The 72,089-nt window shown below is 31.9% G+C and overlaps 7 protein-coding genes across 22 annotated transcripts; 3 read left to right on the forward strand and 4 right to left on the reverse strand.

The window, feature by feature from the left end:
- Positions 1–1,082: 1,082 nt before the first annotated feature.
- Positions 1,083–3,796, reverse strand: LOC130800192 (uncharacterized). The gene is made up of 3 exons (XM_057663587.1): positions 3,570–3,796; positions 1,659–3,483; positions 1,083–1,433 (listed from the first exon to the last, which is right to left on the reverse strand). The coding sequence occupies exon 2, from the start codon at positions 3,217–3,219 to the stop codon at positions 2,596–2,598; it is 624 nt and encodes a 207-aa protein (XP_057519570.1). The 5' UTR covers positions 3,220–3,483; positions 3,570–3,796; the 3' UTR covers positions 1,083–1,433; positions 1,659–2,595.
- Positions 3,797–8,634: 4,838 nt separating this feature from the next.
- Positions 8,635–19,728, reverse strand: LOC130800193 (solanesyl-diphosphate synthase 1, mitochondrial-like). Of its 2 annotated transcripts, XM_057663589.1 has the most exons (12): positions 19,543–19,728; positions 17,658–17,814; positions 15,994–16,074; positions 15,811–15,882; positions 14,801–14,929; positions 14,427–14,513; positions 12,818–12,889; positions 12,595–12,680; positions 11,057–11,189; positions 10,382–10,471; positions 9,740–9,838; positions 8,639–9,070 (listed from the first exon to the last, which is right to left on the reverse strand). In XM_057663589.1, exons 2-12 carry the CDS (start codon positions 17,808–17,810, stop codon positions 8,891–8,893), a joined length of 1,182 nt encoding a protein of 393 aa, XP_057519572.1. In that variant the 5' UTR covers positions 17,811–17,814; positions 19,543–19,728; the 3' UTR covers positions 8,639–8,890. The 2 variants fall into 2 exon arrangements, with proteins under 2 accessions (XP_057519573.1, XP_057519572.1); XM_057663590.1 differs by lacking the exon at positions 19,543–19,728 and having other exon boundaries at positions 8,635–9,070; positions 15,994–16,093; positions 17,658–17,796.
- Positions 19,729–20,432: 704 nt separating this feature from the next.
- On the forward strand, positions 20,433–23,039 carry LOC130800194 (late embryogenesis abundant protein 47-like). The gene is made up of 2 exons (XM_057663591.1): positions 20,433–20,837; positions 22,248–23,039. Exons 1-2 carry the CDS (start codon positions 20,592–20,594, stop codon positions 22,434–22,436), a joined length of 435 nt encoding a protein of 144 aa, XP_057519574.1. The 5' UTR covers positions 20,433–20,591; the 3' UTR covers positions 22,437–23,039.
- Positions 23,040–25,251: 2,212 nt separating this feature from the next.
- Positions 25,252–25,581, forward strand: LOC130800110 (late embryogenesis abundant protein D-34-like). The gene has a single exon (XM_057663461.1). The coding sequence runs from the start codon at positions 25,252–25,254 to the stop codon at positions 25,579–25,581; it is 330 nt and encodes a 109-aa protein (XP_057519444.1).
- Positions 25,582–26,539: 958 nt separating this feature from the next.
- LOC130800195 (uncharacterized) lies at positions 26,540–39,621 on the reverse strand. 13 transcript variants are annotated; one of them, XR_009039379.1, is made up of 11 exons: positions 39,286–39,621; positions 36,110–39,108; positions 35,031–35,166; positions 34,858–34,940; positions 34,310–34,545; positions 34,011–34,097; positions 31,258–31,357; positions 29,343–29,553; positions 28,329–29,239; positions 27,434–27,580; positions 26,540–26,980 (listed from the first exon to the last, which is right to left on the reverse strand). XR_009039379.1 is itself a non-coding variant. In XM_057663595.1 (10 exons), exons 2-10 carry the CDS (start codon positions 39,035–39,037, stop codon positions 27,560–27,562), a joined length of 4,713 nt encoding a protein of 1,570 aa, XP_057519578.1. In that variant the 5' UTR covers positions 39,038–39,108; positions 39,286–39,621; the 3' UTR covers positions 26,540–27,559. The 13 variants fall into 13 exon arrangements, 4 of the variants coding, with proteins under 4 accessions (XP_057519578.1, XP_057519576.1, XP_057519577.1 ...); XR_009039376.1 differs by having other exon boundaries at positions 27,291–27,580; XR_009039378.1 differs by having other exon boundaries at positions 36,110–39,194.
- Positions 39,622–42,488: 2,867 nt separating this feature from the next.
- On the reverse strand, positions 42,489–44,555 carry LOC130800197 (40S ribosomal protein S24-1-like). The gene is made up of 5 exons (XM_057663596.1): positions 44,391–44,555; positions 44,256–44,297; positions 43,050–43,220; positions 42,865–42,951; positions 42,489–42,769 (listed from the first exon to the last, which is right to left on the reverse strand). Exons 1-5 carry the CDS (start codon positions 44,460–44,462, stop codon positions 42,737–42,739), a joined length of 405 nt encoding a protein of 134 aa, XP_057519579.1. The 5' UTR covers positions 44,463–44,555; the 3' UTR covers positions 42,489–42,736.
- A 6,358-nt stretch (positions 44,556–50,913) lies between these two features.
- Positions 50,914–55,121, forward strand: LOC130800198 (uncharacterized). 3 transcript variants are annotated; one of them, XM_057663598.1, is made up of 2 exons: positions 50,914–52,652; positions 54,546–55,121. In XM_057663598.1, exon 1 carries the CDS (start codon positions 50,960–50,962, stop codon positions 52,643–52,645), a length of 1,686 nt encoding a protein of 561 aa, XP_057519581.1. In that variant the 5' UTR covers positions 50,914–50,959; the 3' UTR covers positions 52,646–52,652; positions 54,546–55,121. The 3 variants fall into 3 exon arrangements, with proteins under 3 accessions (XP_057519581.1, XP_057519580.1, XP_057519582.1); XM_057663597.1 differs by having other exon boundaries at positions 50,924–52,652; positions 53,568–55,121; XM_057663599.1 differs by having other exon boundaries at positions 50,924–52,652; positions 53,550–54,553.
- The last annotated feature ends 16,968 nt before the right edge of the window (positions 55,122–72,089 follow it).

Raw genomic sequence — 72,089 nt, forward strand, 5'->3', positions numbered from 1 at the left:
TCCGTTTTACTTGTGTTTAGTTTTTGTCTTTAACACAAACATGGAGGATTGAAGCCTATTTTAAGATTACTCGTTGAAAATGTCAGGTGCTCATCTCAACTATAAGCTTATGTTTAAAGTTCTTATAAAATGCTATATTATTTATCACTTTTCAAACGAGTTTCCCTTAGGATGGAATCATGGAAGTATGTATATAATAAATATCCTCTTTATATATAATGCTAAATTTTCAATTTGAATTTGTAATCCTTTTATGACGAATTGATTTTCTAATATCATGTCAAACAAATGAATTATATTAGGAGGCTACAATATTAAAATAAAAAAAATAGAGAAATTATCAATTGTATCTCTGAGTTTTGACACTTTGTTAACGGTACACTTAAGTTTTTTTATTTCAATGGTACCCTCTTATAATTGAGCATCTTATAACCGTAACATTTTTTTAACTTTTTCTATCCAAAACTATTAACTTTTTATTTATATTTTAAACTGAAAAATAAAAGAAGAAAGAAGTCAATGGTTTTGAACGGAAAAAGTTAAAAAAAGGTAACGATTATAAGACACTCAATAATACAAAGGTACCATTAATAATAAAGAAAACTTAAAGATACCATTAATAAATACCAAAACTCAAAGGTACCACTAGTAATTTCCCAAAAAAAATTGATCTCATCTAAATTATTTATAAAATTAATAATTGTAGCTATTTGATTTTGATACACCTAAAATAAAAGTTTGTAAACGAAAACATTGAAAATAGTGAAGGAGTAAATTCTATGGTAATTTGTACAGACAAATAATGATAATATCCAAAACCATTTTCATAGTCCACTTTTTAGTTTTAACTTTTTAAGTAATATTCATTTGTATTTAGAATATCTAAAATTACAAAAGTAATGCTAAAATCTGAATTATAATTTCAATCAAATGTTTGAGTTGGTGATTATAACCATCCGTTCAACTCGGTTTATATTGGCTAAACATACAAAACACATATCTTGAAGTGTCGAAAACCCGTATATTAGAAAGAGTGACCAAAGCCTTTAGGGATGTACCACAAAGAAGAAACTACCCATCAGTTTTTAAACATCAAATATGCAATAGTACCAATTCAGCATAGATAGAGACGATTGTCTACAGCACGATATTCACGAATCTCAAACGGATCGACAGAACATCTGAAAACCGAAACACAACATAGCACGAACATCTACAAAGACGCTTAAACTGAGAACAAAGACGGGAAATGTCTACATTGAGATTCATAAAACTAAAGCGGATGAAGCTAATAATAGATCTACTAGTTCATGATATAAAGAACACAAGATGAACAGCCAAAAGAGGTAGCACACAACAGATGGTTCCACAAAGCGGTCTACATAAAAGCATGTCGCAAGACTCTGAATCTTTCCTCTGGCTAACCCAAACAACTGCACAAGAGAAAAGAAACCGATACTAATCAATACACCGTCCTGAAAACAGTTTATCATATCACGCTCATGGAAGCCATGATCGAGGTCTGAGGAGAGTTGAATGACGGCAGACCATACCCTTATCAAAAGAGATAAGGAGGTTGCGGCCAGTGAGACCCTCGACTTCAAAAACAATTAACGTATATTAATCACAAACGGATTTAGGAGTATCAGTAGCTTTACCTCTAACATACGGTATGGATTGCCATGATTCATAAACCATAAGGAAAGACGAAAGCAACACCGGCTAGTAACGACTAAAGAGCTAGAAATTTTGAGGGGTGGAAGTGCAACAGAGGCTGAAGAAAGCAGCTCGTGATGCAGAAGAAACAACTAGTACAAGCATCTTCCGAGTGCTATGCAATCTTAACTTTCAAAAAACCAGAAAAGAAGGCATGCACGGATGATGACACTACTGTTAAACCGAGCCAGAATCTAACTAAAAGAAGAAAGAAAAGGAATAAGAGATAATCTATCGAATGAAGCTACGTTAGGCTACAAAGAACAAGATTAGCTAACGATGAGTAAAGGTAAGAGTTTAGAGATGTAATGAACTTAGAATTTGCGGATAAGAAAGAGGCGAGAACCTATGGTTTATAAGTATAAATCGAGATCAAAGAAACCCGTATCTTCAAGGATCTACAGCTCTACAAAGTATGCACACAAGTTAGATTTCGAAACTACTGTTAAAAGTAACGGTCAGAATCGATAAACTTGAGGTATATTAGGTAAGAAAATTTCTCTAGACTCGGACATGTTAAGATCATCGAGCTGAGAAGATTTTCCTTCTCAAGTTTAATGGAAATTGAAATGCTTAATCACCCACGTATTGTAAACGTCGCTCATCTTCTGCCTCCGAAAGTTTCAGAGAGAACTAAATCAACCACCAACGCCACATGCCCTGCCACCTCCACATCTTCTTTCTACATAAACGATACTGAAACAACACGAACCAAATCTTAATAAGGAACCCGAGTGTGTATTGATTACCAACTACAACTGTGATCTTGTGCCTCTTCTACCATAGCTACTAAACTTAAAATCAGCCTAACTCAAGGCAATTTATTTCCTTGTATATACACAACTAACATTCAACTAGTACTTGATCCGAGTTTCCCACTCAATCATCAGCAATATCAAGGTTGAGGATACGACGAAGAGTCTTCGTAGCAGAGTCATCATCATGGAGGAAACTAAAGGGTGATCGGGAAGATTCTCTAGTCGGGGATGCAGGGGCTGACTTAGGCATTGGCTGCAAGTTCAAATCAGACTCTAACGCGGGTAAATCAAGTGACACAGTCCTTTTAGGTTTCACAGAAAACTTGGGTATAGGCAAAGAACTCGGTGGGGGTGAGTTCGAGTAAGCGGGTCCAGCCCATCTCTCTGAGAACGACGGACTCTCCTTTGATGGGGTCTCCTTCCTACTATCTACCTTCAAGTTTATAGGAATTGGACTACTCATGAAATTCTTTTTCACAGGCTTAACGTCCTCAATCTTCGATTTCCCAACACTCTTAGCACATGGACTTGGTGATTTCGGAGACACGAAACCCCGATTCATCACTGGACTCCCATAAGCCTTATAAGGACTAGGAAGCAAACCCATACCAGATTCGAATGTCCTACAATTAATATCCCTAAATCCACCAGAAGGTGATGAACCAAATCTCATTATACTATGATTCTTTCCTCTACCACTGTAATATTGGTGTCTGTGTTGTGCTACAGCAACTAGGGTTTCCATTTCAATCTCAACAGCAGTTTAAACAAATAATCAACTTTCACCAAACCTACTAAACCTCTAACAAATATCAGATCTGACCAAATATTACCAATTTCTAAGCATCAAAAGCATCAAATACTGAAACTTTCAAGAATACTAACATAAACCCAGTTCAAGAACCTCTAAATCTTCACTAAAAGCACAACAAACCAACAAAGTTACCCAAGTATTAGCTGGGTTTTTGATCAGATCCAGTGAGCACCCAGATGAAGAGAATCAAAAAACCTGCAAAAAGAACATGAACCCATATCAGAAAACTCGCATCATAGATCAAATCTAATAGAAAAAAACAAAAAACATTAACAACTTACTGGATCTGGAAGTAAGATGAGAATTGGTGAGGGAGAAAGGGAAGAAATTGAGATTCTTTGAGTTGTAAGGAGAGAAATAGAAATGACTTAAATAATGAGTAAAGGTGTAAACTTAAATATATGAAAGTAGGTGAAAGAGAGAAGAGAGTAAAGTGAGAGTGATGGAGAATAGAGGAAGTTGAGGAGATATGGAAGATGAAGAGAGATATGGGAAGGAATAAAGGGTGGTGGGTCAATGGTCAAGCTTGGTGTTGTCTCATGTCATCATGTGTAGGTGGGAACATGGGGTTGGTTGCTTTAGGGTGTGTTTTTTTTACTATACCCACCCATAAAGAACTTCCTAATTAATCATTACAAATAAAATTTTAATTAATCTCGATAATTTAAAAATCATCATAAAAAAAAAAAAAAAAAACCTCAATTTTTTGAGAAATTATATTGAGAGATATCTCTCATACTATTAAAGTTTAATGTATATTTATATATCCATAACGCATACTTATATCATTTTTAATATCTACTTACCGTATTCTTAATGTCTACTTACAATATCCTTAATGCATACTTATAGTATCCTTAAATCTTTACTTATATAATCTTTAATGCCTACTTACAGTATTGTTAATGCCTATTTACATCATCCTCAAACGCCTACTTATAATATCCTTAATGCCTACTTATAATATTTTAAATGCATACTTACACTATCCTTAGTGTCTACTTACATCATCCTTAAATGTTTACGTAATATATCTTTAATGCCTACTTACAATATCTTAAACGCCTACTTACAATATCCTAAATGCCCACCAAGTAAATGTTTAGGCCTACTTAGTACTTACAATATCCTTAATGTCCACTAAGTAAGTGTGTAATACTTACTCCACATTTTTCTTTATGGGTTGACCCAATTAGTGATGGTCTCTCAAAGAGACAATCTTTCACAACAATTTGTGAAAAACAAAATGCGTAATAATAAAATAAATAAAACAAAAAAAATATAAAATAAAACACTAAAACTCCCCCTATAAAATTAGGCCAGGTAGTGATGATTTACTTATCTCTCAAATAACTGTGATTTACCCAGACTCCCTCGCTATAGCCATACGTTCTAAATTACAAAGAACATTAGAAATATTGCACTATTTATTAATTACCATTAATATGTGACTAGTTTTTAATTTATAAGTTAAAATATATTCAAGTGAAATCTTGGTTAATTCGTCTCAATGCAAAGATGATTAATATTAAATTTTTATTATTTTTATTATACATAATAATTAGAGATATTAAAAATTGATTTAGTACATTGAACTACATAAAAAATAAAACATTGTAAGTAGTTTGAAACGAGGAAGTAATTGGTTGTTGGTTGATTTATTTGATTATATGATATGATTGACTTTTTTATTAGGTGTAAAGTAAAAATAATAATAATAATAATAATTTATTATTCTATTGTAATTTAGTGGTTCTTGTTAAATTTGAAAGGATCAGATGTACACATCCTATGCTTGTTAGCGAACAAAAAAGTAGTTTCCAATTAATTTGATCAAAATCATTGGCAAGTATAAATCTGAAAACATTTTACAATTTTACAATCAGATTTTTAAAATAAAATATTATAAATGATAATTCTAACAGGTAATTATAACTAATAATGGATACTTAAAACTACTTTTATCGAACAAATTCTAATTATCTGTTTAATTTTTTAATTGAATTAGTTATAAATACCATACCAACTTGTGTTAATGAAATGTTACGGCCCATATTTATTTGGAATTTTTGATTAATTAGAATATATTGGCCCCATTGTTGAGACAATTTTTAAAAATCATTAAAAAATTAAATCCTAGTAATAAATAATAACTCGCTTCTATTTTAAACAAATGTCTAATTAATTTTGAAAATAATTTTATGGCAATTGTATGCTATCTCATGGTGAGATAAGTATGGAAATATATTTACCAAGAAAATGAAATATATAATGTAAATATGTTAAAAAAAAATGAGAATGGATAATTTAGTATAATCAAAGAGAAAGGACCTCAATTATATTCCACTCTAATTGCTTCTCTAAACTCAATATTATTTAACTTTTAATATCATGACATCCAACAATATGAGTACAAGTTGGGGTCATTGCTCCTTAGGGAATAAATAATTGTGCATTATGTGGTTAATTATGTTATGTCCAGCTAAAAAATAGGATTTAATGACACGATTGCAAAAAAAAATTATATGACTTTTTTATGTAAATTTATAAAATTGTGGAATGTTATTTTTTTAACCCATGGTCACCAATTGTTTTACTAGTATGAGTTATAGAATGCAAGATTCGTTTGATTAAAATTAGAATTAAATTACCATAAAAATATTTTTTTGAGTGTAATTTTCCTCATAAAATTAAAAATTTGATTTTTGTGTTAGCACTAAGAGTTGTTTTGTAAATTTTTGTAAACTATAGTCATGAAGCTATAGTCATTAATAGTGATTATAAAAATAAAAATCCATGCCATAATTATATATAAAAACATAAATCTGATATGGTTGTTAGTATGAAAAAAATCATAATATAATATTTCATTATCAAATTACACGAAACTAATTAGGGGCCCATAAATATATTTCGCTCTAAGCCCCTAAAAGGTCAAGACCGACCTTGATGAAATATTTGCATCCTCACTAATTAATAGTCTCATCACATTGTTAGTTGTCTTCTTGTTTGACTCCGAATGATAAATTTAACAATTAAAATATGTTAAAAATTTAAAATATTAAAACTCAAAGTTTTGTTAGAATCAAAACTCAAAAATAGGAAATCAAACATAAATAGTAATAGTTTAATAATAAATAGGATCCTTCTGACTGTAAGTCGATACAAAAGCAACTATAAGTAGAATTTGTGAATTTTAAATATTTATGTTTTTTAAAACTCGAATAATATTAATAGAATCCAAATTTAACATAAATTATTGTACAAAATGGTCTCTTTTGAGAGACGATCTCTTACATAAATAGCTCGAATTTGATTCGTACCGTTGGACGAGCCTAGGTTAAAAAAATCTTATGGTAACCCAAAGCTGCCGGTTAGGCAAGATGCTCTACTTGCCATTGCCGGTCAGCCGCATAAAAAGGGCGTGTATGTGTGTGTTTCCATAATGGGGCCTAAAAAGACGTACAATTTACGAGTACAAAAATGAATGTATTTGTCTATTTGAGGTTGGTTAAGGTAGTTGACATTTTTTTTATTTTAATTTGTGTCTTATTTTGTTATAATATTTTATTATTGAAATATTTTTATTATTTTTTAATTTTTATTCACATATTTAAATTATCTTTTAATATTATTATAATATTAAAATATTTTTTTTATTTTTTTATTTTTATGTAATTTTATTGAGAATATAAGTTGGAGTAGAATAAAGACAAATATGGAAATATGCTTTTAGTGTCATTTTACTATTTTGGCTTTAGCACGCCGAAAGTTACACCAATACAACAATTTTATAATGAGGATGAAAAGTTTTTAGCCTTTGCTTACAAAAGCTATATGGAGCTTTCTTTCAAAAAAAAAATAATAATAAAATCTATATGGAGCTTTTCAGATATAAATATCTCTATTAGGCTATTAATATAATATGATGTGTTTATTAGGATTGATTTAACTCGGCTAATTTTAAATTGAAAGTTATAAGTTATAGTCTTATAGGTTAGGTAACCAACCTATATTTGTCAGGTTAAGTTTTGTGTTCTTTAATATTTTATTATATGGTTATTAATTTTTTCTTTCAAAAAGATTTAAAATTTTTAATATGGATATCCGACCAATTTTAATAAATTTGGTTTTATTAGGTCGGAAGAGCTAACATTCGATTAATTGAAAATTTGGATACCCTAATATCTTGGTATCTTAGGGTCTAATCTGTGATATATAAAATTTTAATGTTATATAAAATCTAAATTATTTCTAGAAGGCTAATATAAGAATCAAATTAGAGGCCGGTTTATCAAAAGAATCAAATACATGAGAATATAGGTTTCACCTTTATAAGTCATGATTTATATTATTTTCTTAAAAACCTATATTAACATTAAATTGTAAAACATATGACATGTAAATAATTAAATATGACAACAATCAATTTAATTCAACACAAATTTTAAAATAATTATTCAGTTCACTTTATACTAATATCCTAATTTCATTATTAATTTAATATGCATTGTCAACTAAAATATGAAAGTAACGTTGTAGTAGATGAGAAAATTACGTAATGCTATCTAGTTTTACCAACAATATAAGCTTTGATGTTATGACTCCCTTTAATAATAATTAATCCATATTTATTAATGCAAAAGTCATATTTATCCAAATGACATGGCATAGAGGTATAAATATAGATATATCATAGGAGTATTTTTTGTAAACTAACGAATAATGAATATTTAAGGAGTAGGTAGGTCAATTAAAAGACCAAAATATTTATCCAAATCTGAGGAAGACGTTAATATGTTTTATATAATGATGGAGAATTATAATTTACAAATTTTTGTTTGAGAAGATTTTACTTCACACACGGGATAAATAGCCTAATAATACAAATTATTAACATATAAACTTCTTATTTTGAAGTCATCTCACTGAAAAACGGTTACTCACAGAGTTATAATTATCTCAATTATAGAGCAAATATAATAATTTAAATTCAGCAAAAATCTTAAATTCAATTCTTTTTAGCGCTCTCACTTCTCTCAACCTATTGAGTATCTTTCAAAAAGTAACTTGACATAATGAATTTCTAAAGAAGATATAGTCAATAAGACAATATAATAAAAAAAGTTTTTCATATTATAAAAATGTGTAGTATTTTGAAAGCACAAAATCTTGGATGAAAATCGACCAATATGAATGAGTTTTAGACATTTTATTGTATCATATCAGATTACATGTGTAGCATTGCAATACATTACATGTTGTAAGTTTTAAGTTCTAACATTAACGTATTGAAATGTTACACACGCAATATGATAAAATGTCTAAACTTATTTATTTTGGTAAACATATTTAACAATTGTTTTTCCTTTACGTCTTTTTGAATAACATTTCCTTAACTGCAACTATTGTTGTACATTTAAATATGCTACAATTCAGTTATAACAAAAAACTAAACGAGTTTTTTTTTTAAAAAAAAGGTAAATTAAATGAGATTTATGCTCGTGCAATTTGAATAAAATTTATCAAACGAACATAATTACCAGTTAAATAATACAAAATTTGAATAAAATTGTAAACTTGGTATGAGTAAAATCTTTGTTCACTTGGTTCTTTTTATGACTATTTGTGCAAGTTCTACGAGTGCACGCCTTGACCTTCTAACATCCTCGTCATCACTCCCGGGCAGAGAATCGATAGCTTCAGCGGCAATGTTAGCATGCCTCAGTGCTAAATCTTTCGCTCTCTGTATTCCTTGACTTCTCCCAAGGTAATCAAGAGCCTATATGCAAAAAACATTGCATAAATACATTATATTCAACAGAAAATGCAACAAAAGACCTACGTACGTAATAATATAGTCCTTTGACGCGTTAGGAGTAGTTTTTATTAATTTGTAGTTGAAGAATGACACAAAAAACAGGTGGGGGGAAGGAATAAATGGATGAGATTAAAAGAATAAATGAGTTCGTGGATTAGATTAAAAGAGAAAAAATGGGACCATTGTCTAAGAGTAGAACGATTCAAAATCAAAGAGACGGACCAAATTGAAAAGTGAAAAACTCATGGGTCGAAGGGAGTCTATTTGACAATACAGATTTCAACGAGCTTTTTCTTCATCCAAAAACTTATTCATAGACCAAACCTAAACACCAAAGGCTAATTGATGCTCATAAGGAGCTTAGTTCATTTGGCAACGTCCAAATAAGCAAATGAGCAACAAAATAAATGAGTGATAGATATATAATATACAAAATTCCATCAAGCAATTGCATGAATCACATTCAAATACTTTCGAAAGAGATAAAATATAAATAAATATTTAAGAAAATGAAATGAAAATTTATACTTCAGAAACTGTCACCCAAAACAAGATAATATCATAAGGTTATGCAGAACATTTTAAAAAACCAACAAAGTGGAAATCTAACAAAGTTTTAAGAAAACATACGAGATCTATGTCTGCGGGGTTGTCGAAGCCTCGCTGCACAACTTCACTTAATTGAGGAAACTCTTCTATGGCAAACAAGAGAGGAGCTGTCACGATTCCCTGTGGAAAACATACCAACAGGCAGCATTTTGAGAAGAAAAAAAAAAACTAAAAGAGACCCACTGAACTAGGGGGCCTGCATATGTCACAGATAATGGACAAAAAATGATGCTGAATCTATTTGTGCATTTAATAAGCAAACATAATTCTAATTAGGTTCATATATTTATAACACACATACTAAACTATGAGTATGTACCAATCACGAAATAGAGTTCCATGTTTGCGCAAAAATCACAATCATTTCCAATTTGCAGAAAGAACTATCAATGATGCATGAAATATACTATTGAACGGGCAATTGCTAACTGCTTTGTAACCCAATTTCATTGAGTTCAAACAGAACTTCAACTCTTAAAAACCAAATTCAAGTCACAAAGAAAGTTCTTTTAGAAAGTTCAAACAGAATTTCAACTTTAAAACTATATAACCAACTTTAAATCTCTTAATACACTTTTGATGTCGTGAAAGTGCCCTACATTCCCCCAAAGAAAGTTCTATTAGAATCCACAATTATGCCACAGAAAAAGAGAGGAAAATTACATGACGGATATCAGAAAGTGAACCCTTTCCGAGTGAAGCAGATGTGCCCGTGAAATCAAGAACATCATCTATCAGTTGATATGCCAGTCCCTGATATGAAAGAAAGATATGGAAATAAGGAGCAACACTGATAATGAAGAGCAGAAATATGTCCATCTGAATCATCAAGAAGTTGCTTAAAAAACAATTTCTGAAGCAATACAGATCACATAGCATCAATGATCAGACAGATATATAGATGAATAGTTATATCTAAATAACTACCTACCAATATCACCGGAAAAGGGGTCCTCCAGGTACATAGTCCATCACAGATATTTAAATGACAATACTGAAAGAAAATCCAAACAGAAGAGACCACATCTTTTGGCCCAAAAACACTTTCTTAAGCTAAGTTCAGGCACAAACTCTGCAACAAGTACTACTCCAGAAAAAAGGATTTTCGTAACACGACATAGAATGCCTCTTTGAATCTTCCTCAAGCACAAGTAGAAGCAGCCACACAAGTACACAACTCATTCAGCTCGAGTTCATAAACAAAACATAAGAATGAGTGAATGACTCTTTAGATCGTATTTCCTCAACCACAAGTAATTATTTTCATTCCCTTAAACAATAACTCAAATATACTTTCTACATCTACCAAATGCAAAATGAGATAAAGGTACCACTCACCAAATTTTTTCCATAGTCAAAAGCTAAGGTTGCAACTTCTGCAGTTTGCCCCGCAAGAAGAGCAATTGCCTTGCAACTATTTGAGATCAATGATGCTGTCTTATAATAAGTTTTTTCCATATAGTACTCCATGCTGCAAGTGCAAAATACATGAAGATATTAGACCTAACATATAATTAAGCATTGATCAATTTATAATTAAGCAAAATACATTAACATATAATTAAGCATTGTTCAATTCTCTCTATTTCAATTTAATCATCCATCTAACAATACCACTCAAGTAGCTAAGTAGCTAAGCTAAGCTAAGCTCATAGTAACTAACTGCTAGCTACTCGACTAGCCAGTCTAAGCTCTAAGACATAAGACGCACAATTGATCAACCACTGAAGTAGATTAGTAGCTGGAAAGCTAAGCACATTAACGATCTAATCAAAAATGTAAATTACTTGACTTATTTAAGCGTTTCACTAGACTATCCGATTAACATTCAACCATATCCAATAATATATCAAATATCCGATAAAAATGGAAATTAGAGACAGTGATAATTTCCAGCAACTAATTTCCAGCAACAAGGAAAAATAAAGATGGTAAAGACACGGCATACAGGACTTTGACTGGTCAAATCTAGTGCCTAACAAAAGCAACAAGCTTGATGTAGATGCTCGAAGATCTAAAATACAAATATCTGCTACACGGAAGTCAATGCTTATCTAAACCTTGTGCCGAAAGAAAACTCACAGGATCAAAATCTTTCCTTTCACTCAGAATAATTATCAAACATTTATGATTAGAATGTCCTCTCAAATATCTGATGTCCATATAGAGCCCCACTCTCCAGATTTCCATTCCCCATCCTTTCAAACCCTTAATTTTTCCACTACTACTTACATTTCCCGTGCCTTTACATCAACCAAGAAATGCTTCAGAGCCACTTAAGTATAATCCTACATATGAGATCCAAATGTTTGAATCTCTGCACAATATGAGAAGATATGATTACACTTCATTGCATGAGTGCCAAGTTACAAACAATCTGATGCAAGAGATATGCAATGCAACCTAGTCAATTGGAGGTAAGAATGCGAGATAAGTATGACTAAGCATGAGCCGGTCCAAAGAGCGCACATTACCCAAAGCCTCTTGTTGAAAATATCAAAAAGGGGTCTTAATGTACCACCCGAGAACTAGGTGGGATGCTCACAACTCACAAACAAAGGGGAACAAAGGAACGCCACATGTAGAGCAAAGAAAAAAATTTAGTTAGTCGATCAATACCCTACAAGCAAGTTGATATGATATCCTTCTTCAACCCTAGTGAACACCACAATAAGTCGGTAACGCAAACATAATGCTCAACAACAACAGAGAAAATAAAGTCAAGAAATGAGAGAACTATATAAGTATTATGTGGTTGGGGCCTACCAATGAGCATCACAAAATTCAGTTTTGCACATGAAATACTAAGCCACGCATCCCAAAAAAAATTCCCGTAAAACATGCGCAAAAGATAAAGGCAAGAACAGAAGACATACTTTAGACGCTGCTCAGATGTTGTTGTCATCTGCATTGTCTCACCAGTGACAAGATGCTCTACTACTGTAGCAAGCAATGATACAACCTACACAAAGCAATCTCATTTGAATTCTTTAACATATCTGACTGTCTCATATCTTGCAACAAAAAAGACCAGCATAGGAAGAAAAAATAACTTAAAAAGAGATGTGACTTCTAGTCTAAAAAGAATTCTACATTTACCTCAGTGTTCTTCAGTGAAGCTAAAGCTACACAAGCCCTAGAGAGCAAAAAGTCACCTGCTAGAACTGCCAACTGCACTGTATAAAATATATAAGAAGTCAAGGAACATGCACTAAAGAAATTCAATACATATATAAGTTAAGACAGAATTGGTGTAGCTTAGAGTGATTGCAAAGATATTAGTATTAAAGAATGCTCTTGGAACAAAAAAGGAACGAAAAGAGTGATACATTCCAGAAAATATGTATAGAAGTACTTTTTATGTAAGTAATGTTTTATAGGAAGTAGCTTTTCTAATTGATCTGAGAAAAAGTAACTTGTTTGTATTTTCACATGTTGAGTAAAACCTTATTCTGTTCTCATTCTAACCCCTAACTGCCGTTTTTGGATTGGAAAATTGATTTGTTTGGCCATTGTAATGAGATTATATTTTGAAAAAAATTATATTTATAATATTTCTAGTACATGGTTCATGTTGAGTGTTTGTGCAAGCAAGATTATGAAGCTAGTTGTGGTGTCCTAATTCTCATACGGCCCGTTTGATTGTTGGTTCTAAATTGTTGTAATGGTATTGATTTGTAGTGTAAATTTTACAGAAGATGTATCATGTTATTCCCATGGTAATGAAATTTTCACCATAAAAAATTATATTCACAAATTCTAATTACCACCTAATACCACATTTAAATGCTAATGCATTGGAATAAATTTGTGAAGAAAATGAGATGAATAATGTATAGCAAGCATGCCTATTAAACTTGCCAAGAGATTTTCCAACCAAAATTGGACTAACTTTTATTACCATTCCCACTATCTATTACCGACAACAAAATGGGTCAATAGAGTTATGTGCCGTGACGCTCAAGGCGTGGCTTGCTTGTATATGTATATAGTCTTTGTTCATTGATAAACAATCTAGTAATTTAGCATACTTTGGCAAAGGGCTCCGAAGCCAACTTTCTTGGACATTGTCAAATGATTAGAAACTAATTTTGAGCCCTTCGGCTAACTCAGGGATTAAGAGGCAAGAAGGGCAGGGCAACACATGGGTAAAGCAAACAAATAAGACTTCTGTCTAAGATGAGAATAAAACTTTTATTTCAAAATCAAACTTCCAGTTCGTTTGTGATACAGGATCATGCAATATGCAAGGTTGAGTCTATCATCATAAAAGGCTTACACTTATTACTGCCGTATTTCACAGTCAACTTCAGTTTCATGATGCAACACAGCAGATATTTTCACTTATAAAATGAGTAGAAATTTAAGAAAAGGTCCTCAGGTTATACGAATACTACAGTGCCGCAGAGAAGGAAAAACGCAGCTGGCCATGAAATTTTGGTGTTGGGGGAGGGTGAAATCAATAAAATGGCAGACAAAAAAGGACCATGGATATCTCTTATTCTCTCATTTAATTTATATAAATTTCATCACGTAGATATACTTCAAGACAAATCCAACAAAATTTTACATAAAAGCATTTGTATTACATTGACAAGTAAGCTTGCATATAGTCAAAAGTCAAAGTGATGCTATTAAGAAAATCAGAGGAGGTACTACATTAACAAAGATCTCCCACATAACATACATGAGAAGCTGAAAACATTACCTTATTCCCCATCACTGAATTTAATGAACTAACACCACGTCTTGTATCAGCATCATCCAATACATCATCGTGAAGCAGACTTGCCACCTAAGACAACAAAAGAACCTCACTCAAAATTACGAGAATAAAAACCATTTAGACCATTAGTTCATGAAGCATTCCTAAGACAAGGCCCCGACCCAACAAAAAAATCAAAATTAAAAAAAGGTCAAAAGTTGGTATGTTTTATTTACGTGACCAACTTTACCCAAAAGGTATAGTTGGCCAAAATCATTCATTTGTTCACACTTCACTGTAACCTTTTGAACTATATACAACATATCACATGAAAAAAGTGCAGGAAAGAGCAGATAATTATAATTATATATACTGACATGTATCATCTCGGTAATCTCAGCAATGCATTGATGTCTTCTACGAAGCTCTGTTTCTAGATTATCAACTACTAATGTTGACGACATAGAAATAGGCATGTTCAAAGCTGTTCCCATCAACAGTAAAACCTGCACACAGGAGCGCTTTAATCTAAGAAACTAGTTTTGATAAGATTAAAACACAGCTGCCACATCAAATATTAAAGTTCTCATCTACATTTAATATTAAAAATCAAAACTAGGTACAGCAGAAGTGATATTCTACATCAATTATTGACCTTTTTATAATACACAAAACTACACAAGCAAGCAAGATTGAATAAGAGGCATCCATCTCCCACAGCTGTAACCTAACTAAATGTTCATTGATTTGGAACTAATATAAGCTTATGTCAGTGAAAATATTGATTCTAAAAATCCCATCTTTGTGTTGTTTGCTTAAAAAGAATCCGACCTCTGTGTTATATTAGAATACCACCTTTTGAGCACCCTAACTTGCTTTGACGGGTCACAGGTTGAATAGGGCATAGGTGATCAGTGCTACATGTCGTGCAGTTAGTTCTACATGTTCCTTTTGCAATGAACACAAAAAGTGTTTTGCAACTGTGATTCAAAACCTTCATTTGACAAGGTCAAGACAGAGGTTAAAACTTAAAAATTAAAAAGCAAAAAATGGCCTTCTTTTAAAGCTAACTAAAAAGGTTGATAATTCTTAGCAAATTGAGCAAATGTGAAATATCTAAAATCAATTTTTCCGCATGCCAGTAAGAACACATCATAACCTACAGTTATGACTCGATCAATACACCAGAAATAAGTAAACTTCACAGAGCAATTGCATTTCAACACACAAAGAGTATCACTTGTGAATTTTGAGTATCATTGAAGGTTATCACAAGGAAACCTCATTTTTCAAGTAACTAAAAGTATCATGCCACCTCATATCACAGTTCACAAGTCACAACATATTATAGAGGTATAACCCATGAATAAATGCAATTAACACGTACCGTGGGGCGAAAGCGCTTTCCTTCAACTCCTAATTTAAAGAAATATTCAGCAGCACATGCCAACTTAGGAACCTGCACGAAGTCAACAGAAAGGGCAGCATATAATCTCTATTTTCAATAAACCAAAATCAATCCAAAAAATACTTATTATTACTTTAGTATAATAGGACAAGTTATATGCACCTCTGCCACCACCATTGACCTCAATCTATCAGAAACAAGTGATAATTCATCGGCAACAAGAGAAAATGGATCTGATTGGTCCTGCAAAAATATTTCAAGACTTTAAAATAATACACATTAGAAGCATGATTAAATGAAGTAAAATCAAAATTAGAAGAGTAAACCAGAACTAAAGATACAAAATTTATATCAATAACAAACAATTCAACTTGTGATTTTAGCAGTGTCCTTGTCAAATTATAACACTTCGTTAACAAACAAATAACCATTAGTGAGCATATCCATCAAACAATGTCTGAAAGTAACAAACAAATCACTTATCCTGGAATCTGGATACTTTGTATTTTTGTAACCGACCATCTCTCACATTGATTTGTTTAGGTTCACGTAGTCGACCTCATATGTTGAGATTAAGGATTTGAAATTGTTTTTTTTATAAAATGAAAAAAAAAAAAAACCATAATCGTCTATCAGCAGAATAAGAGAACAAGCTGCTAAACACGTACAATATTGTTATCCTTGAGCTCTTTAAATTTGGTCATTTCACTAAAAGACCATAAGACGCCTAACACTATAAGTTTCTTTTTTACTTTTTATATTGTCAAATTATTCCAAGGATGCTAGTAAAGGGTGTCCAAAAATGTTATAGATATCCCAGTAAAAAAAGTGAGATGGCCATAGTGTTAGGTAGCTTATGGTCTATAAGTGAGATGGCCGAAATTGATATTGAGCTTCCTTAAGGACCAGGAACAGCGATATTAGACATAATTTAGAACAAGAAGTATGCACACTAATCGTGATTGAACATAAAAGTTGAAACTATTCAACCACTTCACATTACCAATCCACATGCAACAACACATAAAGAGAATTCTAATTCATAATAAATGAGCAGGTAAAGCCCATAATTACCAAGTGTATGAAGTGGTTACAAACTTACAATTATCTATGTATAAATCTCTCTCCTCTAATACAAGGGGTCAAAAATTATCACTCACCCCTCATATCTGCTCTCAAGCTTCAAACTGAGCTTGAAATCCATACGCATCACCTTAAACCAAGTACAACTTGACATAAACACATTGTCATTTAATTATGAGTAACATGTATACACCACCTTTAAGCGATAGTTTCGGAGCACCATCACGTCAAACAGCAATGTATCCATGTGGTAGTTTAAGTGGATGGGCTCCTCTAGACTCACCCAAATTCACCAAGTTCCATGGGGCGTGGGTTTCACCCATAACCTCAAGTTTAAGTGGATGGGTTCCTCAAAAAAAAAAAGCCTTTACTTTGATTTGCAAAAATTGCAGCTTTCAACCTTATACCAACCAAATACTAATCAAAGATTTAGTTAGTTATTCTATGTCTTGCCTTATTACATAGATATGAAATCTGTGCATACAAGGTGGTTAGAACGTAAAATCGAAAAGGGGATCAGCATTTTGAATTGTGATACCATGCCATAATATCTCCTGGGCTAGGGATGTTCCATAAGTTCATGTAAAAGCAAGGAACGAACAACTAACTGTAACAATCAAGAACATATACAAAGCAATGAGGCATATAGTTGATGTTCAAAAAGAGATAAATCATCCACATCTAAAGAATAACAATAAACAATAACAAAGAGTAAGAAAGTCGAAATGAGGATATCAATGCACCTTTGATGTTGAAGGACTTATTGCTGCACTAGAACTGCACAAATGGTGATAAGTGGAAAAGGCTGAACCTGAAGCCGATGAAGAAGAATAACACCATCGAAACGAACTTAAACCCGTCTTTGGAATCCATGAAAGTCTTCGGAAAAATAACATCTCTCTGATGTCAACGAGAGAGGAAGAAGAAAATAAGACATAAGATTCTAAGGAGGAAGGAAAAAATTGCACACAAGAAAGAGACATTGGGAAAGTGGCCATATGAAATTAGTCTTATAGACCTTAACAAAAGGAAAGCAAAAGTGTAACACTATAATTTCGGAAATATGAAAAAAGGTGAAAATGAACACAACTCTTAGCCCTAAGGGCTCCATATAGCTATTGAATCATTCCTATTATAGTGATAATTTATAGATTTGTGATAAAATCATGAGTCAATAAGTGTCAAAAATGTTAAGTGCTCATTATTTCGTTTTTCGCATCTTATATATAGCTCCTTTACGAAAAAAAAAGGAAAATTTGTCGAAAATAATCTAACATTTACTCATCTACTGTGAATAATCCCACCTCTGGATTATTTTCTAATAATCCAACCTTTTGTATGCTTTTTCTCCCAGCATACCTAGTGACCTAAGCCAACATAATCCCACCCCTGAACCACCAAAACCCCAATCCTTTCCCTCACACACAGGGTATGCTGGGAGAAAATGCATATTAAAGATGATATTAATTAGAAAGTAATCAATAGATGGGATTATTCACTGGGGATGAGTGAAAGGTTGGATTATTTTCGACGATTTTTTTAAAGAAATATTGATTGTTGCATAGCATTACAACTAAAACGCAAACATCAAGTTTGCAGTAACTTTTCTCTTTTTCCAAAAGCTAAGTATAGAAACAAGAACCAAAATTCCTATCCACAAAAGAAACATAACTAAACAATCAATGACAACAATTAACAAAACCTCTAGCCAGATGAAAAGGAAGGGTGGCACCAACATTAAAAGGCTATCAACCGAATACTTCATTTTAAGCTCATCTAAACATCCCCATACGGGGCACTTAACTTAATATTAAGCCACACCATCTTTATTCATAGTGCAACAGTACAGTGTAGGTCACTATGCCTCTATTCTAATCTTCAGATTGTTGTTTCCTGTTATACTTGACACAGTGCAACTTAGTTCAATGATATTCTAAGACAACACACTTTGAGACAATAATGAACAACTTCACAACTCAAGTCATCAATAGTCCAAGTATCCTATGTAATGTCAAATTCACCCATTAAAAGACAAGAGTACGCCACTAATCCTAAAATTTGAATCATATAATATCCTCAAATTTTGAACACTCAATGTAGCCAATTTACTTAATTCAATACCCAAGTGTATCACCCAATTAGCAAGAGTGTTCAACCAATATACCACTGTTAACAAGTACAAATAATGCCAAAGCCAGAATATCAAAAGATTAGGGCCCACTACATGAACGATAAATCTTCCCCCACTCCATTGTTTTGATTAACTAGCATCTCACTTCAGAAATTTAGGTTTTATATATTGTTAGCCAACAATTAAAGCAAAACATATATCAAAAATAGTTCAGCAAGTTTGGCACAACTTCTCAAAGTGAGTTAATTATTAACAAAAGATAATCCAGTGAGCGGACTGCACCATCCATCGCTCCCAGATTCAGTGATTAAGTGCCGGTGAGACATAAGTATCAGTTAAAGCTAATTTAATTCGAACCAAATCAAAATAAGTTAAAAGTGAATCAAATCAAACTCAAATAGGGTTCAACATTAAGATTTGTAAACCAAAAAAAAAAAAAGAAGAATAAATAAGGCATAGGATATCAGATTAAAACATAATCGAGAGGAATGATTTACCTGAGATGAACAGGTCAATAAGAAAATCGCCGACGACAAAGAATCGTCCGGTGAAAAGTGAGCAATGTGGCGATACTCCGTCAAACGTCGGCGTCACTGCGTCAAAATGGGTTTGGCTTAAGAAATGAACCAAATCTGTGATGTACTACGTGTAAGTAATTTGACTACAATTTAACCTTGGAAATCCTCCCCTATCATCTTAATTTCGCAAATCTCAAAATTATAAAAAGTTATTACATAATAATTATACAAATAAAATCTGACATTAATATAATTTTTAATACACGTTAATCGCAATACATAAAATAAGCATAAACAATAAGTATTGTCAATAAGCATAATATAACGAGTATTCGAAGAAATATTATTTTAAGTCGAATTCACTTATTTTGTACATTTTTTTCAATTCAACATTCTATGCTACTTCTTACCCGTTTCTTGTCTTTTTTGCCATAGTGCATGCTATTTCTTACCCGCCCCATTTTGTCATTTTTATTCAACGGATCTATTTTATTATTGTTTCAGCCCTAGTTGTAGATAAGTGTTTTCTGCAAGTGGTTTTGCTTTCGAGAATACGGCGTCACTCTCTCTCACCATTTAGGTAAAATTGATTGTATTCTTCTAATAGTCTCTTTCAAGAGATATAGGTATATAACGTTCGTTATCTCTCTACACAGACCTTGTTTTCGAGATATTAGGTTGTTAGATGATATACTTAATTCCTTAATCTCCGTATTAAGAATAAATGAGATATGAAAAATCATAATCAATCACTATAATTTGTAAATCATCATAAGATATATTAATAAATTGAATAAAATACAAAAAATAAATTATAATTTAAGAAAGTCACCCTATCAAATTTGTTGTGTGACAGGAATAGTTCTTAATCATTCGACACATGTATACCTTGTACCTTCCTAGAGATTATACGTGTCAATTTCTACTTCATATCCCCTTAAAATTATCACATTTTCCCCCACTTTCCCAATTTTATTCCCTTTTCTTAAGGTTTAGTTTGGTTGATTAATAGTTTTTGATTGATAAAAATGGCTCATGAAGAACAAAAACCAGCGATCACCATAGGAGAAGCTTTAGAGGTGGTTGCTAATATTGTTGGGAATAAACCTGTAGATGAGAGCGACGCCGCCGCCATACAAGCCGCCGAGATGAGGGCTACTGGTGCGACGGCACCGCCTATTTCGGGTATTGGATTACAAGCTCAGGCTGCTGCTATGGTTAATGCTCGTAGGATTTATGATCAAGATAAAACTACTCTCGCTGAAATTATTGGCGTAAGTTACTCTGATCAATCCATTTTTAATATTTTTTTTTAAGTTAAATTGACGATTATTGTTAATATTTTTGTTGTTTTTTTGCTTCCATAAATATTGGTTGTTTTGTTAATTTTTTTGTTTTAAAATAGATTAGTTGACATTTTTAAGAATTGGTGAAAAAATTTAGGATTGAATTATATTTTTTAAAAATCAAACTCAAAACCTTAGTACGGTTAGCTATAATCAACATCCACTTCAGCGCCTAATGCCCAATTTTCATGATTAAATATTTAAAAACAAAGTTAATTAATTGGATTAAATATATTTTAGACCTCTTAAAGTAGGTGTAATATGGGCGGATTTGGCGTGTCAGTTAGCCAGTTGATACGACTTAATTCCAAATAGCTCAATAATAGCTCAATAATAGAAACTATTTTTAGCCTATATTTCTTGTTTTGAGTTGGTTAAATATATAAGATGAGTTGGTTATGTATTGTCTTCCGCACGAACGACAAGTGTTTAAAACCCATGAAGTGCGTACATTTAAAAAAAATTGACCATCACTTTTTTTTCTAGATTTATGAGCAAAAGGGTCAATTATCGGCCAATTAGGTTAAATATCAAAGATAAAATAAAATTGTAACAAAATGTTAGAATGGTCCAAAGTATAGAGCATAATAACAAAATATATAAGACACATGGAGACAAATGGGGTAAGTTGCGCTTGTTCAATATTAATTGTGTAATATAAAAGTATTTTTTTGCAAGGATATGAATTGTAGGCGTAGCGAAGTTGTGTATCTTATATAGTTATATTATTGAGAATTGCATTTTTATTTTTGTGTATTTACTTGTTGGGATGATTTATCTCACATTATTAAATTTGAAAATGGTATGGACGCTTCTGAGTTATTGGAGTAATGCATATGGTTTTAAAATGATATATATCTCCTTGGTTTATGAAGTGTGTGCACCTCATGCCGGTAGTTATGATTAAAAATTTAAAAATAGTAGGTTCGAAAAGAATAGCGTTTCTACCCTAATTAATTACTCTCACATGCGAACTTGACGGGGGTTCGCATGTGAGGAGGGGTGTTGGGATGGTTTATCCCATATCGACAAATTGAAAATGGTATGCACACTTTATAAGTTATTGGAGTCGTTATTTCCATTGCCAATATGATTTTTGGATGATATATATCTCTTTGGCTTATGAAGTGTGTGCACCTCGTGTCTCCCCGTTAATATGTTGGCATTCACAATAAGTCCCGTTAATATGCTGGCATTCACAATAAGTCGAGCCCAGCCTAATTTAACAGTACTCATATCATATTATTTAGATTAAAGATTTGACATTTTTGTATTTTCGTAACAATTTAAATTTCATTGATAGCGAGGCAAAATCATTACTATTTTCGTTTTTTATAGGATGCGACGGAGAAGCTAGAGAGTGACAAGCCGGTAACGTTGCGGGATGCAGAGAAGGTGAGAGCGGCAGAGCTACAAGGAGATGTCGAAGGCCTCATCGGCAGTCACTGTGACGCCCCTAAGGAGACCGTCACTCCTGGTGGCGTTGCTGAGGCTATCTCTACGGCGGCTACACTTAACCAATCTTAGCTCTTAAGGCTTAAGGTGCTTGTTGTTTCTAGAGGTCTATTAGGATAGTTGGTTTGTTCATGGTTGGCTTGCATTGTTTTGTTCTTGCGTAGAGGAAGGATTCTCTGATGTTGTGCAATTTTCTTGTTTGGATTCTTCAATTCGATTTAAGTACTTGTATCGGATGATATCGGACCCTTGACATTTAGAGGTTATGATTCTTGGATACTTTGAGATTTGAGATTTTCTTATGAAGGGAGCTTAGGTGTCACTATATGATTAAAAGGTTAGGGGATGAATCGTGTAAGTAGTTTTGCAGAGATGTCATCTTTATGTAGGATCCTTTTTCTGACCTATGCGTCGCAGGAATGTTTGGTGCACCAAGCTATAAAATAGTCATGTCTTGAATACGTATTAAAGTCGAACATGAATATACAATCATAAGTATTTAAAACACTTGAAGCATGAAGATGCAATAATCTTTGGTCTTATGGTACTATTACTCAAGCTTGGTATATTATTACTTAGATAAAATAAAAGATTCGATGTTATTTGTAACTATAGTGTTACTGGTTGGTATTATCTCATATATTATGTGTTCTATTATTCGAAAATTGGTTTCAAGGTATAGAAACTTGTTATGATCTATTTTTTCTTTATGTAGTCTATGGAATCTAGTTCTTTTAGGTTATAGTGAATGGTTTTAATGACAAATAATAACCCTAATTTTCAAGGTAAAAGAGCTAGAGAAAAGACCTAAAGTCTAATGTTTGAGATCTTAGTCTTTAATATAAAGACTAGAGATGGGTATCCTCTTGGTGGGTAGTAGGTGTGTAATCTCACCCGTCATGGGTAGTGATAGGTTGTGGCCTGTGGGTATGAGTAACTATCCGCTTCATACTCTTCCTTTGAGCCTCATACCCGCCTGCCCTATTTAATACCCGTTCAACCTATTTTCACCCTATTTCCGCCCATCACGCCTTATAGTCGTCCATCATACATTTACGAAGTACTAAATATATCAATTTTCTATTATTTTATTAAAAAGTACTATTGACAAAACATTAAGGATGTTAATTTTATTTTATTATATTATATGGTTTAAATAAAATTAGATGTACAATTAAATTTGTAAAGATGAATAAAGTATATATCGTGGACTTAGACTGAATATAACTTGGTTATAATGAGGGGAAAAAGGTCTGAATACATATCCAAGAAGACAGACGTGAGTACAAATTTTACCCGCTATGAATGATAGATATAAATATCTTAGATGAATATGAGCATGAAAGAATACATACTGCATCTACTCACCTATTTTATCGTCCCTAAATTAATTATCATCAATTCAAAAAAACTATTAAAAAAAAAAAAAAAAAAAAAAAAAAAAAAAACTTGCGTAACAATACTATAAACTCAAGGATAACACGAGGCATCAAGTGAGCAATCAAGCATATCCATTTAACACGAAGCCACCTAAATTTTCAACACTTGCCTTCTTTCCTTAGGTGTCCAAATTATACACATTATTTATCCACTTCCAAACATACATATATTAAGGGTTTGAACCATATTACTAAATATTGAATATCAATCCAAAAATCTAATAATAATTTCATAAAAAAAAATGTCTTTATCTGAAAATCATCAAGAAACTCAAACCCAAAACCAAAAAGAAGTAGAAAATGAAGCAAAATTGACCACTAATAATCTAAAAGAAGAAAATGAAACATCTACACAAAAACATCCAACAAGGGAATTGAAAGTGATAGTAGAAAAAGATGGTGATGATAGTCGAACAAGAAGAAGAGCTATGATTGTCAATAAGGGTGTTGAAGATGAAGTTTTTCCTTATTCTACTTGTACTTTTTGATATTATTTTGTGTTTTTTTAAATTTGCTAGATTTTCTATTTACAAATAATTCAAAATTCTTATTAATTTTGATTTTCACATAATAGCATATATAGCAAATTCTAAGTAACAAATGTATGCTAGCTCTTTTTGGTCCAAGGATTCTAAGGCACACATACTACATAGAACATGTAATGATGCAATAAATCAAATAGTATATCATATGTATTTATTTATTTTTTTTCTTTTTGTACATGTTGGGCTAAGGGAATGAGAGGGAAGGGAGTACAAAAAAAATATTTACTCTAATTACGATAAAATTCTTGTCAATTCAATTTAGCTTAATTGGACAATAATATAATTTTATCAATTCAATTTAGCTTAATTGGACAATAATATAATTTTATGTATACACATATTTTTAATATATGAATCAAATAGTATATTATATAGATATTAATAGTATATTATATGAATATCAACCCAATAATAAGACTTCACAATTCTCAATTTTATGTTTACAACATATATTTTTGGTGGTAATATTCTAAAACAATAAAGAAAAGCTCAATTTCTTGAAACAAAATTCAGGGGAAAAGTTTAAATCATGCATAAACATATATTAATATATTAAAATTTAAGAAATAAAATTTAAATTTTTTAATTTATCAATGTGAGACAAATTATCTCAATAATATATGTCGTTGACTAAAACTCTATAATTATTGAATTATAATAATTATATAGTAGAAAATAAAAATGAGTATTCGGTCTATTTTATATCACCGATGACTGTACCTTATATCTCAGTATGTCTATTCCTTTAATTGTACAAGTGTCCACTAGCGTAAGGCAAAGAATGCCATGTGTTTACATAACTAATTCTTCCACTCTCTATTTGTGTATAAAAGGCATAAAGCTCCTTAATTCTAGTATGCTTATGTGCTTTATTTTTATCTACAAAATAAATGAAATAGAAAAATGGAAAATATGGCCCAAGAACAGCCCAATAGAGAATCAGGAAGCCCACAACATCAAAAGCCCATTAAGCATGGTAATGTGTTTAATGTTTCGGGTCAAGTAGCAGATAAACCCATTTTATCGGGCGATCCGACAGTCATAGATTCTGCTGAGAAAATGGTTACGGGTCATAGCCCACTTAGTAGTCCAGCTTCCCTTGTTGACCCTAAAACCCACCGGACTACCGAAGGTATTCGGGTCACTAAGTCTGATGATGGTGGTAATCGGGTTGTTACTGAATCCGGTGATGATGTCGTAGGGTATCTTTCTCATACTTGTTTTTTGGATTAAAGTGAAATAAATGTATTGTATTATGAATTTATAGAGAAATGGAGGGAATATTAGCTTTTAATAATTAATTTATAGTAGTATTATTAATATAACCATCAAATTTTAATTCCATTTGAAAATTTACTAGTCACTAAATTTTACAAGAACCATGTTCTCTAGATAATGCTATTATGTGATCATATTTTTTTTGTCAATTTTATTTGAACTTAATAATAAAATTATGCTAATCATTAAAAATTAATAATAATAAAGTTATGCTAAGATTATTTTAAAAATTTATGATTAAATTATGCGTTTTTTTAATATTATTGTGTCTAAGTATATTTTACGCTATTAGTAGGACATTTAAGTATATTAATTAATTGATTAACTTGTTCAAAGTTCACATATCCTTACAATCACTTCTATTTAGATTTTTTTTACGAGTAACGCTTTGTCAATGTTATTAGTATGTAATTTAGGGCATGATTAGTTCTCATTAAAAAGTTTTAATTACTAATAATGAGTTTTAATCGGTTAAAAAGTTTTTAGCATTAAAAAATTACAATCAGTAAAAATTAACTTTAATCAGTATACATTGGTTCCAATAAGTAAATATAGTTTCAATTAATAAAAATAATTGTAAATTTGTAATTAATAACTAATTTTCAATCTGTAAAAAATTAATAAGTTAAATATTGGTGGAGTTGTTAAGATGAAGAGCACAGTTGCTCGACTCAATCAAACAAAGGAGTAGATTTTATTTAAAGTTAGTCCACATAAAAATAAATTATATCAAATTAAATATGTGTGGCATGCATGTGACAATCTCACATGTATTAAATTGGATTTGTAAAATATGAATAGTATATGGTTTATTTATCATTTTAAAATTCTATATGATCAAATATTTCACACTAGAAAATGTCAATAACGCGATAATAAAAATCAAATCAGATGAGACCAAGTCAAATTAAAATATTACAAATGCAAAGAGCATAACCTTAGTATTATAGGAAGAAAAGTCAATTACCATAACACATTGGGAAGAAAATTATGTGATTGCAGAGAACTCGATTGTGTATACTAAATAAGAGTTTTTCATTCCATTTACAAAAAAGGAAGGGGCCACACATACACCATCATATCTAAACAAAGTACTCCTACACATAACTCTACATTATGGCCCCCTTTCATCTATGCAAAATGATATGGCTACCTAATCCGGACCATTCAAAGAAGCATCCAGTTCTTCCAAGGAATATACAATCATCAAAAGTCGACAAAATTAGTGTTCGAACCACCGGATCATGGTGCGGGTGCCCCCTAACATTCCATTCCGAAACACAGCATAGCTCGGTTCTGCAAAAAGTCGTGGACTTTCGATGTGTTGATAATTGTAAAAAATTTGGTCAGAAACCTACATGTGAGGAAATATTAACGGTTAAGGAACCATTGAAAAGAACGCGATCAATCAGTCGCTACCAGGGAATGGGATAGTCAAAGGGTCTAAGACCCTACCCGAACCCAGGTAGACCCTACCTCAAGGGTTTGAGTCTGGGTCTAATAGAAAACTCAAGGATCCAATTTTCTAGACCCTTAAGACTAGGGTCCGGATCTGAACCCAACCCTAAAAGAAGGTTCCATTAAGGTCGAGTCTAAACCCAACCCGAACCCTAAAATGCACATCCCTAGTCGCAATTGGATGAAATGCAAGAGTTCTTCTATACCTACAAGACTCGAATTCTCGGCCTTGCCGTAAAAATACTGAAATCAGTAAGCCATCATGATACTATCAATACACCAAAATGTACACAAATAGGGTGAAGATATGGATATATAGGAAGAAAGAAGATAAGACGGAACTTCATACAACAGCGGACAAACTTCAGTCAATGATCGAGGTGTGATGGTGAACTGGTTTTGGTCCTTGAAACTGCCAACTAGGGTATCTGTACACTGGCATATCTATTTTCACCTTCACATCTTCTCCTTTGATCTATGACTTCATTGAACCAACCTGCAACATACATTGTTTGTATCAATGCAACGTACAAGAAAAGTCTGATTGATCGTTTCAAGGAATAAAGGGGAGTCGCGGTTTTCAGACACTTGATATACTCGATGAACCCTCCAGAGGAAACTAGGGCAGAAAAAGGGATCAAGCTCTAGACTACAGAGATTTTGTAAGCTGGTTTATAGGCATGATTGTACGATCCGATTTTCATCAGAAAGAGTTAACGATGTGAATTTCTGATATCTATTGACTAACACTAAAGCTTCTGAATGAGAGGTGTTCAAAACAGATCCGATGATCCGATATTTACCCGACCATAGAACCGGACCCGACTTAACCACACTTCAAAATGAATTTAAAATAATGTAAAAATCAATGTGGACATAAGACCCAATTTTGAACCGACCTAAAACACCTGAATCGAAATTGACACGATGACTCGAATAAACACCTCTATTCTAATAAGCTCATATCGCTCCTTACCGTCTCTATTTCCAAATCCAAAAAAAATAAACCGCTACTTCAAGTAGCGGTTTGGCCCAATGTCCAAACCACTATTTGTAGTAGCGGTTTACAGTATTAGAAATTCGCTATACAAGACCGACATTCCAGCTAGCGGATTACTATTACACAACAAAAAAAAGGAATTCGGGATCAAATTCAGTATCAGATGGAATGAATGAAGGTTATTGTATTCAAAGTTCAAACTCAATCAAATGAGGTCTATTATTTAGATATAGAAGAGTATTACCTTGGTGATGCCACAGCCATTCACTATACCAGCTAAACAGCTCCCATCGGCAGCAGAGGTAATATTACAGGAGGAATCAGAAGCGACCTGCGCAACCTCAGCGCACGCTAACAGTGACTGAGACTCAGATTTGGTCGGCAGTTGAGTTTCAGCAGGAAGGGAGCTGTTATTGGAGACCAATCTGTGCGCTTTAATCGTCTCCTCGTCAGAGCATTCTTCCGCTTTAGTATCTTCTAGAAGGTTATCATCTCCTTGTGTCTCAAGGTCAACTGGTTCTTGACCTCTTAGTCCGGAAAGAGGGACGGTACTCATTGCAGTAAAAACGATATTTGAATTGGACAGCAAGCTGTTGTTGCTCTCAGCGACGTTTCCCTCCAAATTCAAGTCCGGGTTCCTTTTCCTTTCCTCAGAACTTTTGACCGTTGTAGAATCCCCATTCTGATCACTGTCACTTTCAACAACACAACACCCCTTAACATTAGTTAGACCAGAAGAACTTGATGTACTTTTCGCAACTTCATCGGAATTAATAGCTTCAGAACCACCAGGATGGACACGAGTAATCTCATCAGACAAAGATTCGTTTTCCGCAATCAAATTCAAATCGGGATGCAAGGTCCGAACTTGAGAAGAATTTATGACAATATCAGAATTATTCCTGCTTGGAAAACTCTTATCTTTTTGGTCATCCGTTCCACTTTTCACTTCATCTTCACCAAGGCTCTCGGCATTAAAATCATGAACTACATGTCTTTCTTCTGAAGAAGAATCGGGAACAGTAGGAGCAACACAATTTAAGTCGAATTTACCGTTCAAACAACCATCATCAACCTCAGGTTTATCAGCATCCGTTTTATCACCGCCATCATTTAGATGATCATTCTGTGAAATCCCAGAGTTCATTTCTTTCTCTGATTCAAAATCAGAATATGAAAAAAAAAATCAGTTACTCGTTTTTAGACGGCTATATGATAATTATTCTTGTTAACGAGAACTTTATATCTAAATACCGACCTGTTGAAGCTGTACTGATCACAGCAAACTGTTGGTCTAAAATTGGTTTCTGCAGCATATCCGTATGCGCAAATACCAGCACATTCATTGACCTCATAGCCTCCCTAACAGATTCTTCAAGAGGCTTGAAACCAAATACTGAAGTCCATGTGTGCAGAAGTTCAGGAATAGCAGGAATAACCAACTTCTCTATCTTCAAAGAGCTAAGAGCCTACAAAATGTAAAAGCAATTACAATTTAGTACTGAAGAATACCTTTACGACCTGTTTGGTAATCGGTACTAGATGGTGGGAATGGTAACGAAAGTTAGTGTAATTTTTATAGAAATACTCTTCACAAATTTTGGTCATTGCTTATTCCCCTTAAACAACCTCATTTTCTTCACAAAAGTCATTCCAATGCATTATTATTTGAACATGTGGTATTAGGTGGTAATGGAAATTTGTGAACAAAAATACCTTTTTATGATCAAATTTTCATTACCATAGGAATGACATGATACAAGTCATGAAAATTTACACCACAATCCATTTCCATTAACACTATTAGTACCATTAACTAAACAGACCGTTAATTCTGGGGTAAGGTGAATATCCCCTACAGGCAAGAGAAGAGAGGAAATGGATCTTCTGCAGGTGGTAAGAATCGAACCCCTATCATAAAGGTGGAAGAAAAAACCAACATCCTGAAGAGTAACATAATGCAAGACTATATGAAGTTAAATCAATGCTAGATTGCTAATAGATATCTAAAAGACAGCAGTGAACTCCAGAAAAGTTCCTATTATCCTCAAAATACAACATGCCACCATTGTAAATGCAGTTCCTGCATGAAGCCTTCTCAAAAAGCACAGGAAATCCATCAGTCTTTTCTACTCAAAACTGAGTGTAGTTATTCGTTTTGAGATAGAAAAATCTCCAAGATTTAAAAGGATATGGTCTAAGTGAGTAAGTGTGAGACAAGATGAGAAAAATATTTCCCTTAAATAAATGGAATATCGGAGACAGGCTAAATCTTTAGATGCTAAATTCAACAAATGTTCTAGCCTTCATCTAGTACCCAAAGTGTTTATGATAAATAAAATATTGAAAGCCAGTAAAAAGAATATGTTGATAATTAGGAAACATATCTACACATTTAACCACGTAAAACCTCGATGAATGTCAAATCAAATACTGTTATGAATGGTAGTATACTAATGTGATTATAAATGATAGTATACTAATGTGTGACTTGAGTGCACATTAAAGGGTTGAATTCATGTGTGTGACTCTTGAGTTGTGGAATCCAAAAGGGTGTAATAAGGTGAAGAGTATTCATGGGAATTATTGGTGTTAATGAAGATTAAGGTGAAGAGTCTCATGTGTGTGACTCTTGAGATAATGCCTTTTCAAGTTCTTAGAGTTATTTCATAGTATTCATTACCCTAAATTAACTATGTATTTATGTGAGCCATTCATCTTCAAGTACCTAGCACTATAAATAGGGCTCTCATACCCACACTTCAAGTATGTAAAAACACATCAAACACAACCCTTAAGCCAAACACATAGCCTATTGTTGTTATCTCTATCTCAATTGTAATTCTTCATATTGAAGTGTTGTTTGTATTCATTTGATATAATATAAACATAACTACACACCACGGAGGACGTAGCCATCATTGGGTGAACCTCCTTAAATTTTTGTGTCCTTGTTTGTTACTTTGTCAAACTTATTTTTGCTCATTGTTGTTTGTTCTTAACATCGTAAGTATTTGGCGATCGTTTTCAAATACATTACACAATAACCCAAAATGCCATCAATCACACCCAAAAAAATAAAGAACACCCAAAAGGACAGCTAATTAAATACATTCAGCTAATCGAAACCCTACTATATATGTTTTCCAACTAGTAGTGGCTCGGAAACTCACCTGTTCTATAGCAGTTAGTAGCCGTCTACACATTCCTTGGCGCCTGTAAGCATTGCGTGTCCCAATGAATGGCATTTCTGCTAGCTGACTGCCACGAATTCTGCTCGAAAGCAAAAGAGATGTAAAGGTTGGTATTGTTCATAAATCATCATAGTTATAAGAGGCAATATATAAGAAAGCACAAGTGTCGTATGTTCCTAGCTACATCCGCAAGGGGGAAAAAGGCGATCATAATTTAAGCTATATACACGTCAGCACTCAGCGCCACAGGCTGACATGAAACAAAAATTCTGAAATTTCATAACTTTCCATCCTCAAACCGGTTAATCAGCCCATTTGGATATCGTATCATCCTATTCAACAAAGACAAATCAGTCTAAAAGAAATTTAGGAAAGAAAGTTGTTTCACCAAAATCTCTTATACTTGAAGGGTTTGAAAGACAAGAATTAATACATTCATATATCAACATAAACCATGTTTTTCAAGCGTAGAGGTCATCATGTATGCACGCCTTTAGTTTTACATGATACATAACATATTTGAGTAGATGGAACAAAATCTTTTGGGTAAAAATCCTAAAATGTCATCGTTAAGAGAACAGATCGAAAAGGAGCAGAAATAAAAAATGTTGGAAATAAATTATACAATGTTCTATTTCTACAACATAGGAAACTATAAAATAAGCGATAACATAGGTGATATACGACATAGGAAACTATAATAGAAAATAAAAGCATAGTAGCATTATTTACTGTTTTGCATTTAAACAATAAGCTACAAATATAAAAAAATTCGACGGGAGCAAACAAGTTAATCAAGGATCATTCATGGAACAAGGTAGCTGAAAGGAAAGTTTTGGCTGGATTAAATTTGCATCGTTATTTCGATAAATGTTTCATTAATAGTTATTGTACTTGTAACTGTAATCTAGGAATCAAATATCCTCTTAATGATCTAGGTAATATTTTCATCCATGAATTCATTGTATTATGTTACTATAATTTAGGGAAATTTCTCGTCCTAGTTCTTCATATAAACTCCTACAATGTATCTGAAACTTATTAAAAGTACCATGCTAATCCCTTCAAAGTCATATCATTCTACACACCCTCGTCATCATTCTTATAATTTTCTTTTGTATCTCATTATTTATGCCTTGAACAATTTGTGGGTGTTCTGCATTAAATCATTATCGTTTATTAAACTAACTGTATTTACAAAGAAAGAAATGTCTTAAAATCAGAATCTTAATATTATGAGTTTTACTCATATCATATAATTAAGATCCCTTTTCCAAATCATCCCTTTTCCGAATCATACCTTTCCTAACCTATTTGAGTCTCCTGCAACTCCAGGGAATTCATTTGTGAAAGCTTATCATTTTCTCTTAAATTCCATATGTAGCAAACGACCAAATTCAATCAGCGCAGAGTTGTTGTAACATCATACAAATTGTTAGTATTACCATAAAACCTTTCCAATACCTTAGATTAGCATTATTTTTCTTTCCAAAAGAATTCGATTTGTACCTTCAAAACATCAAACTACTCATATATTATAATGTGATTCATCAATCGAGTATCATTGTTGCATTCTCCAATTATACTTCCTTCGTTCTTTCTAATTTGTATCATTTTTCCCGTAAAGCTCTTACATCATTGGGAGAAATTGTGCAATTAAAGCCAGAGGAAGTATTGTATAGCAGAAAGAACATCCAGTGCTTTAACTTATATATCCACAACACTATACGTATGTAACTAGGTGTATATAATTTTACAACCTTCTACATCATTTAACTTAGTTTGCTACATCCATACAAGAAATATAAAAAGGTTAAAACCTTCTTTAACATTGGCATCAATTGAATTTTTGTAGATTTTTATGTGGCGATTATCTTATAAACAGCAAATATACTCCATTGAGGTGATATATTTTTGGAAGTAAATGTAACCAATATGTCATTTCATAATGCCATATGGATCCTAAAAGGTGGGGCTTGGAGGGTCACGTGTACGCAATAAAAAAAATTCAGTATAGTTTCTCTAACTTTTTTGGAGAGACTACCCTCCTGAATAGTAGAAGGCTTGTAATCTTTTAGGAGATTTTAGGAGTTACAAAAAATAATACAAGCCACTCTTTTATACTTTCAGCAGTCAATTTCCCTATTAGCTTGATTAATTAACGAGCAATGGAGATTTTAGCATAGTTCTCAAATAGGTAAAAAAAAACAATTATAGAAGTTGCTTATTTCCATAACCAGATTACTGTTTAGCACGCCTCTCTTCCTCATTTCTGATCAAATTCATATTTCCTATCATAAAACCACTAATATATCTCCATGTTGCCTCCCCAATTTTTGTTATCACCTAAGGTTGCGTACATCTGACCCCTCAAAGGCCCAAAAGCCACTTAGGTGGGAGCCACTTACTCGCATAGGAGTAACTAAATGTTGTCCGGTTCCCAATCTTTAGTTTTTAGGTATGTACTAAGTTTCACAATGTCAACAAAGATTTTTACCAAAACCTTCTACCAATTGAACAGACAAGCAAACATCCAAGAATATAGAATTACCAAAACATTAAAAACGGCAATTCGTGTGAGTACATACATTCAAAAGAATAAATAAAGCAAGTCGTGTGAGTACATACAATAGGCAATAGCTATATTTTCTTGTTTGCAAGCTAACTTAATATATAGATGTAGACAGCACCTTGAAACACTGTCAAGTTCCTATAAATATACAGACACCAACCTGATGGAAGCTGCAGATATTACTTCATCTCCTTTCTCTAATACAACAGTATAATAGCCTCTAAAATTTAGCCGGCTAAAATTTGACCTGCATGAAAAACACAAAGACGCATCAATTGATATTAACCATGAGGAGTCCATAGCAGAAGGACAAATACTAGCAAGCTTCACAAACACCAATTTTGAGACACTCGGGCAAAGCAAAGAGCTCATATGGCCTGAAGCATACAAGGATAAAAATTTCTAGATGCAAAAGATGGAAGGGTGAAAAAATAAGCAGCAAAAGAAACAAATTCTTACCCACAGTTATAGACGACATGACGTATCATATTGATGCCACTTCTGGGGTCAATGATAGGCAAAAAGCATTCCTCCATAACAGAGAGAGCTACAGCGAGTTTGGAATTGTTTTGAATCTTTTGAGCTACTACGGTAACATAATCTGCTTTGTGGTCAGACCGTTGAAGTAGAGTCCATGAAAATCCATTTCCTAAATCATGTTTAGTGCCTAAAAGACAATCTAACTGCTCGGCTATCTGTACACAAGATTTTGGAATAAGTTTAGCACATCTACCAAATGAAACAGAATAAAATAACTAAGGCATATCGATTGTACGAAGCAGGAACCATATATTCCCATAGCACCCAGCAGAAGAACACACTATTGTAAGATTGAAAGACCTTCAGGTATATTCTAATAACTTAGAACTTATTTTTGAAAGAGTAAGAGGAACCAAGAATATGCTTAGCTATAGTACAATGATTAAAATTTGTAAGATCAACCCCATGGAAGCACTTCATTATAGACAGCTGCAGGAGTTTATTACAAGACAAAGAGGTTAGAAAACCTGTTCACATTTCCTCCCGCAAAAGTCTGGCTTTCCAAATTCGACGCACACATCATCCTCTTCACTAATACATGATCTGTGATCTACAATAACAAAAGCATAAGCTTATCATCAAAAGCTGCGCATTACAAAGATATGAAGCAATTATTGTACACAAAACAGTGGAACAGTACATTTGTCCTCGCACACACTGCAAGTAACCAACTGTAATGAGACTGCATCCAAATCATCTTCTTGAGCCGCTGTTGCACATTCACCACAAAACTTGCAAGTACAATAAGCACAATGCCATTCACCAGAAGGCAATTCCTGCATATGTAAGACAAGAATGTATTACAACCATATAAAAATGACTATTTTCTGCTTCCACTAACACCCTGGCTGCCAAATATTTACCATAATAACTAAAACACACATAACGTTGATGCTCAAAAAGCATCTGCCAAAAGAGAAAAAACCCTATAACAGGAAACGTGGATCAGATCAGAAATCTAGGATTTACCTAATTTAAGAATGAGATTTTTTTTCAAAATAAATCAAAATCATGGTTTAAGTTAATATCCACACAAAACTCCGCATAGCATCTGCCAATACCCTACAAGCAGCCACTAGCCATTAGTAGGATTTGTTTCCATAAGTAAATTTGTGCCATACATAAATAACCCGCTTAGAAATTACGATCAATAAGCTAATGGCAAGGATCAGTTTATTATCTAACAAAGACACTAAAATCTTACTTGCGCAAAGAGATTAATAATTGGCAACAATACTTCTGGTAATCTACAGCGGACTGTTTGTTTCTAACAAACCCCCAAAGAAAAACGGTATAAAGCCTCTAGAAAAATACATGATAACCTATGTTATTCGGACTCTACATTTTGCTTCACGTACCTGTGTCCCAATCCTTGATGCTCGGACATTGTTACGGCACTTAGACACTTCATTTTAGGCGTAAAATTGAATATCTAGACGTATCCAACATTTGGACACGTACCAGTGTCCGACATTGTACACGAGTCTAAGTAAAATAGATGACAACTAAACAAAAACAAAGCTAATACTGAAAATAACCCTTTTCATCTTCAAAGATTTACCTACTCAAGCAATACAGAGAAAGAAACAATGACCCAACAAGCCAGATACATTTTGGAGGGAAAAAACAAGAAACTATAAGAATAAGAATAAATCACACTAGAAGCAAGCATATAAAAATGCAGCCACATAAAAATGTGACGAAAACAACAATTAGTACCTCTATATTTAAGCAGTCCAAGTGAAATGTTGATGGACATCCATCACAGCACATCAAGTCCCCGCCGTCTCCACAGATGGCGCATGTATCATCATTCGGATCATCAGCATCAACATTTACACTGTGAAATCCCAGACGTCCGGTCTCCTCTTGTTTGTTCCAGGAGTCCAATTGGCACTGTAACAGTGAAGATCCATTTTCCAGGTACATATTTTCATAGGGTTTACAAAGGTTGATCCCGGCATGGTTCTCAAACTCATAAACAGACATTATTTCCTTGCAACAGAAACAACGAATTCCGTCTCTTGAAATGCTTCCCTCAAACACAGATTTAGTTTTACTACACTTCAAATAATGCACTTTTCCATCAAGTTTAATGGTACCCAAATCAATCATCCAAGCAAGAATACTGTGCTTTCCGATAGGAGCAAGAGCTTCATTGCTCTCTGAACTCGAACCCTGATTCGATCTACGCGCCACCAAGCCACACCGCCTTCTACCTGGTGTGCCATTCCGAATTGCAACTTTTCTTTTCAAAGCAACCTTGCGCCTTGCAGAACTCTTGATACTTCCAGCATCATCTTCATCAGAAGTATCATCATCCCCTTTTTGATTCTTCTTCTTGTTCTTGTCTGACCTTGTCTTCGATACAACTCTAAACAATTTGCTTAAAACCTCGTCTGGTAATGGGGTAAAGATGAAGTTAGGATCACCGGTTCTACCCTCTTCAGCTTCCTGCTGAAGTGTGAAGTATGCCTTAGTAACCGACCAGTGAGTTTTTCCCGCACGATTGACATATACTGCATCACTATATTCTCTGCCATTCCTAGGTCTGTGTTGAATTGTCCATCCTGCTCTTAAAAGCATATCTACTATTTGGTTACGGATTGAGTTCTTTTCAGCAGCAAGAGACCCAGGTGTATCTGTTTTCTTACGCTTAGCAGGCAAACTTTTATCACATAATGGAGTTTTTTCACCTTTAGAAGAGTTCTCAGCTATGTTTCTCTTCAAATCTAAGGGTATTTCCTTCACGGGTACATCATCCCCTTTATTTTTCCTAGCATCCTTCAGCCTATCCTTGTCATTCTTACTTGGGTCTGGACTTGCAACATCTCCCAATTCTTTCTTGGGTCGTCCACGCTTGCCCTTTTTCGGTTTTATTACTGATTTATTCCTTGTACCTTCATCAACTTCAGCCACATCTTCATCATCAACTTCAGAAAAAGAAACTTTCCTCCTCCTTTCAACAACTTCCTCTTCACAGTAATCTATAGATCTCTTCTGCCTAACACTTTTGCGAGATGGAGTTGAACTTCCAACAGACCTTTTGCTAACCTCACCAGCTTCAACTTCGACCTTATCAAGAATAACTTTATCCTCACCGCAATTTGATAACTTCTTCGGCCTTCCACGCCCATCCTTTTTTTTAACACTCATCTGAACTATCTTATCTTCATAATCAACCTTATCAGGAACAACTTTCACCTTTTCAACACAATTTGCAAGCTTCTTAGGCCTTCCTCGCCCATCCTTCTTTTTAACACGTGAAGCTGATCTGTTATTCAAATCTCCAATAGGATCAAGATTCTTCCTATGTCTTCCTTGTCCATCCTTCTTTTTAAAACTTGAAGTTGATCTGTCGTCCAAATCTTCACTCACCTCATCATCTTCATCGTCAACCTTGTAAGGAACAATGTTTGCCTTTTCAACACTACTGGCATACTTCCTAGGTCTTCCCCGTCCATCCTTCTTCTTGAAACTTGAAGCCGATCTTCTCTTCAGATCTTCACTCAACTGAACTATCTTACCTTCATCATTGACCTTGTCGGGAACAACGTCCTCATTTTCAACACACTTTGCATACTTCCTAGGTCTTCCCCGACCATCCTTCTTCTTTGAGCAAGAAGCTGACTTATCGTCCAAATCCCCATCTTCAACTCTAAGGACAGCCTTGACATCCATTACCGGAATTTCCACCTCTTCAGCACCACCTCGGCATAATTTAGGCCTTCCTCGCTTCCCCTTCTTCCCTGAACGTCTAACAGACTCATTATTCACATCTTCTTCCTCAGTAACAGATACAGCTTGGACACTACATGGCTCAACAAACACCACTTCTGGATGATCAACTGAATTCTTGTTCTTTTCACTATAACACATGTTTCCAGAGTCAACAGCTTCCGCTCCCAATTCATCATCGGCTCCTTTCTTCCTTTTCCTATGTGAAATCCTAACACCTATTTCATCGGTTTCCTCTCCCAAGCCATTAGCTGGCACAACTCTTGATCTCAAAATTCTAACTCGGCCCCGTTTAGCCTCCGATCTTAGTCTTTCACTCCTATCATCTTCATCACTGTGATTAGATTGCATAACCTTAGTAACTTCACGATCAATATCCACACCCTCTTCCCTACTCTCAACCATATGATCAATATCAACATTGTTACTAACAAAACTCCTCTCCGAATCCTTCTTCTTCACTTCCACATCTCTTTTATCATCGGAATCTTCACCACCAATCAACCCCTCAACTCCCATCTCCGTTTTCTCTCCGCCCACGACAATTTCTTCACCAATACTGCCAGAACAATCATCATTTTTCTTATCTTCATCACCTACTTTAGTCTCTAAACCTATCTCAACCTCAATTTCCTCACCTCCAATTTTCTCCCCTTCATTTTCAACTTCCATATCTAAACCCTCATCCTCACCAAACCCTTCCTTCTTACACACTAACCCATTTGACTTCCCAAGAATGAAATTCACTTTACTGCATAATTTTCCTCCTTCCTCATTCCCGACCTCATCTGTACTATCCTCTAAATTCAAATCAGGAATTTTAACCCTACTTAAATCCCCATCACTATGACTAAACTCAACTTTACCATCCTCCTTCCTAGAACTACTTGACCTCAACCCTTCTCTCATCTCATTCAACTACAAAAAACCCAACAAAAATCACCAAAACCTCTAAAAATTCAAACCTTTAAATCCATTACCTGAGTACAAATTGTCCAAAAATCAAACCTTAAAGCAGCAAAATTAAAATTTCAATCAATCCTCTACAACCCCAAATCTGAACACACTAAAATTGAAATTGAAAAATAAAATTAAAACCCACAATTAAAAATCCATTAAACTAACAAAAATAAGAAATCTGGCAGCAAAAACAGTACCTGAAATTACAACCCCATAAAGCAGCAGACGAATGCAGCAAAACCCATAAATTTAAATGCACCAAAACAAAAAGAGATTCAAACTTTGGAATCTAACCTTGACTTACAAAATCAATAAACCATCAAATGTTGGTTCAAATTTCTGGAGAGGAAAATAACGAGACGGGAGAAATGTGAAGAATGAAGATGGGTTTTTAATGTTTTTGATTTTGGGAAGTGGGTTTAAATCAAAAAGGATTCTTTTGCTTTCCTTTGCTTTTTTTTTTTTTTTATGTTGTGTGTTTTTGGGATTCCTGAAATTGGGCAAAATGCCTAGTGTTTGTTTAGAATACTAGGAGTAGAATGGACTGTTTTCTTAAGTCTTGTTGTACATAGGAAATAGGAATTGGGAAAAAATAAATTAAGGGTAGATTTGTAATTTCAAATTGTGTTTGTGTAAATTAATTTTGCAATTTTCCCTCCAACTTCTTATTTGGCTAAAATTGGCTCCATCTTCTTAACCTACTTTTGTCTCTCACTTGGTTATTGCTTAAAATTGAAATTTTAAAAATGGTGTTAAATATTTATTGGTCCTTTGTGGGACCTTTTAGAGTTTTACCTAGATATTTATAACTCAATTTAAATTGTCTTGTAATTTTGTAAAGGTTGACAATTGATATTACCATATTATGGGTTGACTAAATGGATTTTATTGTCTGTTTTCTAAGATTTGAATTTTAGTTTGTTGGTTAAATGAAAGTTAAAAAGAGCATTTATAAATAATTATTAGTTTTTGTATGTTAGTCTGTTATTTTAAAAAAATAATTAATAATATTTAATTTGTTAAGTATCTTTAAAAAAATTGACGACTTAATTTGCTAAAAATCCAACAAAAACGGCAATATTTATAATTCAAACAAACAATTTAATATAGTCAATCATTTGTCAAACATTCTATTATTGTTGATAATAATTGGATAGTTATAAGTCAAATTGGATTGAATTTAGTTAAATATGTACTTTAATCTATTTATTTTGAGTATACATATATTTTTAAGATCTATAATTGTTACACTAAGAACGAATGAGTTTAGCTACTAAAATCGAATCTTAAATTAGTTTTGACCTTTATTATTCTTACTATGTAATTGTTGTAGCTCTAATTTCTAAATAAGGTTGAAGTAGGTTTAAATATGTATACAATAAGGTCTAAATATTACTCATGACCAAGTCTAAAAGAGAAATAAGGTAAATTCAAGCTAAAAATACTAAACTTATATACAAATTTCAAAGCCATTTTTTTTACATATTTGATGGATTAGATTTTGTAAGTTGCATATAGGTCAATTATGGAATCAATCAAGTAAGATCTTCAACCCATGATTATTACTACTACTAACTCTTACTCAATGCTCCCTTTTCCAACCATTTTAGTATGTACTTTTGAGGATTACAATATAAACAGCATATACTTGTAGGAATTAAAAAAAAGTATTACTCCTAGGGATTTTTTTGGATATTATTTTACATATACTATAATTCTATATACAAATTTTTATTTAATGATTCATATAACTAATAAGTACTGATTAGTTGGTATTTGAGTTGTAACAATGCTCAATTTTTTTGTCCAAGGATTATCATTTATAGTAAACAATTTGTATATGAGATCAATCACTCAACAATTTATGATGTGCTTTATGAGACAAGCCACTCATTTAATGAGTAAGTATATGGAGTAACAAATGTCATATAATATACTCATTATTTGTATTTGTTACAACAATAATTTGTGAATTACATTTTTTAAATTTAGCGCTTTTGCGAATTACAGTTTTAACGTTTATTTTTTGTAAATTACAGCCATTAAAGTATCAAAATTTGCAAATTCAGACCAAAATACATAATTCCGATTGAATACATCATCAACTCAATCAAATTTATAACATATAGTGACACTGTGACATGTTATGATATAAAATACTACCATATTACCATTCATAATAAACTGAGTGAAGAAACACTCGATTTAGTGATAAAATTGGAATATGATTTATTGATTGAAAAACATGTATTGTCTCGATTAAAACACATATGTACTCCTGATACTTCTTATCATCATCATCATTATTATCATACCCAGTATAATCCTGATACTCTTGATAATTCTACTAGAAAAAATATAATTTGATTTTGGTTACTGTTTCCCTAGCCCTTCCTTCCTTAGCGAACTAAGAGCGTGTAACAAAAAAGAATAATCTAATAAACATTCATTCACAAAATGTTGTGAGAAACAGACTCTTCGAGAAAAGTATTAGATATATGGGTTAAATAGCCCTTAAATACGAATTATAAGAAAATAAAAATGTGAGTTTTTTATTTTAAAGTCGTCTCTTTGAGAGATGGTGTCTCACAAGAATAGTCAATATTCATTATTCATTTTGCATCGATATTTTAAAACTATTGCCTTTGTGCTTTCATATTGTACCTATAACCTATTTCAATATAAGTGACATTTAGCAAAAAAAATTAGTTGAAAAATAAGATAAAAATAAATAGATAATAAAAATAAATATAATAGTGATGAAAATAAATAAAGTTTATGAATAAGATTAAAAAAAATAAAACTATTACTTAAAAAATGACATGACATCACAGGTGCAACATATCATAGAATTGATATGATCATTTCCAATTTTCCATATGGCGCGTTTATAAATGGAAGCAAAAGATATCAGATCGCAAAAGATACTCTTATCGGCACAAGTTCCGACTGTGAAGCACCAAATCCACACTATACACGAATGCAAGAGCAATAATACCAATTTATATGGTAAAAGTTACAAGCCGTTAAGTTGAATTAGATTTGAGTTAAAGTTATATATAAAAAAGTCAGAAGTTTCTTAAGTCAAACCTAACCTATATGAAGTAGTTTTTATGAAAAACAAAATCCTAACATGACAACTGTCAGGCCAATTCAATTTTGACTCACTTAACTTATTTAGAGTTTTTTTTTTTATTTTAAATTTTTGTACATTAATTACACATTTAATCCCTCCATCCCGCTCAATTTGTATCAATTTGTCATTTTAATCTGTCAGGTTTGTTACATTTGAGCTCCTATAAGTAAATGTGAACATAAATTTTGCCTAATGCAAACAAACAATTTGGGATGTGATTGAAAACAAGCACACGAGCGAAAATCAATACTTTTGCTACCCCAATGATAGTAAATAGAGCTAAAATTATCATAAAGGATTAGTAACCGGACAAAACTTTGATCAAACTCTCAACAAAAGTTTAAAGTAAAAACATTATCGTAGCTTAGTCTCAAAATCCTTCACTATATCTACTATTGCTAATAGGGTAAACAAGAAAGAGCACCAGCGAGGGCTAGGAATATAGACGACAATAGAACCATAAAGGAAATTGCTCCACCGGTGTATACAGCATCGTCAGCTTCGTTGACATCTTACTTCTTCTTGCCAGCCTCTGCTGCTTTTGTCTGCCGAAAATACAAAAACCGCGGAATGGGTATCAAATAAATTTGATACAAAGGGTATCGTAGGAGAAATTACACAGCAGAATGTTCAGTCTTACCTTCTTAATACCGCGGATCTTCTTGGCCCTGTTCTTTCGCTCCTTCATTTGTTTTCTTGACTTCTCGATCTTGGTGGCCAATCCATTCTGCAAGCAAACAAGAAATAGAGAAACAAATAAGAAGGGAAAGATACTAAAGAAACAGTGAACACAACACAGTCTAAAGAAAGTATCAGCATAATTACCCTGATAAGCCTGTACTTGGGCTCATACTTCTTTGCACTGTCTACAGAATCATAAATCAAACCGAACCCAGTTGATTTACCACCTCCAAAATGTGTGCGGAACTTAAAGACGAAAATGGAATTGGGATCATTTACATCATACAACCTTGCCAATTTCTCCTTCAACTCAGCCTTGAAAAGAAAGGAAATTCGGCAAACTAATAAGATCTCAAATGAAAGAATGGAACAACACAACTATAAAACTCTTTATCAGAAACTGTCCACTTTACTAAAATAATTCGAAAGAAAAACAATATCTTCCAATGTTAACCCAGTGTAATTTATAATATCAATAAACTAAGATTATTATTTAGAATCTTTATGCAAAAAGGACACAATTATGTACATAAGCCATCAGCAGCAAGTGATGAACACTAAAAAAACTAACAGGAGTATTTCCTAATCAGCAATGGATTTAGAACTTTGTTCAATTGGAAATTTACTAATGTCCTCAAAACAGATAGGTCTCGGTGAAGCTAAAGTCATTCACCATTCTCAGGTAAATAAAATATCATCACGAAAAATGATGGGGTAAACTTTTTCAACAAGAAGATTAATATACATGGCAAAGATCAAAACAATAAATTATCACTATCAGCAAGACGAGTGTCATCTCTAAGAGAGTAGTTAATGGTAACCAGACACTTTGGCAGGAGGGGAGAGATACAGTTAAAAACTTAATTGATGAGAAACTAGAAAAAATTGGTCTTCCCTTTGGTCTTTGTGAAGACCAATTAACAAAACCAAACGTAAGAGTGAACAGAATTAAAACAATAGGAAGACTAGAACTATTTGGTCACCACTAAAGATGCTCAAATAAAGATGAGATACACCCTTCAACGAAAGATACTTCCATAATGTTTCAAGGATTCGTCAAAAATTACTTAAAAGCGTACAATAACAAAAACAACGTATCGTCCATCAGTATGATGATAATTTACCAAATTTGTTTCTACCAACCCATATTAACGACACAAAATTCGAATAAGCACCTAGATCAACCACAAAATTAGCAAAGACCTGATTTTTTTTGTTCAACAAATCAAAAGACATACAAACACAATCAGAAACGCAATTCAATAATCTGGCAACTTAGTGTTGATTAATCTAATAGGAGTAATAGACTAAAGTAAATAACAAATATAAAAACATCGAAAGAATTGATACCTTTGAAACATTGGCGCGGCCAGGGTGAAGAACATCAATGATCTAAAATGTGAACAAAAAAAAATCAAAACGCAATCAGGTTTTGATAAATCTATAGCCCGATTAAAATGGGGATGGAAAAACAAAAAAACTTACAAATTGCTTCCTGGAAAGAAGACGATTAGTCATGAACTTGCGAGTTCTGATAGTAACTGCCTTGTCCGCCATTGTTGTTTTACACTCTAAATCTCTCCCCTCACTTCTCCTCCAATGGCGGCTGCTAATTCCAAATTCTAGGGTTCACGAAATAGAATGATGCCGATATAGCTAGGTTTTTGTATTTGTGTTTGTGTTTTCAGTTGCGTACGATTTGGGTCTTTTTCTGCTTTTGGGCTTTAAACTGGGCTGTTGTTGCATGAAAAAGTGAAAAAAATAAGACATTTGAATAACTTATTTCCTAAAATAAGCTTCGTGAAAACTTATTTCTGAAAATAAGCGTCCGTACATCCAGACCAGAGTTTTGGATAAATCGCTGTTAGTAACAGCGAAAGAAGGAAAAAAAAAATTAAAATTGGCTAGGTCCTTTAATTTTTTTTTTTTTTTTTTACGAAGTAAAGTAGCCGTTGTTAATTAGAAAAATAGCCGTTAGGAACTTGAAAATAGTCGTTATAATGATGTTCTATAAATAGCTCCTTCATCTCCCATCCTTCATTATATCAATTCTACATCATTCTTCTTCTCTTAATTTCTAAAGGTAACATTATGTATTATGTTAGTTTTACTTTTAATTTTTAAATGTTAATATAATTTTTGAAAGTTCATTTATGTTACTATATTATATGTATTATGTAGATGTCAAAGGAGCATTGTATTGAAGAGCTTTGTGATTGTGGTTATGAAGTTGAGATTAATACAGATTGGAGCGACTTTGATCCAGGGCGTGAATTTGTTGCTTGCCCTTTCTACTTGGTTGACGGATTAGGATGCACATACTTTAGATGGATTGCTCCGGAGGGTGCGAAATGGCAAAAGAGTTAATAATACGGCTTGAAAAGGAAAAAAAAGAGCTCAAAGATGAGGTATTTAATCTAAAGAGACAAATGGATGATATGGCGCATAGGAAAGAAGAGACTGAAAGGATTATGAGAAAGTTTAAGAAGCCTTGTTAGTTAGCGACGATAGTTTAACTTAACGAATGAAGTATGTAATTTGATATGAATTTGTTGAACATGATTGCAATTGTGTTGAATGTCCGATAGCAACATCCGTATTTGAATATGATTGGTTGTTTGTTTTTGATTAAATTCATACTACATTCTTGGCGGAATGATTCATCGCCGAAAAGTCTGAGTACTTAACATCAAGGCAACGATAATAAACGTTTGCTAATACGATTAAAATATATACATGTACACATATATTACAAAGTATACACAAAAGTCAATATGTTACAAATTCTGAATATGTACAAGTGTTGAATATATACAAAATGTCACTAATCTTCAAAATATACAAAAACTATTGTAATGCTAATCCTCCTCCTGTACCCTGTCTAATTGTGACGGTTTACGACGCCTCCTACGATAGTAAGATGCAGTCGCATGACGCTCGGGTAGGGGAGGGGATTGATAGTGTGATGATGTGGCACCCTGTGAGGACCCGACACCGTAGTCCGGGCACGTTAAGTCAACCTCCTCAAGATGAACGTCGGCATGATGAGGAGATGAACCGCACTCGTACGTAGTGGTGTCGGGCGCAGTCAATTCCGGAATGAATTGTTGAAACTGCGTCCCTCGGAGTATGCCTTGGGCAATCTCCCGTACGGGCTCCTCTTGGGAGGAGCTGATGACTGATGCAATGCCCTGTGCCTGCAGTAAGACTTAAGTATTAATGAAATGTTTAAAGTGTAAGTTGTATGGATAATAATCAATGTTGAAGAATACTTACAAAGTGTATCATCGTCGGTGCTGCGGGAGTGTACTAGGATGCCGCCATGATACCTCGTGGTGTCATCCATCGACGAGTAATGGAGAGGAACCACGGCATGTAATCCGCCGTAGTAGGTGCACCTGCGGCGTCGATCGGCGCACCTTGGGCCAACAGCTCTAGCCTGTGCTCCCAATGAGCGACATGGCGCCAGTTGACCTCTAGCCAGTTCTTGGGTTCCCGACCCTTGCGAGAGTGGTGGAGCTCCGCTTCTGTGTCACATGGAGGCGGGATGCCCTGTACCATCCCAAATTGGCGCAGTACGCGCTCAGGGAGATGCACTTCGACTATGTCGAAGCAGATCATAAGTACAGATGCTCTCCACGCCCCTGACAATATGCCCGAGTGCTGAGGCAATGCAGCGTATGCCTCAAGGGGGGTAAGGGTCCCATAGAAACTAAACGTGATAATTCGATTAATAAATTACTCAATGTGATACTTATAAAACAAGTTGTGGTGAAGTTGTTACCTGGTCAGCACGTAATAGATCGAGTTGATCGCGGTAGAACCCCACGCCCGATCCAGTGTGGGTCCTTGTTCGTCTTTCAAAGGACCACCGCGATCCATATGGCACATGTGGGGGAGGAAGCAGTGGTGGCGCAAATGCACCACGTCCCACACTCCTCATCGGTTGACCAATGAGAACATGCTCCCATGCCCAAAGCTATGAATTACCATTATAAGTAAGTAAACAAGGTACAACAATATATAATAAATGAAACAAAACGGTAACATGTAAACTTATTATTACCTGTAGAATAATCAGGGGCCCAGCGACCTTCTTCACGTTCTTCCGTGAAGCTTCACAAAGTCTCCTGTACAGATACGCTAGGGCTGCCGAACCCCAGCTGTACCCGGAGATGACCTCCCATGGCGCATCAAGCAACGTCAAGTATAATAGTTGTACTCGGTTGCCAGTCTTGTCGGAGAACAAGACAACACCAATCAGATAAAAGAGATACGCCCTAGCGTATCTCTCAACGGTGGCGTCATTAGCACCTTCAGGGAGTTGCGAGAAGTTTTGTGCAAGCCATGTTACGCGCAGGCTACTCCCTTTGGTTACCTCAGCCGGAGGTCGGACTTTTAATAGTCTTTGGACTTTGTCTTGCCAGCTTTCAAATTGGCGTGCATCGATTTGAAGTCTCAGTTCGGTACTCAACGTTCCTACGAATATGATACAATCTAACAGCGTCCAACAACGCATCCTTGTTATCAAACATCATACCCTTTCAAACTCTCCTTCGTCGGTGTAGGTTGTATCACAATCCCAAGACCTCCAAGAATTGTCCTCAATGTGTTCATCTAGAGGGAGAACCAGTGCATAGGGTGTAGGGGCAACGATTGTTGGAATGTTTCCTAAAGTCATGTCATTAGCTAGAGCCTCCTCGTCAACACCCACATCATCCTCAGAAGGAGCTTCAACGAATTCATTACTCTCACTAATAACATCATCCCAAGGCTCATTTGTATCTTCTAAGTTACAAGTATCATCATTTGTGACTTGAAATTGACTTGATTGGGTTCATTAGAAGGATAAGAGGAAGATGGCATAAAGGGATTTTATTGGGTAGGGAAGGGCGTATGAGAAGGAGCAGAAGGAGTTATATTCATAAATGCATTTGTTTCCACAACATTGATATCTTCATTCCCTAGGGGTACCTCTTCTACATATAACTTTAAAGAAGGACTAGGGGTAGACCTTGAATACTCCCACATTGCATCTATAGCCTCCTCATCCTCAACCGGAAAAGCTAACAAATCTCCACAAAGATTGTACTTAAAACTTAAATTGACAGTACTTCTTGTAGTGTCAATACCAATCCTAGAGCATATAAAATGTTTAAATTCATTCAAATCCATGTATGAATTGCATGCAAACAGTTTACGTCTTCCCCCAACATACTTAACATTGTTACTACTTGATCGTATTGAACCATTCCAAAAGCATACAACAGTCACACGAAATGAATCCATTTCTACAACAACACAATACAAAATCAACATCGCCATCGTGTTCATAAATATATTACCACTACACATTTTAAATTCAACAACAAATTCTCGAACAAACTATTAATTATGAAGATCAAGGCAAATAATAACTACATTCGACATATTCGTAGATCTTAATTCTAAATGACCACTATACATGACATACATTTTAAAATCAACTCCAAATAAAAAAATTTAAAATTGAACAACAATTAGTAAATTCGTACTTGAAACAATGCAACAATTCAACAACAAGTTGAACAACAACACCAAATAAAAACGTACCTCAATAAACTGTAGATGAACAACAATTAGTAAATTGCAAGTATATGAACCTACATTAATGGGAAAGTTCATTAAAATTCACTAAACCCTAATTTTCCAAAAATTGAAAAAAATCAGAAAAAATACCTTAATTCGATGTAGGAAGATTATACAACAAATTAGTGGTACCAACTTTGACTTTGATGAATTTAGTTGAAAGATTGAATGTGATTTTAATGGAGGATAAACGAGGGAGAAGAAACTGAAAAACGCGAACTGAAATGAGGAAGAAGAAGAAACTGGAAAAATAAAACGACTTAAGTCGCTGTTAGTAACAGCGACTTAAGTCTTTTAATTTTTTTTTTCCTTCTCTCGCTGTTACTAACAACGACTTATCCAAAGCACTGGTCTGGATGTACGGACGCTTATTTTGGAAAATAAGTTTTCACGGAGCTTATTTTTAGAATTAAGTTGTTAAATAATCTTATTTTTTTCAAATTTTCGTTGTTGCATTAGGGTTTGTAAGACTGCAGATGGCCCGATAAGAATGGTACTAGAAAGCCTTATAGTATAGTAGAGGGTAAGTGAAGTCGAGATAAACCTAAATAAATGTGAATGAGCAAATAAACATTAAATTAAGGGAGTTACACTTTTTTGAGGACCTGACTAAATATAGAAGTAGTCAGAGGGTTCGTATCCGTGTTTTAGACTTTTGAGAATTTTGTCTAGTTTTCCTTTCTTTTTATAGTTTTAGTTGTTTATTTACTTTTGTGCTCCTTATATACAATTGTAAGCTACAAGTGTTTTTTTATGAGTGTTGTGTGTCACTTACCCTTCTTTTTGCAGGAACTTTTCTTTTAGGGGATAAACTGAATGCGCACATTTTTCTTGTTCTTTCCTTGGAGGGGACAAGAGTATGATTTGTCCGCTATCCTCCTAACCCTCCGCGCCCTAACTTGCGTGAAATACTGGGTTGATTAGTTTGACTCTGACTATAAGGGTTTGTAAGGAATTGATGAAAATTGACCCTTCTCTAAATTAAACAATAAATTTTTATTGATGAAAACTGATCTCATAATTTCTCTTAAAATGATATTTATTTCACAAATTCTTGTGTGAGACAACTTCACCGCGAGGCAATCTTCATACACAGGCTAAATAACCCAACTAGTACAATTGTTAAATGTATACTCTTTTACTACATTTGTGTCATATATTAGGATTGAACAAAATTATCTGCTTATCAAAAAATCTGATACTTCGATTCAATATTTGATTTGAATGTTATAATATCTGATTGAATTTTTTTATATATGATTCAAAATTCGATTATTTGAATAACTAATTTTTTTGAATAGTTGGATATCGAATATTCACACATTCTAAGTATATTTGGATTTGGATATATGGAGATAATAATAACTAATAAGCATGAATATTTTTACTTTTTTTGAAAAAAAACATTTTAACCAAATTCGAATGTTGAATATTGATTTTTTTCAATATAGTATTCAATTTTTTAACTTACTCAAGGATATTGAATAACCAATTAAAAAAATCTCAAATCTCAAATTCAGGTATTGAAATTGCAAATTTCAAATATCACATATATGTTATAAATGTTTCTTTTAGATTAAACATCTGACTTTGCTCACCAGTGTAGAATACGATAAGGATTTAATTGTTGAATTACGCTTGTAAGAGATTGTTTCTTACGAGTTACGACTAATTAACAAGAAGCCCCTATGCTTATAATTTGTATTAATTTTACTATTTAATTAATATAAAAAGTGCGTCTCATGGTGAGATCGTATTACCAAAATTTGAATTAATTTTTATTATATAAACATTGTGCAAAACCACCCGTTTTATAGGATAAAGAAGATGGTCCCGACGGACAACCATCCACGGACAATTCAAAGCAAGAAGCATGGAGGTTTTGAATATGTGTAAAGTGCCCAATCGCATTGGGCCTTATAAATTAAAGGCCCTTCAATATTAGTTGATGTTAGTTACACTACCTTAAAATTAGTCTAATTATTTATATTTAGGCACAATAATTATGAAAAAATATCCTTTTGATTCAACCTAATAATCCTATTTAACTTGACATGTTTGCCAATACAATGATTCTATTATCAATAAATCTAATTACGCATAATTAAAAATTATAAAAATTTAAATATTTATAAATTTTTGCATTAAAATAAATCAAAAAGATCCACATAACTATTTTATAAATTATAGATTAAAAATAAAATAAATCAAAAAGAATGTAAAATATATATGAAATTAAAATTAATGTATATTTTTAATCTGTAAATTGAATAACTTCTTTTGAATTTTATTAGTTACTACAAATATTGACATATTGTGAGAAGAAATGTGATTATCTATAACAACAAATAAAAAAAATCGGATGAAGTACAAATTTAGAACCCTATATATCGTTTCTCATTCCTTGTTAAAAACTTTAGGAAATCATGGGTCGCCCCACGTCCACAATTGAAATCCCAAATCATCATAATCGCCGATACTCGCCAGATTCCGACGTATCCGGCGAACAATACCGTCGCAGGCGAAGCCGCAGTCCATCTTATGGCCGCTATTCACCGGAGCATCGTCGCCGCCACCGTTCTATTTCCCTCGATGAAAGAAGAAGTAGCAGAAGGAGTCGTAGTCAGACCCCCGAATACAGAAAACCTGTCAGGGAAAATTACAGGAGGGAGGTAAATGGTAGGGTTCCTGAGAACGAATCGGATGAGGAGTTACGAGGGTTGCCTTATGAAGAGTATCGGAGGTTAAAGAGGCAGAAATTGCGGAAATCGATAAGCGATTGGTTTTGGAATGTTACGCCTAGTCCTCCGCGTACAGAAAACGATGCGTTTTATGATCAGGAAGAGGTTGAAGAAGACGAGGGATTGGAAAAAAGTGGTGAAGTGAGGAGAGAGAATAAATCTAGGTTATATTCGGTCAGTTTGGAATTGGAATCGGAATCGGAAAGCTTGAGTTCTGAATCGCAATCTTCGGAAGATTCTGATCGTAGACGAAGTAGGAGGAGCAAGAAGAGGAGTTCCAGGCGGAAAAAGAGCAAGAAATTGACTGATTCTGAGATTGATGATAGTGAAAGTGAGGAACGAAGGAGGAAGAGGAGTTCGAGAAGGAAATCGACTAAGAAAATGAATGAGTCTGAGGATAGTGATAGTGAAAACGAAGATAGAAGAGTGAAAAAAAGTTCAAGGAGGAAATCAAGTAAGAAATCGGAAGATTCTGAAGATGATGACAGCGATAATACAGAGAGAATTAAGAAGAGTTTGTGGAGGAAATCGAGTAAGAAATCGGATGATTCTGAGGATGATGATAGTGAAAACGAGGGGAGGAAGAAGAAGAGTTCGAGGAGGAAATCGAGTAAGAAATCCGCTGATTCTGAGGATGATGATAGCGAAAACGAGGGGAGGAGGAAAAGAAGGAGCAGGCGTAGAAGAAAGAGGAAGAGTAGAAGTAGCAGAAGAAAGCGAAGGAGAGATAGTGATTCCGAGGAGGAAGATGACAGCCAAAGCGAGGAAGACGAACAAAGATCGAAACAGAAGAGGGCGAGCAGTAAGAAGAGGAAGGGTGATAGTGAAAGTGATGAAAAAGATGAGATGAATGAACTAGATGATGGAAAGATGGTGATGGATGAGGTTGATCCTGAATTGTTGAAGTACAAGGAGATGTTGGAAGCACAAAAGAAAGCTGCGGCATTGATGAACGAGCCGCCTGTAGGGCCGCAGCCATTGCCAAAAGCTGAAGGTCATATTAGTTATGGAGGTGCACTTAGGCCCGGTGAAGGTGATGCTATTGCACAGTATGTTCAACAAGGGAAGCGTATTCCTCGTCGTGGAGAAGTGGGACTTTCTGCTGATGAGATTTCAAAGTTTGAGTCACTTGGGTATGTCATGAGTGGTAGTAGACATCAAAGGATGAATGCAATTCGTATTAGGAAAGAAAATCAAGTTTATAGTGCGGAAGATAAGCGAGCTTTGGCTATGTTTAACTATGAAGAGAAGGCAAAACGTGAGTCTAAGGTTATGACTGATTTGAAGAGGCTCGTGCAGCGTACCATTGGTGAAGATGTTGGTCCTAATCATGATCCTTTTGGTGCCAAGGATGATGGTGGTGATGCTTAAAAGCGATGTATGTTTCTTTGTGGTTTATGTTTTCTTTTATTTTGATTGCAAGATTAAATATTTTTGATGATTCTGTGCTGTTTGTGATTTGCTTACAAGTGATTGGCGCTGTTGTTGATTCGCTGCATCTTGATATTGAACTATAGCTGTTTTTGACTCTTATGATTGTATTTTATAGGGTTGGCTTGTATTGTTTGTTGGAGTTCAATTATATTTAATATGTGTGCCTTCGATTCGAATTAAGCCTTTTAGTTACATGAATGTGATGATTGTTTTTGTTATGCGGTGTTTCTTAGTGTGACCAATTTTCGTGAGTGAAGATATATAGGGATGATTCAAATATTCCCATCAACAATATTTTGTAAAACTAATTGAAATACTTTTCAAACGGTTGCACCAAAATCCCACTATTGGGCTTAAATGCTCTTCAAGTATTCATTAATCTGTGAACTTCAGCTTTATAACTGCAAAATTAGCTAGAAAATTCAATGACCTAGTTGTGGATGACTCTAGTATGCAGATGAATAGGCGTTTGTCAATGCTATGGAGGCTTTCCTTGATTTGCTCTCCCTTTTGAATATGATTCTGTATGGGACACTAGACCCTTTGGTTAGATTTTGAATTTTTCACTCTTTAATTTGTTCATTTTTTTGGAGTATTTTTCTAACTAATTCTCCTTTTTTTTTACTGCCCAAATCGTTCTTGTGTCAGATCTTTGCTTGTTATGATAGAATATTCATTTATATCGAGATTATAATTAATGCATGAACGCAACTAGATTAGTTTGTACTTGGACTTTGGTTTAGCATATACCTATAACTGCTTAGTTTACAAGGAGGTATGGTGATGAAAACATGAATACTACCATGAAAGAGGTTCTCTCTTTCTCACTAATTGTCTCTAGAAATTTTGAATTTTTTAGCCCCCTCATAGTTTGGGAGCAGAGAAGCCGGTGGAACTGCCTGCCCTACATTCCAGGTGCTAGGGTGAATTTGAACTAAGGTACTGAAGAAGACGGAAGAAGTATACGGTCAACCAGTGAGATATTTTCACATCGTTATATTATCTCTCATTACAAGAACCAAGCTAGAGATTAACCAGTCAATGCAGTCAAATTTTCAGGAAAGGTTAGCGAATTGTTTTCTTCAGGCTTCTTGGCTCTACTTCCAAGTGCTTGAATGTGAAGCGTGGTTGACTTTTTTCATGTTTTCTGAAAGTTATGAATGATTTCGAGAGCATAAGATAGGGTCAATCGAAAACACTACATTAGTGCACACATTGTCAACAGTGTTGTTGTTTTTTGGGTTAAGGGTGAAGAAGATCATTCATACTACTGAGAAGGTGTGCTCTTAGCTGAAATTCTTGAGCAGTGGTTTTGTTGGGGGCCTTGTTCCTTTACAGTAGAAATAATTACGCAATCTTGCTACATTAGAAAGATAACTCATCATTATTATCATTATTCTTTAAGGTACGTATGGGTCCATGGGGCTCTTCCTATTCCCAGGATATACTCTATGGCATGAACTCAGGTGATGTTGATCCCGGTACTAATCTTCGGAGATGAGTTCCACACCCTTGTGCTGTTATGCTCTATATTTTTAGTCTCCCACCGTTAAAATTAAGATCTTTTTTTATTTTTTATTGTAGACGTGTAGTCTCCCAATGATTTTCTTGGTTACAGATTAGTAATAGATGGGCCGATGAAAGTATAGTCTTTGCTCTCGATCCATATGTTGTGCAACAAAATATTTTTGAAGTGGATCTAAATGGCAATTAGTTGTATTTAGTTTGTTCTTTTTTGATTTTTCGTCGCTCTTGTAAATTTGATGATGCTTTAAGTATTCTAATTCGTACTTCGTTGTAAATAATTGATTTTTGAAAAAATGTAAAATGGTTGTAGTTTCTGGATCTGTTTCTTTAAAAGCCTACAATGTCTTCAAGGCTCGACAACAGGATTAGATATTCTCTAAAGAGCATCGAAGTCAGTGAAGAAAAAAATAAATCTCCAAGTCTAGTGCACATGCATGTTTTGGTGATCAAGCTCTTGGACATGATACCATTTTCATGAGAATGTATTCATATTAGAAGTTAGTAAAAGAAACATTAGTAAGAAGGGCATTCAAATTCTTGAAGGTAGTAGCAACTAGCAAGGATAAAGGATCATGGTTTTAATGCAACAGCTGATTGTGTTCTCACTAGTGGCATGGATTTCTCGGTTTCCAATCCCTCAAATTCCTTCTAAGTAGAAGCTCGAAATTGAAGTCTTTTAATGATATTACGACAATTGAAGATACATTTTTTTTTCTTTAGAATCTTGATGTGTTTTATTTCACACTTGAGTATTGACTTTTTTTTGTTTGTGTATCGGTTTTGGTTTTAATTTAGTTGGAAATGTATCGATATAGATCCTCTTCTTATTTGCTGCCTTATTATTTTTTCTCGGTTATTTTAAATAGATTAATATTAGACTATCTCACAATTTTCTCCATCTAGCAAAATTAACTATAATAGAAGTATTTTTGTCATTTATAAGTTTTAATTTCTCCCTTCAAATGCCTTATCATTTTCTCTTGATGTCCTTTAAAATAAGGATAATATGAAACTATTTTTACTATTTTTCCCGCTATATTAATTTAGTGCACATTTTCTGTTGAGAGAAAGGAATGAAAGTCATTTACTAAAAGAGAATCTCTTATGCCATATAAGGGCATTTGATCACGATAATTCTTTTCATCTATTTAATTTTTCATATTGATTTACCAGTTAGTCTATCATGCATTAAATTTAATCTAATTTTAAGATAAATTAATAATATCAAATAAAAGGACAAGAAAGAAAAGGATCGCTATTGGTAGTAGTGGGCATTCTACCTAACTAACATGCGAAGCAATCACAATATCTTTCATTTTAACATCAAACTACGCATTTTGGTTAAAAATCATAGTGATACAACAAGGCTAGTTCTATGATTCTCGTTTCGGGTGTGAGGTCTTGAGTTTGATTCTTGAAATACCCCTCAAAATAAATATACCGAAATTTAGTATATTTAGTAATAACGCCAAACACTATCTTTTTGCATTTTAAACCTTTGTGATTAAGGTTTAGAAAATCGAAAAAAAATTCGTTAGAAACAATGTCGGATGAAGACACTGCACCTTACAGTATTTTTTTTCTCTTAATATGTAGAGATTCTCTAATCTATCCTCAAATTCAATAATAATAATAATAATAATAATAATAATAATAATTGGGCCATTGGTTTATTCTTAGTCCACTATAATTCTTCTACTTCATTCATGGACCTCTCTTTTGGGCCTACTTGCCTTACTAATCACAAGCCACCTCCACATATGGGTGTTAGAATTTACGTTAACGTAGCATTTTTTGTGCTTAAAACACCATTTGGCAATTACTCATCTTATTAATTGAACAAAAGTGTTGAATTTGTCAAAAATGTATTTTCTTGGAAATGTTTAGTGAAAAATGTCTTTACAAATATCAAAAATTACCATGAATAATACAATTTTTTGTTAATTTCTCTATAATAGTATTAACTATTGATTAACCATGAATAATACCAACTTAAAGGGGTATTTTCCTAGAAAATCCCTAACATGTTAAAAATTAAACTATAGGTGATTATAAGACAAAAGAAATTAGTATATCAGTTAATCACCAGTTGGTATTATTCTAGAAAAATACTCCTTAAGTTGGTATTATTCATGATTAATCACTAGTTGGTATTACTATAAAAAAAATTAACAAAAGATTGTATTATTCAGAGTAATTTTTTCATACAAATATTATTTTCTATTGTTAATATATAGTTTTGAATATTTAGGATATCTTAAATAATAGTAAGTGTTAGTGTATGTCTCCCCAAAGATTGTTAGATTCACATTTATGTGCCCCTATTATTAAAATAAAAAGTTGCTTTCCATTTTCAAAATATAGTGTGAATGTTTCTATTCACATAACTTTTTTCTTTTTTCTTTTTTTCTTTTTATCCTTCATCTTTGTTAGGGTTCACTTTTTTTTAAATTTCTTTTATTGGATTCTAAGTCAATTTAATGAGATTACTTTACTATATATGAGTACTCTAGAATTAAAGTTAGATATGACTTGCATAATCTATTAATATTAAAGTGTGTAGCATATAATACGAAAAAATAAAAATTAATTTTGTTCAATACAAATATATTAATGCATTTTTGATCCACTTTCTTTTAGTATCTAATGGTAGACCAAGTACAAAATCACCTAGGTGTTGGAGGTGATTTCAATTACCTAATAACAATGCATTATTGTATTGTTGATTCTTTGATGAAATATAATCTATTTTAAGGAGTTATTTAAGACACCATTTAACATATGCGTTCATGTTATTTTGTTGTACTCTTATTTATTTTTAGGAGTCTTCTTATTGTGTTAATTTTTCATCGTCTTTCTAATCTTATAATTAATTTTATTTTAACGATTTAATAATTAGATTTATCCTTAGGTCATCAATTGCCTAAAAAAAGCATGATACAATGTTGTATCTTTAAAATTAAAATTTTAAATTTAAGTTTCATCCATGATTTTTTTTTGGCATAGTAAGCTACCTTATAAATATATAATCCACTTCACCAAAATACTAATAATAATAATATTATTATTATAATAAATTTAAGTTGATTTAATAATATTTTCTTTAACTTGTTGAAAAAGACATGCAAAGACAACAAATGAGAGGGCAAAAGCAACCTAATCGTAAACGCACCAACTTTTATGAAATTGCCATGCGTGATGGGTTAGTTTAAGAGAAGATTACTACTATACCACTTTGTTTACGTGGTCCTTGTTTCCACTAAACCTAGAGAAGTACTTCATATATTATAAAATTAAATAGCTCATTTTATATGAGATCGTTTTATTATAAGACTAGCTTATATAGTAGATTCAATGTATCTGGACCAACCTAAAAGAATTTTTAAAAATATATTGACCTATTATTGATCGTTAAGACAACTATTATTAAAATTATTTGCTAAAATCAATTATTTATGGTTAATTTTTATTAGATAATATATGGCTCAGCATAACCAAAATCAATAAAAAAAAAGTTATTCAAAATAGTTTTTTTGTTTTAGTTTATAATTAGCTTTTTAGCTAATTTAAATATTTTTTTTACTATTTAATCGATCAACAAAGTTAAAATTAGCTAATAGTAATCATTAACAAATAAAAAGTTACTTATACCTCATACTTTATTTAAAGGAATGTATGGAATAATTGCATGGCATAAGATAGTTGATTAATTAGTTGATTAGTTAGACATAGATTAAAACGTTAGTATGATCTCATGATCTTTGGGGGGCATTCCTAGATAATTTAAATTTAAATTAAAAACCTAATATTATTATTGACTCAAACGCTTCTAAATCTAGTTTTTAATTACATAATAGAATGGAGAATGAGAGAGCTAGTTGAAAATTAAAATTATAATCTATTATTTGAAAATTAGATATTTATTATATGAAACGACAATATTCAATTTTCTAAATTAAAACCTCCTAAATCTTAAAACATAATTAATTAAAGTATACTTCTACGAGGGACTAAGAACTTATCTCAATTAGAGAACAATATCATTTTCAGAAAAGATTTTAGGTTCAATTCTTATTTTAACGTTTCGTCTTTTTTCTTAGCGCAACCTGTAATCAATCCCAAAAATCAAAAGCAAAATATTCTAATTTTAACGCTTGATTTATTTTTATTGTTGCTTTTGCAAAATTGTATTATAAATTTCGCTTCTAATATACTTTTATTTATATTTAAAACATAATCATAATACATCTTATTTGTATCATCCTAGTGGAACAAATCATAAAATCAACTCTTAACAGTTAATAACCAATAGTCAATAATACCTTAATTTCTTTTACTTAGATTAGTAATTTTCCTTTGGCACATTTATTACCAAATTTGAAAAATGTTTTTTATTGGGACCTCCAACAACTGCCATAACTACCATGACTTGAAGTCACATGGGGGCATTGCTTTTAATGACCAGAGTCACCAGACTAACAATTATACTCAATTCCTTTTTTTTCTCCTTTCCTTTTCTCTTTATCCTTTATTTGTAATATTTGCTTTTTCATGCAGTTAATGTATTAATTTAATTTTTAATATCTTTAGTTATATATAACAAAAAAATTTAAAAATTTAATATTAATAATTTTTGCAATGAGACGAATCAAATAAGATCTTACTTGTTATGTTTTAACTTATAGATTAAAAACTAATCACAAATTAAAAATAATAAATAAATAGTGCTATTTTTTGATATGTTACTACTAATATAGAACTGAGGAAGTAATATGGTTTGAATATGATGTGCACTCATTTATATTTTACAATTTACATACATGTGGATGTCCTATTTAAATGCAATATTAAAATTTCTACGTTATTCGATATAAGATTTAAATTATCAATATTTTAACTATATACACGTAAAAAATTATAAAATTTAAAATGTTTAAAATCATATTTTGAGATGAATCTTACAAAATTTAATTTGATTTTAGATTTTCGTACAAAAAGATAAGAAAAATAAAGAAAAAGTTAAGCGATAAATAGTATAAAAAGTACAAGTGTTGCATTTAATTATTTTTGCCGTTTTATTTATTTTTTTTTTTTTACATTTTCCATTTGAAATTTTATAAAATGTTCTTCTCATTTGGAATTATTCTATTTTAGTAACCAATAAAAATTCAATAAAATTACTCCACTTTATTACACTCTAGTCTATAGAATTTCCAATGTATTAACTTTATACATAACCAATTAAATTTAATAACTTTATAACACGTACATTTTAATCAATAAAATCTTTATTATTTTACATTATTTTACTCATTTGTCATCTCTCATAGTACCTGATATGTAATATTTATTTATTTTAGTTCTTCTCGAATTTCAAATGGAAAGATATAAAAAATCAAAAGGAATAGAATGAAAGAAAATATTTACGAATGAAAATTTTAAATATTGATATCTTTATTTATGTATACAAAAAATAATAAAAATTTAATATTCAAAAATTATATTTTAATTTGAATCTTACAAGATTTCACGTAAAATATATAATTTCATAAAAAAAAAAAATTAACCCAATATCAAATAACAAAAAATATAAAAAAAAATACAAGTGTTACATTTAATTACTATACAACCTATTTATGAATGAAGAAAATAGTTAATTTTAAATCAAATGTTCCTAAATTGGTTGATTGCAGTGAAAATTTGTCGGTTTATAATGCTCAATTGGCTAGACACATTCGTACTCATCTTCACATGGCTACCTACACCATTCACATGCATTTTTTTACCAAATCATATTATATACTTTATTAATATTCTATCCTTATATAGTTACATGATTTTAGGGTTTAATAAAATATGAACTTAATGTGTCAATTATAACAATTTTAGGGCTTTATGCATGGGCATTTTTGTAACTTTGTCTTACTTGATACTTAATTACAAGAATAATAGATTTTTGTGTCAATTTTTAGCTTAATAACTCTTGAGGCAAAACATTATTTGGCACTAGAACCCTCGCTTCCATAACTCGACACGTCAATTATAATAATTGTTGGCATTTTTGCCACATAAAATTTAGTGACATTAAAAACATGATACTAATTTATATTTTTACTGTAATAATTATTGGTTTTTATTTTAAGTTTTAGTACTATAAAGTGATTTAATGACACTTTATTTGACATTTAGTGATATATGTAATTGTTACTATAACAGTGTCATTTATGAGAAATGTTAATAAATCCTATGTCGCTAAAAACTTTAATATGATTTTTTATTATGCTGATAAAGCTTAAAGAGTTTAATAAATATCTATATATACCATTCGAAATTTAAATATATCTCATTAAAAATATATTATGTTGTAGTTACAATTGTTCCAAAATACCTTATTTGGTAGTACCTATAGTGGTAATTATTTTGTTATTAATGGCTTTTGTTTTCACAATTGTTGATGATATGTAAGGCCTTCAGCCTTCTATGACATTTTTCTTTTCCGCTAAAAACCATAACTAACTATAAAAATTATATTAATTGTTTTGAAGGATAAAAGATTTATTCATTATATTTGTTGCTTAAAGAATGCTTCTTATTTATCCTATGGCCATATCCCATATCCTTTTTTTTCTCTCTCTCGAAATTAGCTTACAAAAAAGTTGGAGATAACTTAATTAAATATTCCCTCGCTCACTCATTAAAATTGCTACTAAAAGAGATTTTTCCTCTCATAATATATGCCTTTTAGTAGAAAATTAAAAAAAAAAAAACAAAAAGATATTTAATTGGTTAGAACTAAGATCATCATTTGATAAAGCTTTCAAGATTTTTTATCTTAGAAAATATATAAGTCAAAACGCAAAAAGCCAATGAAAAAACTATAAAGCGTATTTTTTTGATTTTGCTTAGCACATTGAAAAGTCAGGTACCAAACAAAAGTTTTAGTTATTTGCCTAATTAAAAAGTTAAAAATTTTTTAAAAAAATAAATCAAAAATCATTTACCAAAAACAATCGGAAAATATATTAGTTGCCTAACTTTTAGGCAATTTAATAAACTTTTTCTTAACGAAACAGTGTTGTAATTAATTAAATTGAAGCCGACGGTGTGCTTCTATACATATCCCATACCAAAATATTTTCTTCTTCATTGGACCAACAAATTAGGCAAAATTAGATTTTCATGTCACAATCAAAGAATATATTTAATTTCATACATCTAATTTGTCCTTAAATATATGGTATGTTTTTCTTTGCTTAGGATAACAACTTTTCTTTGAGTTAGGTCTTATGTCATCTTAGATTATGATCTTTCAATGCATATATATATATATATATATATATATATATATATATATATATATATATATATATATATATATATATATATATTAACACGTGCAATGGTTTTATTGCATATATGTCTATTACATGTAGCGACGGATTCAGATGTCTACTATTGTCCGTACGTAAAGACATCAAATTTAACAGCCTTATCATCTTTAATATGATATATGGAGTATTAAAATAGATTTTTATTTTTGTATTTATTAAACGTTATTCGACACAACTAAGTTTTTTCGTAGAACCAGCATTGACTAGATGTTCAGAATTTATTAACAAATTCCATTCAATTAAGAAGAATAATGTCACACTTTTTAATTTCATATCCATCAATTTGGAATAAAGATTTAATGAACTTTTATGTCGATCCTTAATTGGAATTAAATATTGGCCCTACTTTGATTTATTCTAAAGGTCAATTTCATCTTATCTAAGAGAATTCTTGAGAAAATTTGAAGAAATCTTAGCTCCACTTTTGTAAGCATGTCCACATGCATGGTTGTGACAATGAAGTGAAATGATGACTACAATATATAGAAAAATGTTAAAAGAAGTTTGAATGGTTATGAATATGAATTTATTTACTTAAGAAAAATTAATGTCTAAACAAATATTTATATTTTTTTCTGTTTTAAAGATATGTTTTATCCTTTTACTCGTAATATAAATTTATTATTTAATTAAACTGGAAAATATATTTAAGATGAAAATAACATATTGATATGCAGTGATTTTGATCTCATATTTTATTACTCTATCGGTTTCATGTTGTTTGTTAAACTTTAACTAAAAGTATAAGAGTTTTTTTTATCAAATGTAACAAACAATATGAAATGGATGGGATATTAATTCTTTTAGCAAAATTAAGTTTTATTAATTATCAATACTTTTTTCATTAATTGTTCAATACATTTTTGTTTAGTTGATTCTACTTAATATTTTCTAATATATTAGAGTACAAACCCTTGAACAATCAAAAGGACTAAGTGGGGGAAATTATGTATTGAAAACCACATGCATGACCTGCCTAGAAATACATGGGGTGTTTGGCAGAAGAGGTTTATAGGGGATGGGAATGTAATTAATTTTTTTTTTTTAAAAAAAAAATTATTTTAGTTACAGTCTTTTTACTTGGAATTTAATTGACTGTGCATAATTTTCGTATTCTCTTATTTGAGGAAGTCCAAATATAATCTGTCCACTAGCTATCTTTTATCCTTAAACCCTGACCGATGACCATGATCATTACTGAAAACGTTTGCCATAACCGTTACAATGTTAAGAACAATACAAACAACAATGAACAAAACAATGTTTGACAATGTAAGCTAATTAAAAGGACACAAGGATTTAAGGAGGTTCACCCAATGATGGCTACGTCCTCCGTATGTGTAGATCTGTTTATATTATATCAAGAAAAAGTATAAACAACACTTCTTAAAGAAGAATTACAATTGAGTAAGAGATAAAAACAATAGGCTATGTGTTTGGCTTAGGGGTTGTGTTTGATGTGTTTGATGTGTGAGTATAAGAGCCCTATATATAGTACTAGATACTAGAATATCAATAGCTCACTTGAATATATAGTTAATATTGAGTAATGAATAATATGAAATAACTCCAAGAACTTGAAAGGTCGAAAACTAGCATCCCATGCATATCAGAAGATCCCCTCGACCGAAACAGGGAGCTCACTCGGTCGAGCGAGGATCAACAGCATTCTGGAGCATTCTGTCTGGCCGCTCGACCTACCAAAATGACTCGCTCGGTCGAGCGGGTAGGTCGAGCGATCTTTCTGATCCTTCTGTCAGAATTCGATCGAGCTACCATAAATCAAGTCCCTTCTTCTTCTTCATTAATCTTCATTAACACCCATAATTCATCATGAATACTCACCACATAATTACATCCATTTACATTCCACAAACCAAGAGTCACACACATGATTATACACATTAACTTGTGCACTCAAATCACATATACCATTCATAACAATTACCATGATGATCAACAAAAGTCTCTTGTTTGGTCAAGGAAATGGGAATGTTTTGTCTATCGATCCCATCAATCTATATCTTGGGAAAATAGTGAACTTTAAATATTATTTTAATTATAATTAGAGAATAAGATAACGTATAATACCCTTTATTAAAGAGTAACTTTATTTTTATTGACAAAATCTCAACTTATTATTATTCCATTCTTATGCCATTCAAGGAACGAGCTATATTTCATCTTATGCTTACGCTCGGCTCAATCCTCATCTCTAGTCTAACCAAAAAATCTACCAAATTCCGTTTCCACTTGTCAAAACCTTTTCCAAATCTTCAAAATAATGCTATTATTGTGACAAAATATAAATATATAATGCATAATGGATGTAACCAAATATAATATACTAGCGTAGAAACTCGTGCCATATACGATTTTTTTAGCATCGACTTTCAACATATACAAACTCTACCATATGATATTATGATATTCTAAATAATAAAGGCAGAGATACTATACAGTAGAAACACTCAATTTTAACTCTGTAATTTTGGAAATTGTCAACAATATAATATGTACTATAGTATAATCTCTAATTTACTCAACTTAACTATTAATAAATATTAATCAAAGATACTTTAATGATAGATAGATTGGTTAAAATCAAATGTCATTTCATTTTTCTTAATCAATAAATGAGTTTTCATTTGACAAACTCTTTAACTGTGAAATTTGGAATCTTTCAAGCTTTTAAGTATAATGTATGATTTGATATGATAAAATCTTTAATACTTAAAATCATAATTAATATAATAAAATTTTATAAATATCACACAGTTACATTTTAACCTGTAAAAATATTCCATTTGAACAAAACTCTATAAAATTACCATGTGGAATTTTCGGTTCTTTTATATTTTTTGTATGATTATACTTTTCAAGTTTTTATCATATATAGAATGAATTTTTTCCATTTGTTTTCTACTTAATTTCTTTCATGAAACACCATTGTCCACTAAATAACATAAGAATATAGGACTATAAACGATACTATATGATATGATTATGGTATCATATTATCTATATCTTTATCTTTGTGTCTTCTTCCTTCTCTTATTGTAGTAGAAAGATCTCCTTCGTTTTCATTTTGATATGTTGATTGTTTGAGAGTTTGTCCAAGTTTTTTTATTACAAAAATAAACAAATATCACTGCGTTTTCCTTTGTTTGCCGACATTTTCATCCCCACTGCATTTTCTTGTTGGGCCTTGACAAGGTCATCATTGTTGAAGTCCCTATGGTCTATATTTACTTATCAAAATAATTTTTAAAATTATTTAACTAACTGAAAAGCTGATTTTTAAGACAAAATAAATACTTTTATTGGTTTTTATTAGTTGCTATAGAAAGTAACATCTTGTGAAAACAAATATCACTACCTTTAGCTACGTACTACTTATAAAAATCAGAGGAAGTAAATAACTTGATTGCTTATATATATTTGACTTGTTGGTCCCGCTTTTTCTGTGATAATATACTAACATCCAATACATAAAATTATCAAACATATACTTAAACAGTTAGCTTATCAAGCTAATTTAAAAGCAATATTTTTATTAGTAAAAAAAGCCAACTAAACAATCAAAAACCATTTGTCAAACAACCCATTATCATGTTATAAAGTTTTGAAATTATTATTTTTATATGTTCTTGCTTGAGGAGACTAGCTACCAAATGAAACGTACTCCTATTCGAAAAGAATATTCCATACTATCAATAAAATATGTTCTCTATACTTTATCCATGTGTCATATGATCATACTAGCTAAAGGACGTAAATCTAAGAAGACACTTGTATACTTATGAGCCATCTATGTATATATATTGCCATATTGGTGTTTTCCTTGTGCTTGTGATTTGGCTCAATTTTATGCAATCTTTTTTGACAAGAAAGAACGTACCAAGTTAATGTGGCACTTAACTAAAGGTTGATGTCCCAAATTATAATGTTGAATCTTGTATTATGGAAAGAAAGATAATGGCCGGGGATGACAAGAACGTGTTGTTGGAATCATCATATCTCTCCATCACAACATTAGAAAAGATTGATAAACTTTTTCCATTTAGAATGTTAGATGATGTATCATTATCTTGATCCTTTGTGGGTTTGAATAATACCTACTTTTCATGTGGAATGTCTAGCAAGCTTATATAGAAAATTTTGAGTTTCAAAGATGAGAAATTATGTTTGTGCCCGTTTAAATGAGTTAGATAATAAAACAGATTCTTTTGATTAAAAATTGTGTAAAATATTATATTGAAAAATTATAGTCGATTTGGTTCAATTTAAACCCTATAATTGTATCGTGAGTATTGCAGTTCTTTGTGTTTTGTTTCCCCAGATTAATAGTTTCATTTGCTCTTTTCATTTCTTTACAATAAGAACTATAGTTTCTTTACCCAAATCAAAATTTAGACTCTTACACTAGATCCTAGTGAAAATTGCGATATAATTGTTTTCAAAAATCACTCGTAATAGGGGTGAAGTAAATATACACAATATTTTTTGAAAATCTATATGCGATATGTAATATATATTTAAAATTTTAGGACCTAAAACACAATTATTAAGCTATAGCAAAAGTAGAGTAAACTAAAACAAACTACTTCTAGTATTTAAGACCTTTTAATTTCGGAAACCTTATACAATTAAACATCTTGCACATGTCTATAACCTCAGGTATTAAGAGGTAATTATTACATTTCTATAGCATAATGTCACCTAATTAATTAAAGTATCAAAGACAAGGAAGAAAAACAAGAAATCCATTGAATTCAAGAGGTCAATTTATCCACCAAAGACTTCCAATAAGTTAGTTAGATCTATTAGATACCTAGTCAAATACATGTGAGTTTGATGATAACATCTTACACAAACATGACTAGACTCAACTTATATTAGGTTATATTTTGGTAGACTTCTTATGTAATGAAATAAATGTTTGAATCTTATAACATAGAAACTTCAACTACACGCATTTTATACGTGGCTTGTTTTTCCCGCTAAATATATTGATCTTGGATTAATTATTTTTCTTATTATCATCATTATCATCATCATCGTACTCTCTGTATTCAAGTATGCTCATACTCATTGATTTAGTATTGAGCTAAAACCTAACACTTACTGATCAAAAATATTTTAGTCTATATCATGTAAAGTATAATTTAATTAGGCTAGAGAATATCTAGACTATAATGACCTGCATTTTTTTATTAAAAACTTATTAATATTTAATTAGTTATACAATATATAACACAAAAAGATCTGAATTTTATTTTTTAACAAAACCCCCCTGAAAATTAGCTAAAAGCTAACTCACCAACCTATTACGTAAACAGCGAGCTACACTCATGATCGAGTTCTCAAGTTAGAGTGTGAAGTGTGGCAAAGTTCAATTTAAAGTTTTAAAGTAAGTATAAATAAATAATATCTTGATTGAGTTCTCAAGTTATATTTTTTATATTTAAAAATATTAAATAGTTATTATGTTTCTGATTGTACAACACAAAAACATTTAATGTGGGAATAAAATTTACCCATATAATAAAAAAACATTAAATAAATATTATAATCTTAATTTTAATTACTTTCTAAAGGTCGCAATCTTTTGTAAGGAACAAAAGAAATATTAATATTATTATAAAGGACAACAATCAGGATAAGCTAAATCTTGACATAATTATAAGCAGATTTTATGAAGATAAAACAAATTGGGCAACGTAATGCATGATCATTTTCAGCTTTACTTATTTACTACTTCATTAATTAATTGTGTCTCACTTTCACTCTCAAGTTTGAAAAAGCTTTTATTAAAGTATTACAATATAAAATCACTTTTGATATTAAACCCATTTTATTTTGAAGATTAGATTTGAAATATTTCATACATAAAGCAAAAATTTAAATATGATTTCTCATAAATATTAAAAATTTAAAGTATATTCATGTGACATCTTATCATATTTGTTTCGATATATATAATTTTAATGTATAAATTTTACAAAATTTTTATATATTTAATGATGATTAAAAATTGCAAAAAAGTCAAATGGAACTAATATAACGAAACAAATGCAATAATACATTTAATTGTCACCATTAAACATAGAAGAGTAAAATACACAATTTTTTAAATCCTATTTATTTTATATTTTTTTTAGTTAATTTTGACGTCTAAGAACAAATAATTAAAGTAGACAAATTAATAATAATTTAAACTAATATCGATCAATATTTATAATTCTATATAATCGTAAACCTTGAATATATTCAAAGTCACTCTACTATTAAACTCAAACCAATTTCAAACAAATCACTAATAAGCCCAAGTAGCTCCCGCTCACGTGTACATCCAAATAATAATAATAAAAAAATTCTATTTACAAAAATTAGTCGGCAACGGTTAGGCCGTACAACTAAAAGGGTCAACCGTCAGGCGCTAAACCATTGCGAAAAGAACACGTAGCACTAGCGTGACAACTAACAATAACGGACAATAACGGTTGGGGCCACGATGTTCGTTAGGGTATCACCTTGACCTTTTTCCCTTGTTTTACTCCCGTGATATTTGGAAATTATTTCCTCACTCCCAATAATTATTAATTTTCCACTATTAATTTTAATAGTTTGTCCTGTATGTGACCGTCTTATGTTTATATAGTAGTCCATTTCTTTCTTTGATTACTTGATCGTTTTAAGGTTATAAGTATCACTCTAAAACTATAAAAAATGATAATTTTAAAATTAAAAGTGATCAATTTAACGTTATAAATAATCACTTTAAAATTGAAAGTATGTATTGAGCCAGCATAATAGAGATGTTCTCACCATGAAACCGTCTCATTTAAGAATTAGTGTAATTTTAAATAGGGGATGTATAAGTAAATAACAATTATTTAAGAAAGTAATAAATCACACTTATGTGTCCCTATTTTATAGGCAGTCAGTCTCCTAAGAAACCGTCTCTCTGAGAGACGTCTTTCAGGCCAGTTAATTAAAGCTTAATGCTTACTCTTACTCTATATTTTCTTTTATATTCCTACTCAATCAGAGATGGTCTCTCATAAAAATTTGTGTTTTATAGGAGGTCTTTTGTAATTTTTATTTCATTTTTCCCTATTTTATTTATTTTAATATTATTTGTTTTGTCATTTTGTGGTTATTTACAGATAACTATTATTGTTTAGGATTTTCTATTTTAATTAAAGCTAATCAAAACTATGGAGTACTCAATTTGACTCAGAAAAACTTTAATAGTTTCTTTATTCTGAAATACTTGCTACATCAAGGTTATTTTTACTATTTATTGTTTATGTTTACATTATATATTGCGTATAATTTGTAAGAGAAAAAATAGTCAAGTGAAATCTTATTTGAATCGTTTAGTCGCATACTTTTATAATATTAACATTTTATAATTTTGGATATGCATAGTTCAATATATAAATGATTAAAATAACACATTAATTATAATATAACAAGTATAATGAAACGGATCAAGTATATTTGAGTTAAATAGTACTATTATTGTAATTGAACATAAAAACTATTATAAAACCAGGGAATACCTTTGTCGGTTTGTCCTCTACTCTCCATGGTGGATACAGTGGTAGACTCACAAAAAAAAAGTCAACTTGGTGAACAAATTAAACAAAAAAAATATAAATTAATTAGCCTAAACTCCTTTCCTTTCTTATTAATTTTTTCAATTAGAATTTAGAACCATTAAATATTAGTGTCATACTTTAACTACAAATTCTAATCAATTTATAAAATAGGATCTTTTTTATAATTCGCCTTATATTGTATTTTTTGAATATCAATATTTTGTAATTTTCAGAAATTTTCAATTAAAATTATTTAACTTTTAAGTCTATATTGAAATCTAAAAAAAAAAATTAAATTAATAAATGAAAATAAAAGATGTATTTTTCGATAACATAATTAAGATTGATTGTAATCAAATAAGTAAGGCCAACCTTTTCTAAAAAAAAAAAAAAAAAAAAAAACTATTTTCCCATTAACGGCACATCAAATTCCTACAAGAAAATTAAGGTGATTGTAAATGACACACCATATATACTTTCGAACCAAAATTTCATAACGTTTAGCTAACTAATTATAATAAAGTAAATAACATAATATGGCCAATATTAAAAATCTGAATCAGATCCCAGTCATATGAATTTATATAACCAAATTCTTCATTTATACTCTTGTTCATTAAATTTGTTTTATAGTCGAATGGTAACGATAAAAAAAAAGAAGTAAAAATGTGATATTTTATGAAAAAATAAGAGAATTAGATGATTAAGATGGCAGAAAAGTTAAATGTATAAACGAGAATTAAAAAAAGACTGTGCTACATGGCTAAAAGTATAAACTAAGTAAATTTGATAGGACGTATTGAAAAAGAAAGTAGAACAAATTTCGTAAAACAGAAGGAGTAACATGTAAAAAATAATTTATTAATGTAAGATTTGTTTAAGATAATCCCCTACATTCAAAGGATTTGTTCTTCACTACTTTTATATATTAACTTATATTGCAATATTTCGATAATTTTGTTTAATTCTTGTAGCCAAATATTTTCACGAAAATTAATTTGTAAATTAAGTAGTAGGAGTCGCTCCTCAATTCTTTAAAGTAATATTATGGTCACATATATAATAAGCTTTTCAACATTCATTTATGAAAAATTAAATTGATGCATTGATAGTGTAAAAACATAAGTAATGTAAGTACTATAATAATACTAATAAATACATGAAAATGCTCGATTATACTATTTGATGAATATTAAAATTATCTAATTTTTGGAAATATTATGTAATTATTGAAATCAGTTAAAGTACTTCTAAAGAAAAAAGGATACTCAAACATAATTGAAAAGGGACAAAAGGAATACTAATCAATGAGAAGAATACTCTACATGTGACATAATCTTCTACAAATGATGTGGTTAGGTGTACTTAATTATTAAAAACCCACAAATCTTGTTGTGTCAATTTATGTCATCTATTTAAAATCAAATGAATTCTTAGTATAACTTAGCGTACCATGATTTAGTTTGCACAAATTTTTATAAATGAGACGGTCTCACGGTGAAATTATTTTTATTGGGCTGATATATGTATATTTAGTCTATCAAAGTGATTAATTATAATTTTAAAGTAATTAAAATAGAGAAATGGACTAATTATATAAGTCTATCTCATAATAAGACAGTCTCATACAAAGACGAGCTAGTTTAATTTAATAATACTAATTAATTTATATCAACATATATATTCATGTTGTATGTCTCCTTACTTTACATCACCTGCATGTTCTTAATAAGTAGTTAAGTGTAGTAGTGTTGATATGAAATTTGAACTACAATTCATAAACAAACAATTATTATGAAATCTTATTAGCTAAGAACATTTAACAATTTTATTACTCTCTTAATTGGCACATCAACGTTGAGATTTAAGCAACTTTTCTTTTACTTTTAACTCAGTCATACGAAAGATGTTCGGTCTAGGAGTGTAGATGCAACATATTAGATGTTCTCATATGCACGATTTAAAATATTCTACTTGAAAAAAAAGTGGATCAAATGAGATTTTAAAGTAACTTGTGATCGACTTTTTTCACTTTGACTTCCGATATTATATTATAGAGGAAACCAAACCCAACCACTACGATATGATGAATACTCTAACAAATAAAGAAGTTTAATTAAAACGACATATTGGAAAGTAAAAAAAAAACCGAATAAAAACAAATTCTAAATTCAAAGGTATTGAGGGAGTCCGGAAGAGGTGTTCAAACAGACTCGATGACCCGATATTCACTCGACCTTGTAACTGAACCCGATTTAAACCGACTTAAAAATGAATTTGCAATTATGTAAAAACTAATGTGGACACAAAATCCAATTATGAATCGACCCAAAACAACGATTTCAAATTAAACCGATGACCCGAATGAACACCTCTATAGATGAAATTGGTGCAATTATATTGCAGCATTATGAGAGCTGATGCAGCATACAATCATGTCCGACACAGCATATTAAACTCTACAATCGTGGCTGACAATGCTACATCAGTCTTTGTACTTGGCCTAATTTAACCCTAAACTCACCGACCTTAATGCACTTACTCATCTTCCTCCCTGCACCTTACACTTGTTCACACTGCTGTGACTTTAGGTTGTACTATTGAACAAGTTTCTAGGTTTATGGACTAGTGTGTTTGTTTCATTCTAGGGGTACTACTATACCTTAATTAGCAGCTCAATTGAGCTGAATTTATTGTCAACATTAGTATATAATTAGAAAAATATAAGGTGCACATGCTTCATAATAAGCCAAAGAGATGCCATCTCGAAACAATAAAATGCGTACACCATCTTTAATATATCGATATGAGATAAATCATTCCAAAAATATCCTTACTTGGGTTTGCTTGGAA

The sequence above is a fragment of the Amaranthus tricolor genome, chromosome 14, assembly GCF_026212465.1.
Source record: "Amaranthus tricolor cultivar Red isolate AtriRed21 chromosome 14, ASM2621246v1, whole genome shotgun sequence".
NCBI lineage: Eukaryota > Viridiplantae > Streptophyta > Magnoliopsida > Caryophyllales > Amaranthaceae > Amaranthus > Amaranthus tricolor.

Bases quoted from the DNA above. Each gene is read 5' to 3' on its own strand.
- LOC130800195 (XM_057663595.1), bottom strand. From the start codon at position 39,037: ATGAGAGAAGGGTTGAGGTCAAGTAGTTCTAGGAAGGAGGATGGTAAA. The intron at 31,358-34,010 runs GTTGGTGTCTGT...GCTTTCGAGCAG, and splicing joins ATATCTGCAGCTTCCATCAG to AATTCGTGGCAGTCAGCTAG. The intron at 27,581-28,328 runs GTAATACTCTTC...TGTATGTTGCAG, and splicing joins ATGGCTGTGGCATCACCAAG to GTTGGTTCAATGAAGTCATA.
- LOC130800193 (XM_057663589.1), bottom strand. From the start codon at position 17,810: ATGTTATTTTTCCGAAGACTTTCATGGATTCCAAAGACGGGTTTAAGT. The intron at 14,930-15,810 runs GTACGTGTTAAT...TCCTGTGTGCAG, and splicing joins GAAAGCGCTTTCGCCCCACG to GTTTTACTGTTGATGGGAAC. The intron at 14,514-14,800 runs GTCAGTATATAT...TTGTTGTCTTAG, and splicing joins AGATTACCGAGATGATACAT to GTGGCAAGTCTGCTTCACGA.
- LOC130800197 (XM_057663596.1), bottom strand. From the start codon at position 44,462: ATGGCGGACAAGGCAGTTACTATCAGAACTCGCAAGTTCATGACTAAT. The intron at 42,952-43,049 runs GTAATTATGCTG...GTTTGCTTGCAG, and splicing joins CCAAGTACAGGCTTATCAGG to AATGGATTGGCCACCAAGAT. The intron at 42,770-42,864 runs GTAAGACTGAAC...TATTTTCGGCAG, and splicing joins AGATCCGCGGTATTAAGAAG to ACAAAAGCAGCAGAGGCTGG.
- LOC130800110 (XM_057663461.1), top strand. From the start codon at position 25,252: ATGGAAAATATGGCCCAAGAACAGCCCAATAGAGAATCAGGAAGCCCA.
- LOC130800198 (XM_057663598.1), top strand. From the start codon at position 50,960: ATGGGTCGCCCCACGTCCACAATTGAAATCCCAAATCATCATAATCGC.
- LOC130800192 (XM_057663587.1), bottom strand. From the start codon at position 3,219: ATGGAAACCCTAGTTGCTGTAGCACAACACAGACACCAATATTACAGT.
- LOC130800194 (XM_057663591.1), top strand. From the start codon at position 20,592: ATGGCTCATGAAGAACAAAAACCAGCGATCACCATAGGAGAAGCTTTA. The intron at 20,838-22,247 runs GTAAGTTACTCT...CGTTTTTTATAG, and splicing joins CTCTCGCTGAAATTATTGGC to GATGCGACGGAGAAGCTAGA.